The sequence below is a fragment of the Lissotriton vulgaris genome, chromosome 1_1 (assembly GCF_964263255.1).
Source record: "Lissotriton vulgaris chromosome 1_1, aLisVul1.2, whole genome shotgun sequence".
Classification (NCBI taxonomy): Eukaryota; Metazoa; Chordata; class Amphibia; order Caudata; family Salamandridae; genus Lissotriton; species Lissotriton vulgaris.
The window spans coordinates 1,906,646,236-1,906,718,324 of NC_141685.1; positions in this window are offsets into that span (position 1 = coordinate 1,906,646,236).

The window sequence follows — 72,089 nt, forward strand, 5'->3', positions numbered from 1 at the left end:
TCCGAGGACCGGACCGGTTTCGAGGTAACACCTCTCATCAGCCCGGCTAGCTTGACTCCAGTGGTGTGGAGTGCCTGGGACCCACGTCTGAGCATCCCCAGCGCACTTAGGGCAGAATTTGCAAACAAAACAGGTGATGGACCGAATGTGGATCAATGTCACACATTCACCCCAGTCCGAAGATCTGGGCCCAAATCCATCGTTTTTTTGCACTCCACACCACCCTGGGTTAGACAATGGCGATATGCAAATCAGCTCTGACCCTGTGCCCCATGGGAACAGTCCAGTCCGAACTACAAAAGCCATGTCCTTCCCAGAACGGAATCAAGCATCCGAGGACCGGACCGGTTTCGAGGTAACACCTCTCATCAGCCCGGCTAGCTTGACTCCAGTGGTGTGGAATGCCTGGGACCCACTTCTGAGCATCCCCAGCGCACTTAGGGCGGAATTTGCAAACAAAACAGGTGATGGACCGAATGTGGATCAATGTCACACATTCACCCCAGTCCGAAGATCTGGGCCCAAATCCATCGTTTTTTTGCACTCCACACCACCCTGGGTTAGACAATGGCGATATGCAAATCAGCTCTGACCCTGTGCCCCATGGGAACAGTCCAGTCCGAACTACAAAAGCCATGTCCTTCCCAGAACGGAATCAAGCATCCGAGGACCGGACCGGTTTTGAGGTAACACCTCTCATCAGCCCGGCTAGCTTGACTCCAGTGGTGTGGAGTGCCTGGGACCCACGTCTGAGCATCCCCAGAGCACTTAGGGCGGAATTTGCAAACAAAACAGGTGATGGAACGAATGTGGATCACTGTCACACATTCACCCAAGTCCGAAGATCTGGGCCCAAATCCATCGTTTTTTTGCACACCACACCACCCTGGGTTAGACAATGGCGATATGCAAATCAGCTCTGACCCTGTGCCCCATGGGAACAGTCCAGTCCGAACTAAAAAAGCCATGTCCTTCCCAGAACGGAATCAAGCATCCGAGGACCGGACCGGTTTCGAGGTAACATCTCTCATCAGCCCGGCTAGCTTGACTCCAGTGGCGTGGAGTGCCTGGGACCCACGTCTGAGCATCCCCAGTGCACTTAGGGCGGAATTTGCAAACAAAACAGGTTATGGACCGAATGTGGATCAATGTCACACATTCACCCCAGTCCGAAGATCTGGGCCCAAATCCATCGGTTTTTTGCACTCCACACCACCCTGGGTTAGACAATGGCGATATGCAAATCAGCTCTGACCCTGTGCCCCATGGGAACAGTCCAGTCCGAACTACAAAAGCCATGTCCTTCCCAGAACGGAATCAAGCATCCGAGGACCGGACCGGTTTCGAGGTAACACCTCTCATCAGCCCGGCTAGCTTGACTCCAGTGGTGTGGAGTGCCTGGGACCCACGTCTGAGCATCCCCAGCGCACTTAGGGCAGAATTTGCAAACAAAACAGGTGATGGACCGAATGTGGATCAATGTCACACATTCACCCCAGTCCGAAGATCTGGGCCCAAATCCATCGTTTTTTTGCACTCCACACCACCCTGGGTTAGACAATGGCGATATGCAAATCAGCTCTGACCCTGTGCCCCATGGGAACAGTCCAGTCCGAACTACAAAAGCCATGTCCTTCCCAGAACAGAATCAAGCATCCGAGGACCGGACCGGTTTCGAGGTAACACCTCTCATCAGCCCGGCTAGCTTGACTCCAGTGGTGTGGAATGCCTGGGACCCACTTCTGAGCATCCCCAGCGCACTTAGGGCGGAATTTGCAAACAAAACAGGTGATGGACCGAATGTGGATCAATGTCACACATTCACCCCAGTCCGAAGATCTGGGCCCAAATCCATCGTTTTTTTGCACTCCACACCACCCTGGGTTAGACAATGGCGATATGCAAATCAGCTCTGACCCTGTGCCCCATGGGAACAGTCCAGTCCGAACTACAAAAGCCATGTCCTTCCCAGAACGGAATCAAGCATCCGAGGACCGGACCGGTTTTGAGGTAACACCTCTCATCAGCCCGGCTAGCTTGACTCCAGTGGTGTGGAGTGCCTGGGACCCACGTCTGAGCATCCCCAGAGCACTTAGGGCGGAATTTGCAAACAAAACAGGTGATGGACCGAATGTGGATCAATGTCACACATTCACCCAAGTCCGAAGATCTGGGCCCAAATCCATCGTTTTTTTGCACACCACACCACCCTGGGTTAGACAATGGCGATATGCAAATCAGCTCTGACCCTGTGCCCCATGGGAACAGTCCAGTCCGAACTAAAAAAGCCATGTCCTTCCCAGAACGGAATCAAGCATCCGAGGACCGGACCGGTTTCGAGGTAACATCTCTCATCAGCCCGGCTAGCTTGACTCCAGTGGCGTGGAGTGCCTGGGACCCACGTCTGAGCATCCCCAGTGCACTTATGGCGGTAATTGCAAACAAAACAGGTGATGGACAGAATGTGGATAATAGTCACACATTCACCCCAGTCCAAAGATCTGGGCCCAAATCCATCGTTTTTTGCACTCCACACCACACCACCCTGGGTTAGACAATGGCGATATGCAATTCAGCTCTGACCCTGTGCCCCATGGGTCCCAGGCACTCCACACCACTGGAGTCAAGCTAGCCGGGCTGATGAGAGGTGTTACCTCGAAACCGGTCCGGTCCTCGGATGCTTGATTCCGTTCTGGGAAGGACATGGCTTTTGTAGTTCGGACTGGACTGTTCCCATGGGGCACAGGGTCAGAGCTGATTTGCATATCGCCATTGTCTAACCCAGGGTGGTGTGGAGTGCAAAAAACGATGGATTTGGGCCCAGATCTTCGGACTGGGGTGAATGTGTGACATTGATCCACATTCGGTCCATCACCTGTTTTGTTTGCAAATTCCGCCCTAAGTGCGCTGGGGATGCTCAGACGTGGGTCCCAGGCACTCCACACCACTGGAGTCAAGCTAGCCGGGCTGATGAGAGGTGTTACCTCGAAACCGGTCCGGTCCTCGGATGCTTGATTCCGTTCTGGGAAGGACATGGCTTTTGTAGTTCGGACTGGACTGTTCCCATGGGGCACAGGGTCAGAGCTGATTTGCATATCGCCATTGTCTAACCCAGGGTGGTGTGGAGTGCAAAAAGACGATGGATTTGGGCCCAGATCTTCGGACTGGGGTGAATGTGTGACATTGATCCACATTCGGTCCATCACCTGTTTTGTTTGCAAATTCCGCCCTAAGTGCGCTGGGGATGCTCAGACGTGGGTCCCAGGCACTCCACACCACTGGAGTCAAGCTAGCCGGGCTGATGAGAGGTGTTACCTCGAAACCGGTCCGGTCCTCGGATGCTTGATTCCGTTCTGGGAAGGACATGGCTTTTGTAGTTCGGACTGGACTGTTCCCATGGGGCACAGGGTCAGAGCTGATTTGCATATCGCCATTGTCTAACCCAGGGTGGTGTGGAGTGCAAAAAACGATGGATTTGGGCCCAGATCTTTGGACTGGGGTGAATGTGTGACATTGATCCACATTCTGTCCATCACCTGTTTTGTTTGAAAATACTAATGTCATGTTAACTTAGAAATGTGTTTGTAGTGTAATACTAATTCAGTTAAAGGATGCTCGAATAGGCATTGATGTATTTAAATTCATGTTTAGAAGTTCATTATTGTATTCATGTAACGGCATAGAAGTGTTTAGTTGGAGAATGTATTCTTTTTGCTATATTGATGTAGGCCTAATGAACGAAAAATGTTTGCCAATGTTAGGGGGTGTTATCCTGAAACGCGCAGAGGCCCAGGTGGGGAGAGAGGATTGTGTAGGCCGAACTAAGAATGTTTCTTTTAACATTAAATCATGGAAATGTCTTCTCTAGAGGGTTGCTTTAGAAAATTAATTGCAAGTAGCATGGAACTGTGAATCGATTTATGTGTGTTCCTTTGCAGGTGCAAGGTTAACTAAAGACAGTAGAGAAGGGCCCATTGTGTATGAGCACTAGGATGGTAGTCCCAGACATGGAGGAGTGGCTGCGGAATTTAGGGAAGCAACTTCAAGAGGAGAAGACTCTGGGACCCAAGGCCGTTTTTCAACGAACAAGGATGAAGATGGCGTAATGGAGTTACTTTGAAAATTAATACTTTTGAGAGGGGCGTACCCTAGGGCGTGTCGTCCTTATTGTGGGGTTTGTATTAGGGACAGCACCCCGGTAGGAGAGCAGAGCAGATGCGCATGAGGGCGAAGAAAAATGCTGGGTAGGCAGAGAGCTTTGCTATGCGAGATGGGTTCATAGGCTAAGTCCGAACTAAGTGAGTGAGCTTCTTTGGAAGTCACCACGGCTGACACCTTTGTTAGAAGGGAACTCTGTTATGTAGGGATGTCACTTAGATTAGTGTAGGGACAGATTAATCTAGATGTATTTCTTCTTTTCTTCGATGCCTACCAAGACCCAGATTATAGCAATTCTTGCTAGTCTAGTGGTTTTGGAAATTATACTGGGATTATTTCTTCGTCGATTGAGACTTTTCCGTAGGATCATGTTGTATTAGTGCCTGTTTATCTTCTGAATCTCTTACTGAGGTGTTTATACACACAACTGCTTTTGGCTTTATAATACATCTTTAAACTTGACTTTTTGTCAGAGGTTCTTTTGGGAAAACAATGGGGATAGTTCGAACTGATGTTACGATGTTGAGATAGATTGCCTTCTACACTCTATGACAGGTAAAAAGGTCTAGTCGACCTGTGGCGGGATTCTAGAATTATTATTCTGATTCTAGAGGGAAAATCCCACCTTTCCAAGCCCATATCGTAGATGATGCTAACCCCATTGTGAAACCATCTGACAGAAAATCTAATATCTACACAGGTTCAACTGACTCAGAGTTCAGATCTTTCTCCATAAACCACCTGCAAATGATACCCCAATGCCTAGAGTAAGATCGCAGTGTTGTTGGTAACTTGGAGTGCTGAATCAAGCCCACCGCTTCCGCAGAACAACCCCTGGCCAACAGATTCAGACCTGAAGTGGTTCTGCAACACTCCTGCCAGAAGAGAAGGCCCCCTTCAGAGGATAGGGATAGTCTGGAATTTACTAATATTCCTGTGCCGCTAAAGTACTGAAAAGACAATACCAAGGTCGCCTGATCCACACCAGTACCACTAAAAGCACACAGGCCTTGTCCTGTCTTCTCTTCTTCAATACTCTGGCGATCATCGGAATTGGTGGGAATCGATAGAAGTTCCCCTGTCCACCCGAATGACATTGCATCCATCTTCCATGCCTCTGTGCAAGGAGTAATTGTGCAAAAGTGTGGAAGGAAAGCATTCTCCCTGTCCACAAACAGATACACAATCGGACACCCAAACCTCTTCTGCAACAGTTGAAACGACCCCTTCATCAAGAAATTGCCTGCAGCCCAATTCACCTTCCCTGGTAATTACACCACCTTCAGGGCCAAAACATTGTTCTTCACCCATGAGATTCTTTCTTGATTAAGGAGCTACAGAGACTGCACTATGCAACCCCACTGGTGGTTCAAATAACCCATCACCACCTGATTGTCCATTCGAACATAGACATGGTGACCCATGAGGTATGACACAAACTCCAGACAGGACAACTGGACTGCCTCCAATTCCCTGTAGTTTGAGGGTCAACCAGCCTGCAGATGGTCCCACTTCCCCTGTACAGACCAAGTGGGATATTTACAATAAAATGGCACATCACAGCACCACACACAATTTTTCTGAGCCAAGCTGTGTCATTTCAAAAATGCATGGATGACCTTTATTTACAGGAATACGTGGCACCCCTGTGCTCTCCCCTGTAGCAGTGCTAAAATAGCAGCCACGCCCCAAGGCAGGCCCTTTTGCACCATGGTGCAAGGGTGCCTGCTTTTCAGGGATGATTGTCTTTGTGCAGGAAGGGACACCTTCCAACACAAAACAATCCCTAATGGCTTTTTGCTCCTATATATGCTGCACACTGCAGCACACATAGAAAGAGCAAAAATTGTGGAGAAATAAAGGTATTTCTCCTTGTTACGCCATTTTAACGCCTCCCTTTGAAAGGTGTTCGTTTTTTGTGCTGCCTCAGATTTAACAATTCTTGTAAATCGGGGGCAGTGTCAAAAAGCCATGGGTGTTGCATGGGAACACCCATAATACGCCCCTTTAACGCTAGATACTGCATGGAAAGAGGGTCATATTTACAAGGCTGTGTAAAGCGATACAATGTGGCTTTGTGTGGCCTTGTAAATATGGGTAAGCACACGGCATCAATGGAGTTTTAAAAAGGTGATGCTCAGGTGGCGGTAGGGGCTTGTAAATATGCCCCAAATAGTCCAAGTTTGCTCCCCACTCCAACATTCTGGCATCCGTAGTAACCACTCGAGATGGAGTCACATGAAATGGAAGTCCCCCTGTCAGATTGTTGCTGTCAAACCACCACTCCAAGGCACCCCTGATCTGCAAAGGCTCCCGCACAAGTAGATCATAAGTGCTGGAGCATGGAGACCAATGCGCCATCAGATGGTTGATGAGGAGGTACATGTGCAAACATGGCCATGGAAGAACATTGATAGCCGCTGCCATCAACCCCTGTATCCTTAAGCACAGGGACACTGGAGCCCAATTCTGACTGATCAGACTCTCATCTCTTTATTTAAAGTCTCTCTCCTTTCCACTGGAAGAAAGACCTGTCTTTTCACAATGTCCAAGTGACCCCAATGAATACCGTATCCTGTGTGGGGAAGAACCAAGATTTCTTTAAGTTGAGGAGGAACTCATGAACCTCCAGAATACTTCATACCTCCGGACATGGTTGGTTGCCTTAGGAAAGGCAGATATCAAATACCTATAGTCCCTCCTTCTTAATTACCCCACCAAAGGCAACAATAATTTCCTGAAAACTATTGGGGAAGATGATAACTCAAAAGGGAGTACATGCAATTGGTAGTTCTATGGCTCCACACAGAACCTGAGAAACCTTTGGGAGGAGGCATGGATGGGTACATGAAAATACACATTCCTTAGATCCAGCGATGCAACTGCCTCCCCTTGATTCAGAAAGGGAGGAATCTCCAAAATGTTGAACTTAACACGAGGAATAAAAGAGTTGACCTTCTTTAAGTCCAATACTGGCCTGAAATCTCCTGACGCTTTCCTTTCCATGAAGAGAATGGAATACACTCCTTGACCCTTATGATGATGAGAAACTAGCTTTATTGCACCCATTAAAAGCAGGTCTTGAATACCAGCCATATTATTATTGGTCAGCATTTGTAGAGCACAAAGCTAACCTAGGGCATCACACCGCTAGCGACTGAACAGAGGGAAATGAGTAGGATTATGGGGCTGATTGTTGGAATAGCCAGGTTTTAAGAAGTTTACAAAACAGAATATAGTGGGTTCATAAGGGGAACCCGTTTCACAGGATTGTATGGAAGGGGTGGAGGGTGCCCAAAAAACTCTGGGGTGGAGAATTGAAAACTACGGAGTAGCCCTCCTCAATTATACGCAACACCCACTGGTCAGAGATTGACCTTTTTCAAGTCTCCAGAAGCCTTGTCAATCTTCTCCCCATTTGAATCTGTACGCTGAGGATGTACAAATAGTCAGGACTTTGCTTGGTGGCGTGCCTCTCCTTCTAACTGCTGACACCAGGTTTTATCCATGAAAGGGACACCCCGGTGACTTCCACGAAAAAGCCTCTGGAAGCCGTTGAATGACCATAAGCCCTCTTGCCACCAAATAACCTACCATTTGATGACCTAGATGAGGCCAACAGTTTCTTGTCCTCAACCGACTACTTTACCATTTCCTCCACTGATGCTCCAAATAATGTAACCCCTGAAAACAGGCTCTTTATCAGTAATGCCTTCTGTGCTGCATCTGCTTTCTCATTCAAAAAACAGATATTTCACCTGGCCTGAATAGCAAGCCTGCTGATGCTGTAGCTGCCAAGGTATCAAACGAAATGTCTGACAACATCTTGGTTTGCTGTTCCGTCATTGCTAAGGTTGGCGTAATATATGCCCCTTGCGCCATCAGTTCCGCCGGACTCTGATAGTCCTTTAAGAGCGACTAACTAGTGTAAGACAAATAATCAGACGCTCTAATTGAGAAATTGGCAGCAGCATCGGACTTCTTGACAGCTGTCTTCACCCTTTTGTCCACCCGACTCTGCTGGTGAGGCATCCTTTGATATAGTAAAAGATTTACCTGGTGTTGCTGTTACCTACCATGAACTCCTACCTGAGTGGCTCCAGATCCTTGTATTAAAACCTTGCCCTTTGAATTCAACAGAAATGCAGCGCTTGTTTGGAACTGTATAATTGATATGTCACTTTCCAAGGACTGCAATTGAATATGTAGTTTATTTTACATCTAACACATATGCCACGTATCTAAAAATGTAATTTGATGCAAAAAAAGGGTGCAAGAAATTAAGGGGAATATGTGCAAGCCCCTATCGCCACAGGAATATCACTTTTTCGACGATCCTGAGGTGATGTGGGCTTCGCCTTATTTACAAGAACGTGTTAATCCACTTAACGTGGCTTAATGCTGCCTTGTAAGTACGGCCCCCTTTCACGCTATGCTTAGTGTGAAAGGGGAGGGCAATGGGTGTTGCGGTGGGTGTTCCACCGCAAACACCCATTGATTCTGACACCGCCTCCTATTTACAAAGGAGTCGTAAATAGGAGCCAGCGTTAGAATTAAGACCAGGGAAAACCTTTTTTTTGCCATGTGCTGCATAGGAGGCAATGTGTGCACGTTTGGCGATTCCCTTACGGGAGCGAGCTTTGAAACCATCTGTTTGTAATTAGCAGATGATTCCTGCTCGCTCCTGCAAGGGAAACAGGCGCAGGCCCCCTCCTCTCTCCCCTCCCCCTGCTGCCTCCTCCTCTCCTTGTCAAACGTGTTAGTATCTGTGGTGAATGTGCCACTTGAACATAAAGCTCTACACAAATAGACTTTAAACAACTCTATATTTATATGAGCTTTTAAGCTATCACTGTCTAATCTCTACTTTCCCCCTCACATGCTAATCATTACCGATCCATGGAAATCGTATAAGGCAGTGGAAAATTCTTGTGCATTTGGGGGCAGATTTGTGTTAACTGGCGCATCCCCAGGGATGCGCCAGTTAACGTGCGCCACAGCTCCGCCACCTATGGTGCGCCGCATTTATAATGCGGCGCACCATGGTGCAAAAACGGCAAAGATGCGTGACGCATCTGTGCCGGAAATGTGGCGCATTGCTGGAGTTGCGTCGCAAGAGCGACGCAGCTCCAGCAAGGCTCGGGGGTGCCTCATCTACACAATGCTGCATCAAGACCTATGCCTGCTTCAAGCAGGCGCAGGGTTTTGACGCAGCATTGGCCAGAAAGAGACTGAGTGAAATCTCATAGATTTCACTCAGCCACTTTTAGGAGGCGTTCCTGCGCAGGAACGCCCCCACCCCCCCCTGCGCAGGAACGCCTCCTTATGGCGCGGGGCTTTACAACGTGATGCATCTCCTAGATGTGTCACGTTGTAAATAGGGCGCATTGTTTGCGCCGCAGTTGCGTCAAATAAAGTGACGCAATTGCGGCGCAAGGGCATCATAAATCTGCCCTAAGTGTCTGGTCAGCACTGGGCGGAAAACAGGAGGAGGGGGCTATATATGCAGTAATATTGGGAAAAAGGCTGTATTACCTACCCAATGAGTTTCCGCCGCAGCTCCAATGTCTCAGATTTAGAGTACCTCTCCTCGCTCACAGACGTACTTTCCTTTTTTTCATCTCAAAAATGAAAAAAACACAGCAATGCACTTCTTTGCTAACTTAGAAGTAAGATTCAGCAAACTGTATATTGTCCTCGCCCCCCGAAATCAAGGACGACTGCCCTTAAAAAGATGTCTGAAACAAGACCAGCTCACATAATGTTTTGGACGCATTGAAGATGTTGACTGTAAACTTGCCCCGTAACTCCAAGGAAGTAATCGTGTTTTTGCCACGACTCTCTATCAAATGTTAAATGGCCATGGCGGCAGGTCTTTAAGTAGGATTAAAACAAGCATTGATATAGCCAATTATAGGTCTCGCCTTTGGGACCTTATAAGTATTTAGTTATGCAGCACAATATCATTCGTGCTACAACATCAACTGTTGCATGGGTAAACACTTATAAGGTCCCAAAGGCGAGACCTATTGTCTATGCCAATGCTTGTTGCTGTTCTCATGCGTGCTGCGTTGTGCCGCACACATGAAAACATCAAAACGCGCAGTGATTGTTTATGTGAAGGAAGGTCCCCCTTCCTGCACATAAACAATATATTTTTTTTAAATTCTGTTTTGCAACTTCTGCGTGTGCTGCATTAAGTAGCACACATAGAAGTTACCAAACTGCATTTCAAGATTGTTTATATGCAGGAAGGGGAACCTTCCTGTACATAAGCAATCTTTCCCTGCACGCAGACACCTTTGCACGGTGGTGCAAGGATGCCTGCGTTGGCGCTAAGCTGCTAAATTTAGCGCCAGCACAGGGGGAAACGCAGAGCTGCACCATATTCTTGTAAATATGGTGCAGCTCTGCGTTTCAGAATTGGTGGAGCGTGTGTTTCAGTAGTGGCGGAGCGTGTTGTTAATCCAAATAGACTAACGACATGCTCCGCCACTTCCCTCGTACTTATGGACCTAAGAGTTGTTTTAAAGGCATGAGGGAGATAGCTTGATTTACCTCTTGATTTAAACGTGCATATTCGGTTGTATCTCCTTTGACCACCAGAGGGCGGCATAAAACTAAAATTGACAGCAGGAAGTAAAGCAATTCGTGGGGGGGTTAAAATTGTTTGATGTTGCCGTAAATAAGGCAGTTCTTTTGAACAGCACTTGGGAGTCCTGGGGTGCGTTGTTAGGACATTAATCTTTTAAATGCCTTACTATTGGCAGACTATATGCTGTATACAAAAAAATGAAAACATTAGTGAATACTTGGAAACAGTTAATGACCAGGGATAATGAAAAGAGCAGCGAATGAAAATGTAATGTGACCCATGACTTGTTCGATTACCTAGGGTGAAGGTGCAACGCAGCAAGTAACACGGATGCGGATCTCAGATGCTGCGTCAAGGGCAGCACCGATGCTCGAATCAAGTTGAGCGAATGATTATCACAAGCTGTTTCTATTACAGCCTGAAAACAATCACAACGAAAAAATGCACGAGTAGGGGGAACGAATTTAAATGTGAAAAAATAGGGAACGGTATAGTAACGTGGATTTAGTGGTTCGTTTGAAGGTCAGTTACCACTCAATTTCCTAAAAGCGACATAAAATAAATGTGTCAGAAGCCGCATAGTACTTTGAAATTAATGTAGGACTGTAAAACTGCAGAAGTGCATTCTTCTATTTTATTGGTTCACCACCTTCAGAAGCCGTTTCGTGAAGGGTATATGATGCACAAGCACTATCACTCACTGTAAGGAGGTGCAACAGAAAGATTTTTAAAAAAGCACCAGAAGATGAAGAATTTTGAAGACCTGCAATGACTGCTGACACATGTGCACAAGTGCACAAAGAGCCAGTAGCAAGGTGCCCATTGCAGTAAAGTGGAAAAGCAGCATACCAACTCCCTGGATCTAGTTTTAGTCTGCCCATGTGATCCCTCTGCTAAGAGTTACGACCCACCAGTGACCTTGTTTAGACAGATGCAGCATGTGCTGCTTTCAAGCTAAAGATGGAGGAGAGCCTAGACTAAATAGCGTGAAACAGTGAACTGCGACCAAACAGGCTCAGGAACCAAGCACACACATGCTCTAACTAGCATCCTGCCTTCCCTTTGGGATGGAGTGCAGCTGCCAGAATGTGAAGTGCAAACCTTCGGATCAAGGGCTAGATGTACGACCATTCCGTTTTGCAGGTCGCAAATTGCGATTTTTTGTGACTCTCAATTTGTGACTCTCATAAGAGAATGTACTGATGTGTGTCAGACATCTTTAGCTATTTACAATGTGCTCGCAAATGACGTGCCTCATGAGTCAGGTCGCAATTTACGACCCAATGGGAATAGGCAGCACTCACAGTGATGGCGGCTGCTGGGGACAGCATGCCACCATGTCTTTGACTGCTTTTTAAATAAAGCAGTTTTTTGCTTTAATGCAGCCCGTTTTCTTTAAAAGCAAAAAGGATGCATTTAAAAAAGAAAAAGAAACATTTCTGTGGGACCACTGCCTGCTCTTAAAAATATTTTTGCTGTCCAACACGAAGGGGAATGGGTTCCCTGGAGACCCCGTCCCATTTGCAACTGACTACCACCTACTTAGAGAAGGTGGAAATTGAGATTGTTTTCAACCACCTTTGCGGTCGCAAAACAATCATACATACCAAAGTGACTTGCTATTAGCAAGGGTCGCACTTGACACGCCCTTTCCTAATAGTGACTCGCAAACCCTATTTTGCCAGTCGGTTACCGACTTGTAAAATACGGTTTGTACATACACAGCCCTTTTTAGCAGTTGCAAATGGGCTGATTATCCGTTTGCGACTACTAAAATGGGTTGTACATTTGGCCCCATGTGCACTGGTGGGGATTCCACTTTCAGATGTGCTCTGACATGGTGTTAAACAGCCACATACCCAAGACATGTTGCAGAAACACGAGTGTGCCAGTTTTGTCAGAACAATGCAAGTGTCCAGTTCTCTGTTTCAAGCAGCGACACCAGACTTACTCTAGCAAAAATTAACAGCGGTTCGGCTAAATTCAGATGAATTTCATGATCTAGTGGAAAATAAAAGACTAATTGTCCCTGGCTGTACCAGGGTATAGAGGCCGCTTCTTCAGAGTCAGTGTTCACAGTGCAATGTGCGTACCCCTGTACCTATTCCAGGCACGAATAGTTTAATGGAACCACAAACTGAAAGAAATCCCTGATCTCCTCATGTCAAGGGCGGATGATTGCAAAAATATATAATACACAACTTGTGCCAGTGTTAACGAGTGCTGGCAAGGTGCATGGTCAGGTCTGGCAAAAAAGCAGTGAAGATTGTTAAATGAAAATAGGGTCGTTTTAGAAAACTATGGTCTTTCAATTGAAAGTTGGGGCCACGACAGCAAAATAAAAGTTAATAAATGTCAACACATTAGGCTAAATATCAAGTTGTAAACAAAGCTCTGGTGCTCTGTCATTGCTCTTTTTATTCATTTGGGAGGGGCAAGAAAGGACGGTGGAAGGGGGTCTGCGTCGTGGCAAGGAACAAGACGGGCCGTCCGACACGTCCCCGCAGGGGACACACATAAGAGGGCGGCCCCCATAGTGTCACAAGATGGCACACGGGGGCAGCCCAGCTCTTTTAGGCTCGGAGGGTCCCGAGCGTCACATCCGGCCTGTTGGGGGCGGGGGAGAGTATATATTCCTCCCCTGCCCACCTAGCGGCCTCTTTGGCCGCCGTCCCCTCACCCTGACGCCGTTTAGTGGGCTCGCTGGGAGCTCGTCCAGAGGCCTGGTCTGGCGTCGGGTGCGGTGCTTACGCCGTTTGATGTTTTGTTTTATTGCGGTGAGTCGGGTGATGGGGTCGTGTACTATTGGTCTGTTTTCACTTTATCGGCGCGCTCTTGGCAAGGAGGCAACAGGGGTGCAAGGCAAGGGCCTTGCGCTCGGACCCGCGGACGCTGGTTAGAGACCGGGGTCTGGAGGTGTTATACTCGGAGTGCTCAGCATTTTCTTTTGTGGGACACACTGGTTATGAACGTGCAGATGTTTAACGGTCATTTCGGGCAGTCCGGGTCCGGGGGTCCTACTGAGCGCGGCAACAATCTTGACATCTCTTTCCTTATTCACGGGTCTCCTTTTAATCCGTGAGGTACCGTGTACTAATTTTGTTATGATACGTTGTTTTCTTTGTGGCGGTTAACTTATTTAGCACCTAGGTATCGGATTCTGTTAGGCGCTGGTACGCATCCCTCTTTACTCGGGGGCACGGAGAGCTCAGGGGTACCCCCTCTCGCTGGCTGGCACCCCTTCGGGGCGGACCGTGTTTTATGTCTCCATCGAAAACAGGGAGGGCAGGGGGGGGTCTTTTCAGGGCGGGAGCTTGCTATCTTTTCTCCCGCCTCTCCCCCTAGGCTTCCAGGCCCGCGGTGCCGGCCGGGTTGATTTATAGGCCCTGCTACCTCTTTGCGTGAGGAGGCTAGGACAGTTGTATGGTAAAGCCTTGCTTAGCTGCTCCTCGGTCTTGTTTATGGATTGCACTGCGCGCTGGGGGGGTGGGCGGCCAGCCCTGGCGAGGCCGTTTAATGGTGCAAGTTGGTGCATTTTATTGGTTCTGGCCGCCGGTCTGCTAGATAATTGCGTTGTTGATTGGTGACCTGGGCGTATCGGCGCATGCGCGCAGCGAAACAATTTTACTCCTACCTGAGTCCGGTTTCTGCTGGCCTGTAGGCTTATGTCGCGACCATTGGGCACTAAGATTTGGCTCTTCGACGGGCCAGGTAAGCCCTCTCCATGGTGCGTCGTCACTCATGGACGCGAGGTGGTGGAGGAGTCTTTAAGAAAGGGTACGGGGTCTGTTTTGAGTGGGGATGTTTTATCTTCGGCATGTATAAGCTTCACATGTCATAGCCTTTTGGATTACCTGCACAGCGGCAATTTTGAACGCGGCCGGAGTGAGGCTACATGTTCTCCCTTTTATGCATGCTAGCCTTTACTAAACAAATGTTCACGGATACAAATGTTCACGGTTTAGGTCTCTGCGACTGTTTTCACGTATAGATTTCTCAATGTTAGACGCCCCTCGGATGCTGAAGGGGTTGTGTCAAGGAAATAAAATCTGTCGGGCCTGCTTAGTATGGCAAGGTGCTTGAAGAAACTTCAATGGCATTAAACTTCCGTTTTGAGTGTGTGGCGGGGAGCTTGAGTGTGCAGATCATTTAAACATAAATGGGCTATTCGCAAATGTAGACTTACATGTAAGTAAATCCACACATGTCAGCATACTGTTACACTTTAGAGTAACCATACTACTTTGTGGTATTCACTGTTTACGAGTGTAAAGGTACTCAACAATGTAAAAGAGATCAACAAAACTAAAAAGGTTTCTGATAAACAGTCGCCATATAATTTCTACCAACTGTAGCTTTTAGTGGCATGACATAGCTTTATAATACCGATAGAATAAACGTAACAGAATGCATTTCAAATTTGGCCTTTTTAATGACATGACAAACAAAACTGTACATATTTGTGCGGAGAGGGGAACGCTGTTCTGCAGATCAATAGCGGTCTTTATGGTTGAAATGTTCCTGATGCACGATATGACAGACCTGCATTGGAAGTGTTGTACAAGGGCCAGAGCAAAAACAAGGTCTCTGTCAACAAATTCACCTAGGAATCCCCTCACCATCAAAAAGGACGTTGAGTGGTAACTGGCTGAAACATGAAATGTAAATAGGGCTGAAGAGTTCAGGTTTGTCCGAGGTCGAGAGTCTGGGTCAGGAGTGCGCTGCCTCGCTGGATGTGGTCACAGGCGGTTTGTCAGGGACTCTAAACAGCTTGCTAATTGCTATCCGGTAAGTGACCCACGAGGAAGCAGCCGGGGCGCTTGCTGCACTCCTAGCGATCAAGCGTTAGGGAACATTTTATTTCCTCACACGCTTGGGAAGCGGAACTACATACGGTTGGAAGAGTATTTTGAGATATAAGTACGCTTGGGTATTTTATAGATCAGGCACGTTTCACCCGCGCCGGTAAGCTTTGTGCAATGGGTGACATTGTAAAGGGCTCCTAGAACCTCCGGTCTATCGCACCATTGTAAGGGGAATTATGAGTATGTAATAAACGTTTCACCCGGGCCTTATGATATCACTATCGGTGCCCATGTAAGCGAGCCATTCCCTCTCGGTTTCCCTTGTGCCAGACAAGTACTCGACCTGGGGAAGTTAATTAGAGTGCCCGTATAGCTCCATTCTGCGGGCGTTCGCTATTCATTTGAGGTTCCCAGTTCTATCCTCCCTTCGGCGGATGCCGTTTTGACCACTTTTGCACCACCTACACGCTTATTGTGGATTTTCTAATTCACCTTACTACGTGCCACTTGCGGAGTTTAAACATCAGCGGATGTTATTCTCACAGCCCTGGAGTTGCTGCTGGGAGGACTGGTAGTGGCATGTTCTGCTGACATCGTTGCAGGTACCTGGTTTTCAAGCCAGGGTTCGAGAATTTAGTACATAGGATGCCTCAGGACCAGTTACATAACTCTGATTTGAGCAATTTGGTATTGTTAGCCTAGGCTCTTCAGTTTGGGACGTCCGCTTACGGTGAGTATCGGGAAAACAGTTGGCAGACTTGCCTGTAATTCACGTTTTCCCACTTATTAGCACTGCTTTGCATATGCTCGTTTTCCTTCCCTGCACAGCACCACGTTGTGAGATTTTCTTTGCAAGTAGGGGCCAGCGTTGTCATTAGCTATGCCCAAGGACCGGGGAGGCATCTGTTTGCGTCAGCAAAGCTTTGCGGAAACGTGGTTGCGGTGGGAACTTTGCTTGAATGCTTGTGCGGCACTCATTATTGACTATACTTGGCTTCCTGGAGCCACTACAGAGTAGCTTTCTGCGTCTGGTGAGGGAAACAGGGTACTGGTGCGTTTTAGCAATGAGGTTGTCAGTGTTTTGAATTCTTTTGCTTGAGTCAGCGCAGGCCCCCAGGCAGCCACCGCCCGTGTTCCTTATGCTGCTTGGGGCTCCCTGTTTTGGTTGGTTCCGCCCTTACATCGTGTTCTGTAGTGTCTTTTGTGATTAGCCTGGGTAATTGGAGGCAGAGGGCACCTTCTTCCTCTTGTACTGGACAGTTTTCTTTTGTATGTTGGGCTCCAGGCTTGTTTCTGTTAGAAGGACGGTAAGGGGCTCTATTTGGCGGACTCGCGGCCAGGTCAAGGCAGCGCAGTGTAGCGACGTCCCTCTGACAAGTGCAGGCTGCTGTCGCTTGTTTAACTATCATATTGTACCGCTAGGTAATAGGGGGCAATCAGAGTGTGCCGAGTGGGAAGTGACGGGTGCGGGTCGAAAGAGAGTGCCTAACTCAGCGAAAAGAGCATTCGGTATAAGGCAGACTCTCTAACCAATGAACACGCTGGATAGGCACTACCATGGTTTAGGAACATAGAGGTTTCTATCAGACTAGGTCTTCCTTAATTTAATAGAGGGATATTGGAGAGTTCTCAATCTCGGGGTTCACGCTGAAGTTTGCCTTTAGATAGCGTGAACCTTACCAGAAGGGGTCGTAGCGCCTATCAACGAGAACTAAGCAGAGTCTTGAGGGCACTAGAAGAGAACAGTTACTAGCAAACTCCGTGTTACTGGCATCAATTTGACTATCTCGAACAATCACTAAGTAGCATACGGGGCACTACAGGAGGAAAAGTGTCAGGTGGGCAAGTTTCTTAAAGTGTTTAACTTTGCAGAGTCATTCAGAAGAACCTATGCTGCGCAGGCATGAGCTATACTTGTTAGTAACGGAAGGAATACCATGGTAAGAGGTAGCAAACTATTCAAGAGAAAAATAACGGGTGTGCATATTTCAGAAGAGCCCAGCACAGGTTCAGAAGCTTTTTTCTGGTAGAGATTATTTCTGGTATGCTTGAAAGGCAGTCAAACTCATGTTCAAAAGGTGCACGTGTGCAAATACTGAAAGGTAAATCCATGTTAAGAAGGAGCACTTTGCATCATGTGCATGTTACATATAGTACCATTCTCAGGTAAAAGGTTTGTCTGCACTATATGGCAGACTCCCAAGCTCATGAACACACGGGTAAGACACTTCCTTAGCCAAGGGGATTATCGCTAGCTTTATGTTTGGTCCCCCTTCCTTTTTCAGAGGGCATGTTTGTATTTGGTTAGTTTATTTGAAGGCCTGGGATGAGGTGTTCTGGGAAGAAGGGGACGAGTAAGGGGTGACATTTTCACTCACTCCTATGTGCATTTGTCATCTTTGACTGCCATTTTATTAGGGTAAGTTTGCTTGTCCTCAATTCCCTTTGATAGGGGCAGCTTCTTGGCATGCTCCTTGCGGTATTTTGCACGCAAAGACCTGCAGGTGTATGTAAGGGCATTATTTACCTTCCTTGTGCTTTTTCCACCCAAACACCTTTACCTCCTAGTTACAGGCAAGCCCCTTTTTCACACATTACGGAAGGTTTAGCACTTTCGGGAGCCTCTTTCCAACCAGGCCTTGGTTGGTTCTCCTACAGGGGTCTTTTGGCTAGCAGGTAGAGTCTCCTGGGTTAGGACCACAGCAAGTAAGCTGAAGCGTCATCGCTATTCCTCATTCTCGGAGGGGGGAAGGGTTTCCGGGTGCCTTGCAAGAACAGCGACACACGCTTTTCTCGAACTGGAGCCTCTGTAAGGCTGATGGCATGGATACGGAGGATATCTTGATATCTTCATAAACTCTTGGCCAGCGGCAGCACAGTTGGTATTCACCGTACTGCTCAGCACCTGTCAGTACCATGAGGCTTCACAAACACCTGGTTATCTAGTTTTCAGGGCTAACAAGTTCATGTTGTATAGCAGGAATTCGTCTTCTGAATCATTAGGCCACAGGGGGCCTAATGATTAATTTAAGTTCGGAAACCTTGTGTTGGTCCATGCAACCACTTAACCAACATATTAGATTACAAGAGGACCCCATATGTGCAAGGGACAGGTGTCCCACATACGAGTAACAGTAACAACAGTGAGCAGCTGCTGTTTTCAATGTTTGGAAACACAACTCATCATCCCTGTTTATTGATGCTTACCGGCATACAAGAAGTGTTTTGAACTGCAAGGGGAAGGACTCTTTCAACTTTCACCATCCTAATAGGGTTTCAGTGACACACTTTACAGTTGCATTATACAGGTGCCTTTCTTAACCTAGACACACTACAATATTTATATATATATATATATTTTGTTTCTGTCATGGAGCCCACCTGGTTGCACAAGGGGGAGGGGCCATCAATTTTTCTTTTCCTGCCCAGTTAGTGGCGGGTACTCGCTTGTCAAACTGGTAACTTTTTACACCACAAGGTGAGTCAGCATGGACTAAGCCAGCGGAGGCGCTGGTTGTAGAAGTGGGGCTCCTTTTGTAGTAATTATAGTGAGGCATTTGGTATAGTTGGGAACTTCCAGGCAATATTCAGCACATGGCCTGTGCACGCGTGGTTGCCCTGTTTATTAGTTGGGCCTGCATAAGCCATTCGTATTCCCTCCTGTTTTCTGGCCCACGCTGTGACATTCTGTTCAGTCGGATCACTGAATCACCACTTTCTGGTACGGGGGCCCATTGTCACTAAGGTGATGCGTGAGCAAATTCACACTGTTCTTGGGCCTGCTCTAGCCGCACCTACCTCCTACAGTCTGACCCCACGGTGACTTCCAAGGCTGGCCCCGCGCCGGGTCTGGCTGATTCAACGAGCCTCTATCTGGCTCCGCTTCCCTGGACACAGGTTAGTGTGTTTGTTGCCATGTAGGCGCCTGGTTGGCGGATTTTACTTGAAGGGTCCAGAGGTGGCGGAAAATTTTTTAACGGTCATAATTTCTACAGCTAGGTTTCACACGCTTGGGAGGGCCCTTGGCGGAGTCCACGGGTAGGCTGTTACCTGACAGTATTCACAGGCCAGGAAGTAATAGTGAGGAAGTAAAGGTTCCCCTAGCTGCACCACATGTATACACAGTTGTATAGGCTGCTTGTTATGTGCTTCATAGGGTCCATCAAAGGACAGGCAAAGGGGGACGATTGGTACAATGACAAACATGAGGAGATATTCTACATGGTGTTAAAGGGATGTTGCCTAAGCAAAACTCAAATCAGCCTTATACGTATGATTGAGAAGCTTGCGGTCACAAAGTGAATTGTCCAACTAATGTTATTGGGCACCAAGCACCTTAATGTGGTGTTTCGTATTTTATGTATTTTGTATTTTATGTAATTGTAGGGCCCAGAGGGGGCAGGCAATATCAGGATTTATACAACTGCAGGGGAAAAAATTATGTCTCTCTTTGTGCACTAAAAATAATGGAAATGTCACACATGCCAGTTTAACACGTGTAGCCCTGTCAAAGGGTGGCTAGTTCGTGGTCGGCTATGCAAGGAAGCTTTAAGTGTGACTTCTTTATTTTGTGCAACTAAACAGCATTGACTATGTCAACAGATGGGCTGAAAGAAGGGCAGGCATGCACCATGAGGGGATCCTTCTAGATCATCCTAGACAATCTGAAAGTCCTGCCCTTTAGACAGGTTTTGGCAAACGCTACCAACTGTCTTGCTTAGTTGGGGTGCTTTATGTTGAGAGGAGCATGGGGGGAGAACTTATTTTGGCACATTTTGCTGCTAGAAGGCTTGTGGGGCATCTCTCTGCGCTCTTATCTGCCATGTTTACGGTCATTGACCCCCCCTGCGGGTTTACTGCAAATTCACTTCCCCAGGGCTAGGTAGTCAACTAAGGGGGGCGGGGGGGCTGGCCTCCGCCAGGCCTTGCCAGGTCAGGGGTAGCCAATCTTTAGCTAGATCCTGTGGTGGCGATAGTGTGCGAAGCTCAGTCTGGGGGTTCTGGGCCAGTTTTACCTCGCCATGCGCTGCGGGGGCAGCTGGCGCTATGTGCCTTTTTAGGATCAGGCATGGGGTTTTCCGGACTGAGGTGCGTGTCACTGAATTTCACGTTCACAGATTGGTTCCTGCGGATGCTCCTTGTCCAACATACAGGGAACCTTGTCGACACACTATCTTTCTAGTCTACACCTCCTTGGTGTGTACATCAGGGTCTCAAGCGGTTAGCAGGGTCCAGGCATCTGTGACCAGTCCCTGCAAACCCAGCAAAAAATAAAATCCCGCATTTCTGCACACAACAGTAGATTACGCTGTAAGGTTTTAGGTGCCCCGCTGGTGGACCATTGGCACACCGCTGGACACTCACTAGCAGATCTGAAGTGGCTGGTAATAGAGAAAGTCACTCTGGGCAGGAGAGGTGGAAATTTATCTGCTGTACTTAACTTACGAGAGTGCAAATGGATGTCTCTTCTAGACTCCATTAAAAATGGTCTGAATGAACAGGATGGCAGTTTTGCCCAATGGGCTGCACTACGATGAAAGGTTCCTGCCAACTTAGAGTCATAATCATGATGAGATACATTACACTCACCCCTGATCACTCGTCTACACCATCATGTGTGATAGGTGCACGAGTACTCTCACCATAATGTAACGCACTTCCCATCTTCCCCAGCTGATTTTTAACTGTGTGTTATTGAATGGTTAATAAACATGTCTTCACTCGTCTTCACTCCCGTGCCAGGGTAGTGCGCGAGAAGTATTACAGATATGACTCCGAACTCTTTTCCAGTAATGTTGATTGATCTTTCTCTAATGGCAAATTACTATGTGCTAGCTCACCTTCACTCCTTTGCAATGGTAGTGTGTGAGCATTATGTGTTATAATATGATTATGGGCTAAATAACTTGGACACTTTTTCCAGTAATGTTGATTGATCTTTCTCTAATGGCAAATTACTATGTGCTAGCTCACCTTCACTCCCTTGCAAGGGTAGTGCGTGAGCATTATGTGTTATAATATGATTAATAACTTGGACACCTGTGGTTAAGCAACATTTAATCCCTTCAATATTTAATTCTCACACCCAGTCATTATCGCGGTATATGTGCCAATGTGGATATGCATCTTCTAAGTGTACTAATTTGGTAACTGTCGGCACTTAATTATAAATACAGCATTAGCAACTTATGTTGGCCATAGATCACCCACAATTATTAATTGTTGTGTGGACGTCAAACTGTAATAACACCTTTCCTTTCACATTCGGTGCGTACACGAGAACCTTTCTTCTATCTCTATAAGTAAAGCCACAGGCTCCGCCCCTAAACTCCGCGTAGCCACTGACGGAGTTTGGAGTCTCACGAAGCAGCAAGAAGCCCTGCTGCCACGATCTCGGCGTTTCGCGTAAGTGTTGTACCCTGACGCCCCTGTGCCCTCGGCAATAATATATGTGCGCACAGTTTCGCTAGCGGTAGAAAGTTTAAACGTCCCACCTTTCTAACCCTTCAGATAACAGCGAAAGCAGCCATTCGACCTTCGTTTTTTGGCGACTTTAAGCGCACTCGTCCTCGTCCACTTCAGACTGTGCTTGGACCCCTTAAAAGGTATGGATCATCGCCACAGTGTTTTTTAACTAACATATCATTATGATGTGTAGTCTAGATACACCTTCCTCAGCTAATATCCTGAAACCTTTGACTTGATTTAGGTGTAACAGTAAACTGATGATCGCTGCATACACCCAGACTTGACCTGGGACACCAAAAGGTATGCACCCACGCATATGTGGCCCTTTCTCTGATACACTTTGTATTAGTAATGTATGTTTCTCTAATTAATACTCTGACAATTTTTGTTTTGTTTAGATTGAACCAACCATTCCGCTAATTCACAAGTGCTACGCCCACCCTTTTACAGTGATTGCGTGCATTGATGCTCCTTCTATTGCTAAGTGGTTAACTGCAACTTAGGTAATTTCCAAACCCTCTAAGAATTGGCAGGTCGTTACGCAAGTGTCCCATTTAGTATTAACCGATAATATCTGGTTTGATTCAGAGTTGCCCAGCTGTTACTACACCAGCACGCTGTTAATTTGTCCTGCAGACGTTTATCTTGACGACGTGTGGCTACTTTGACTCAAGGTACTCACTCACTACTCTTTGCAACTACCCATTATGGCAGTGCACCGGTTTCCCCCACTGATTGCATTTGCGATTCATGCATTTAAACTGATCTTTGTTGGCTAATGTTTACCTCTCTTTTTTAACAAGCAGTGCATTTCCAATGCACACGAACGGGGTTGAGTTTGATTTATCACTTACTCAACCTTTGGTCCCTCTAGTCCAGAGGTCTATGTGACCCGGACTCCATGGTATTAGTTTATTTCAAAATAAGCCACCCTTTGGGTGTACAGGACAGTGACTGTGATAGTTCCTAACTATAATACCCAAATCTTGATATTGGTTTTTAATTTTTCAGACAGGACGGCCCCTTTCCGCTCCTTCCCCCTCTGTAACGGTCCTGATGAAGACCCCGGCAAAGGACTGAAATTAGCCTACGCAAAGGGGTCGAAACGTCGACGCCTCTTCACCTTTGGACGTCCGGCACATCCCCGTTCTAAATTAAACCACTCTTGTGACCGTTGAACGTCCTTACTTGAAGTGCTTTTGCGAGATTGGCCTTAATTGATATGGCCGTTTTGGTTTTTGAATAATTCTTAATTCCTCGTGTACCCATGTATTGATGTACAATTTTTACAAATCTGTGTACTACTCTTTATCTTTTCACAACCTTTGAGCACTCCCTTCCCCTCCTCCTTCCCATATTGGGGCCTTTCATTCTTCCGATTTGCATTTTTCCTGTAATGTTTGCAATAATGTTCACTAAATTTTGATGTTATGTTGTTGAATAAATGACAACATTTTTTCGCTCTTGAGTTACCACCTTAGTTTCTTTGAGAAATCTTTGAATTGGTATCGTTTCTATCCTTTTCCCACGGGGACCCCTTCTTACATTTACCACATAACGCCCAGGTCCCCGCGACTGCATGGGTTCTACCCCCCTCTGTAATGTCTCCTGAGCAGGTGCATACCTGCGAGGTTCTTGTAGATTAATTCTATTGTACCATGGCGGACCCCGAGATCCTATCCTACACAGAGGCATACATCAGCCAACTCACTAAAGACTTGTCCACCACTTTTCTGTCTACCACTGCACCAATAGTTGATGTCACTCTGAACGACAAAATATCTCGACTTGAGAGATTGGAAAAGAAACTCATCAGAACTAGATTACACGGACACTTGTTTACCAAATACCTACAGGAGAATATCATACCAGTAGGATTGCAAATTAAAATCGAGCCTGCAATTTTTGTAGACGTTCCAAAATTTAAAGAAGGCTTTAGTTACGTGGCCAACAACTGCTCCCGGCACTGGATGGTGCTGGGAGTAGAGACAGCTGCTGAACAAGTGGTATCACTCAGCAAGGAAATTGCAGACCTCAAAGCCGAGATCCTAGGAGACAGTACTCTGACGAAAAGCAAAGAAGCTCTGGAGAATCTGGAAACATCGATCAAGGAATTCGACATAACGGCTCAAACCAAAAAATTGGAGAAACTGGCAAGAGACCTGAGAACCTTTGATAAGAAATCTATGTACCCCTACCTGCAGCCAGATTACTACAAGCAGGACACACAAGGTCGTTTTTCCAACCGCGGTCGCGGGGGATTTAGAGGACGACGTAACTTTTCTACCTTTTCGGATTCTTCCTACAGCTCTGGCAGTGATAGTGAGGCAGGACCAAGCACCTCTTACAACTATCCACCTGGCGACGCCAATTACCAGCAGTACCCCCCTCAATTCCAACCCCATTTTTTAGAGCAGGGTCGGGGACAACGGCGTCCCCCCAGAGGGCGGGGCACCAATTGGAATCGAGGTCAGAGAAGAGGGCAACAACAAAACCAAGGATGGGATGGCAACAGAGGCAAATCACCCAAACAGGTGACATTCCGTGCGGAGCCACACGGCGAAATCTCAACTCGGAGGAATACATACCGGTGGTGATGAGACCACTTACCAACACACCAGTGGTACCATCCATCACTGTGGTGAGGGACAACCCAGTGATTAACATCTCGTCCTACCAACTCAAGGAGGAGGAAATCAAGGTACTAAGCAAAGGTCTTTCTTACGTGCCCACGACTACGGCGAACAAATTTCAACTGAAAACTGAACTTTACCGTTTTTTCAGAAAGATTCGTCTACGGTACTACTTCCGGAACCAAACCAGCAGACAACAGAGTTCCATCACTGGCTTACGGGAACCCTCTATCTTCTTTCCACCTACCTATGCTATGAGTCCCAGAATTCTTGCATTTGAGGATATAGTCACGAAGGCCGCTGAACAGACACTAAACACCAAAAAGTACGTTAGATTTAACCTGAGCCAGAAAGCAAAACAAGCTCTTACGGATCTGTCTACCAACCAACAAGTCGTCATCAAACCCGCCGACAAAGGCGGGGCAATTGTTGTCCAGGACCTTGCCAAGTACAAAGAGGAAATACTTAGACAACTGAATGATGGAGTCAGTTACCAAGAGATACCTAGTGACCCTTCTAGAGAACTAGCCCGCACAATCCTTTCTATCACAGAAGCGGGTGTGCAATCAGGTTTCTTGAGTGAACAAGAGTTTAAATTTCTGAATCAGAAATCTCCAAGGTTACCTACCATCTACACCTTGCCAAAGGTTCACAAAAATCTTGACAACCCTCCTGGGCGCCCCATAGTATCTGGGTGCGGCTCTATATTGGAGCCACTCTGTAAATACATAGATTTCTTTCTAAAGCCGATTGCCCTAAAGACCAGATCCTATTTACGTGATACTACCCAAGTTATCCAAATGATTGACGAAAGACCTTTCGATCCATCCACCACTCTACTGGTCACTTGTGATATTGTATCACTTTATACTAGCATTCCCCAACAAGAGGCTCTAGATGTCATGGAGGTGGCATTGAATCAAAGACCTGCACCGCTCCAAGTCCCAACGGAGTTCATAATTGATTTATTGAGCATAGCCATGAAGAAAAATTTCTTCATTTTTCAGGATAAATTTTATGTACAATCCAAGGGCGTAGCCATGGGTGCAACATTTGCCCCAAATCTGGCCATTATCTATATGGACCATTTTGAGCGGGAACATGTCTTTTCACCTAATAATCCCTTTTCATCCATGCTGACCCTGTGGGTCAGATACATCGATGATGTCTTGTGCATCTGGCATGGTAACAGTGACCACCTAAAGGACTACCACACTTGGCTTAACCGACGTAACACCAACATCCAATTTACGTTGGAATCAAGCAACACAGCCATACCTTTCCTGGACATTTCCATCTTCGTGGAAAATGGGCATCTTTCAACCACGCTCTACAGAAAACCGACAGAGAGGAACTCTCTGCTACAATATGGTAGCCACCATCCGAGAGGCCTCAGAGACAATCTTCCTGTAGGACAGTTTCTGAGAATTCGAAGAAATTGCTCTTCTCGCACCAACTATATCAAAGAGTTAGAGATCCTTAATGAGCGTCTGGTCTCACGAGGCTACCCGGCTCGCATGGTGAGACGTGCTAGAAAGCGAGCTTGGTACAACCCGAGAGAGAATTTGCTGAATCCTGAAGCTCGCATTGATCCTGAAATGAATCGAATGATCTGTGTCACTACTTTCACTACAAGAAGTAACGAGGTGAAACAAGTGATTAATAAGAACTGGCCTCTAATAGCTAGTGAGATTGACCAACCACAGCTTCCGCTCCACTCTTTCAAGAGGTCAAAAAACATCCGTGACATGGTGGTCCATTCATACTTGGAACCTGTGAGCCCCCCCACACTTACTAGCCTATGGCACTTACCACCTGTGATAGGTCACTTTCGATGTGGGAACTGTATAGCTTGTGAGTCAACCATTCAGACTAAAACTTTCACTCATGGACAGCAGACTTTCAAACTTAAACACCATACTAATTGTAACACTGACAGCGTAATTTACATAATTACATGCCCGTGTGACAAAATATATGTAGGGCAAACCCAGCAAAAAATAAAATCCCGCATTTCTGCACACAACAGTAGATTACGCTGTAAGGTTTTAGGTGCCCCGCTGGTGGACCATTGGCACACCGCTGGACACTCACTAGCAGATCTGAAGTGGCTGGTAATAGAGAAAGTCACTCTGGGCAGGAGAGGTGGAAATTTATCTGCTGTACTTAACTTACGAGAGTGCAAATGGATGTCTCTTCTAGACTCCATTAAAAATGGTCTGAATGAACAGGATGGCAGTTTTGCCCAATGGGCTGCACTACGATGAAAGGTTCCTGCCAACTTAGAGTCATAATCATGATGAGATACATTACACTCACCCCTGATCACTCGTCTACACCATCATGTGTGATAGGTGCACGAGTACTCTCACCATAATGTAACGCACTTCCCATCTTCCCCAGCTGATTTTTAACTGTGTGTTATTGAATGGTTAATAAACATGTCTTCACTCGTCTTCACTCCCGTGCCAGGGTAGTGCGCGAGAAGTATTACAGATATGACTCCGAACTCTTTTCCAGTAATGTTGATTGATCTTTCTCTAATGGCAAATTACTATGTGCTAGCTCACCTTCACTCCTTTGCAATGGTAGTGTGTGAGCATTATGTGTTATAATATGATTATGGGCTAAATAACTTGGACACTTTTTCCAGTAATGTTGATTGATCTTTCTCTAATGGCAAATTACTATGTGCTAGCTCACCTTCACTCCCTTGCAAGGGTAGTGCGTGAGCATTATGTGTTATAATATGATTAATAACTTGGACACCTGTGGTTAAGCAACATTTAATCCCTTCAATATTTAATTCTCACACCCAGTCATTATCGCGGTATATGTGCCAATGTGGATATGCATCTTCTAAGTGTACTAATTTGGTAACTGTCGGCACTTAATTATAAATACAGCATTAGCAACTTATGTTGGCCATAGATCACCCACAATTATTAATTGTTGTGTGGACGTCAAACTGTAATAACACCTTTCCTTTCACATTCGGTGCGTACACGAGAACCTTTCTTCTATCTCTATAAGTAAAGCCACAGGCTCCGCCCCTAAACTCCGCGTAGCCACTGACGGAGTTTGGAGTCTCACGAAGCAGCAAGAAGCCCTGCTGCCGCGATCTCGGCGTTTCGCGTAAGTGTTGTACCCTGACGCCCCTGTGCCCTCGGCAATAATATATGTGCGCACAGTTTCGCTAGCGGTAGAAAGTTTAAACGTCCCACCTTTCTAACCCTTCAGATAACAGCGAAAGCAGCCATTCGACCTTCGTTTTTTGGCGACTTTAAGCGCACTCGTCCTCGTCCACTTCAGACTGTGCTTGGACCCCTTAAAAGGTATGGATCATCGCCACAGTGTTTTTTAACTAACATATCATTATGATGTGTAGTCTAGATACACCTTCCTCAGCTAATATCCTGAAACCTTTGACTTGATTTAGGTGTAACAGTAAACTGATGATCGCTGCATACACCCAGACTTGACCTGGGACACCAAAAGGTATGCACCCACGCATATGTGGCCCTTTCTCTGATACACTTTGTATTAGTAATGTATGTTTCTCTAATTAATACTCTGACAATTTTTGTTTTGTTTAGATTGAACCAACCATTCCGCTAATTCACAAGTGCTACGCCCACCCTTTTACAGTGATTGCGTGCATTGATGCTCCTTCTATTGCTAAGTGGTTAACTGCAACTTAGGTAATTTCCAAACCCTCTAAGAATTGGCAGGTCGTTACGCAAGTGTCCCATTTAGTATTAACCGATAATATCTGGTTTGATTCAGAGTTGCCCAGCTGTTACTACACCAGCACGCTGTTAATTTGTCCTGCAGACGTTTATCTTGACGACGTGTGGCTACTTTGACTCAAGGTACTCACTCACTACTCTTTGCAACTACCCATTATGGCAGTGCACCGGTTTCCCCCACTGATTGCATTTGCGATTCATGCATTTAAACTGATCTTTGTTGGCTAATGTTTACCTCTCTTTTTTAACAAGCAGTGCATTTCCAATGCACACGAACGGGGTTGAGTTTGATTTATCACTTACTCAACCTTTGGTCCCTCTAGTCCAGAGGTCTATGTGACCCGGACTCCATGGTATTAGTTTATTTCAAAATAAGCCACCCTTTGGGTGTACAGGACAGTGACTGTGATAGTTCCTAACTATAATACCCGAATCTTGATATTGGTTTTAAATTTTTCAGACAGGACGGCCCCTTTCCGCTCCTTCCCCCTCTGTAACGGTCCTGATGAAGACCCCGGCAAAGGACTGAAATTAGCCTACGCAAAGGGGTCGAAACGTCGACGCCTCTTCACCTTTGGACGTCCGGCACATCCCCGTTCTAAATTAAACCACTCTTGTGACCGTTGAACGTCCTTACTTGAAGTGCTTTTGCGAGATTGGCCTTAATTGATATGGCCGTTTTGTATTTTGAATAATTCTTAATTCCTCGTGTACCCATGTATTGATGTACAATTTTTACAAATCTGTGTACTACTCTTTATCTTTTCACAACCTTTGAGCACTCCCTTCCCCTCCTCCTTCCCATATTGGGGCCTTTCATTCTTCCGATTTGCATTTTTCCTGTAATGTTTGCAATAATGTTCACTAAATTTTGATGTTATGTTGTTGAATAAATGACAACATTTTTTCGCTCTTGAGTTACCACCTTAGTTTCTTTGAGAAATCTTTGAATTGGTATTGTTTCTATCCTTTTCCCACGGGGACCCCTTCTTACATTTACCACATAACGCCCAGGTCCCCGCGACTGCATGGGTTCTACCCCCCTCTGTAATGTCAGTCCCTGGTTCAGCAAGCAGTGTAGGTTCACACTTTGCAAAATTTTCGCAGTCTTTCAGGTTCGGGCCCTATTCTCTTGATTCCCCAATCCTGAACGTGACACCTGGTGTGTGCACCAAGGATCTTTTTACGAATTTTGCGCTGGCCATCACGGCATGCTTTGCACCTGATAGAATGACCACATTTAACTCACGGTGGGGTTTCTGCCACCAGTGGGGGGCAGGTAAATTTCAGTGGTCAGACATGTCTCTATCTCTGTAGGCAAGGCTCTCGTCTAGGAAGTCCTGTGCTGTGTGTAATTCACATTGCGGAGGAGACAGGACGTCATTAGACCTGGGAGACCATACGCCAAGCGCTATGGGCTTTGGGAGGATAATTTGGCACTCCTGCCCGATTTAAACTTGGTCTGGTCCAGGCTGGTTAGGGGAGAGGCCCTAGTAACAATGAGCTAGAAATAGTAGGAGGAATGCCGGCCTTGGTGGGGGGCCCTGGCTGCGATGGTCGCCACACCCAGGGCTGTGGAGGAGTTACAGGGCGATCCAGAGGCGGAAAGGTACCTGGGAGTACCCTCTTCAGGAGCACAAAGGATGCTGAGGCCTAATATCCCCAGGTAGTCTGTGCGGTGGACCCTGGGGGTGCGACGGCGCCCCGCTATCCTACGGGCGGTTGGAAACCTGTACAACCGGGGGTTGCTTGAACGCTCCGCCCCTCGTAGGGGGGGGCGTGAGCAAGAGGGTGGACCAATGGTTCACCGGATAATGGGAGGTGCTATCTCCTCCCATAACCGCTAAGCAACGTTTGGCTAAGGTCACGTTGCAAACTGGCCCATCAGGTGGTAGGTCGCGAGGGGCGGCTTGCCTTTGGATCGTCTGTAAGATAACCCACCTTGTTGGCATGTGTATATGCTAATAAACCTGCAGCTACTTTTTCCCAACAACAAGTTGTCTTGTCTGTTTATTTCTGCGACATGCATGTTGCTGGGAGCGGGCGAGTGAGTGGGCCGATATTGACACTATGATAGGTAGGTGTGGTGAACAGGGGGCAGCTCCATGGAGAATCAGTAGGTAGGAGGAGGAAGAAGCAACACGGAAAAGGGGGTGGGTGGGAGGTGGATGGATCAATAAGGGGAATTTGAATTGGTACCTCAATCACAGCGCAAACAGCAGATGGACACTGATAAAAAGGAATCAATATGTGCTTTGTCCATGCTCCAGAGAAAGAAAAGGAAATGACGGCACTGGCCAATTAGGAGGCAACAAAGACGCGTAACAATGAAGCCAATCAAGTGTAAGTAATGGGTGGCTCCAAGCCCTTTGGTATAAACAATACCTCTCGCAGCGACAGCACGTGGGCTGTCAGCAGGTGAGACTTAAAATAGAGTTCTCCTGTAGGTTTTTTTTTGGGTGCAAGAAGCACGAGTCTGCCACTTAGGGATTCCCAGTAGTACTCTCCAAACTAGAAAGACCCATTTCCACTTGTGTAGAATAACTGAAGACGTTTGCAAGCTTCTGTAGCTTGCTTGTATATCCAGATAAAGTGGGGTTTGACTGAATCTAGATTGCTAAGGAAGGTAGATGGAACTGAACAAAATAGGCATAGACATTTGGTGAGTAGAATCATCTTCACAATATTGAGAAACCCTAAATTCGAAACTGGATGGTAGCACCATTTTTCATGCAGTTTACTGCAGTTTGTAAACATGACCCAAATATTCAGTTTGAAAGAAAGCATCGGGCCTGCAGGACCATATAATCCAAGATATCAAGTTGAGAGTAAAAACATTGGGCCAGGTGTTTGCCTGCCACCTGTAAGAATGACCAGTGTTCAGATTCTATCCAGACACCTTACCCAATTTAGTGTATAACTGTTCACTTAAAACTGTGTCTCTTTTAGATGTGAGGTATATCAGTCAATGGCCAGGAGAGTTTATCGTGCAATGAGTTTTGAATAGTTAACAAAGAAAGGGTCCATATAGAATATAGTATAAACAAGAGAAAAGGGACATCCTTGCCTCGTGCCCCTTTTAAATAGCAATAGGAAGTGAAGGGCTACCATTGATTGGTGAGTAGTAATTATAAAATGGCTTCACTTATCACAGATAGTAAAAGACTGGAAGTTTCTGAGCCTAAGAGTTGGTAAATTCTGCTAATAATGAATCTGAACCTGATGATTTCATGGTGCAAGCTGTTTGATATTGATATTTGCTAGAAATCCTCCTATAGGGATCTGCACCTAGCTTTTGATTCTTTCAGCAAGTGGTCCCAGTGACACTGGCTCCAGAAACCGGGGCCCTTATTTATGAGGCCTTGCGTCAGTCTTGCGCCGCCGGTGCGTCACTTTTTGTGACGCACCAGCGGTGTAAAATATGCGCCTTGTTGCGCCATATTTAAAAAGTGACGCATCTAGGTAGATGCGTCACTTTTTAAACCCCTGCGCCACATTATACCTGCGTCAGGTATAATGTATGCAGAGGGGGCGTTCCCCCGCAAAAAGCCTCGTAAAAGTGACGCAGTGAAATCTATGAGATTTCACTGCGTCACTTTTAGGATGCTGCTGCGTCAAAATCTTGCGCCTGCCTCACAGCAGACGTAAGACTGACGCAACCCCTTTCACATGGGGCTTTCCCCATGTGAAAGGACGCATTGCTGGAGTTGCGTCTCTTTTGTGACACACTCCAGGAATGCGTCACTTTTGCGCTTTCAGATACGTCAGAAATACTGACGTATCTGTAAGTCCTTGCGACATGATGCGTCATACATTAAATATGACGCATCATTGGTGTCGCAAGGAGTGCGCAGTGAAAAGTGACGCATCACTGTTTTCACGCAGCGATGCGTCACTTTTCATAAATGAGGCCCCTAGTTTTGTTGAAAAAGAGTTGCAAGCCGCAAAGCATCTCTATTAAGCACACCTCTAGAATTTGGAACATTTTCTATTACCACCCAACTCTAACCGACACATACTTTTATGTGAAAGGTTCTCTTCTGAAATGTGATATTTCAAGGCCAATTTTACTTGTGGCTATAACATTGCCCATTTATTGGGTTTGTAATGCTTTTGCTGCTAAAGTGCATCCAAACTTTGTTAGTTCTTATGAGATGCTTGGACTTGTTTTAGATTGAAGCCTGATATGGCTAATAGATTTCAATCTTAGTAGAATGTAGGGTAACTTAAGGGTTGCAATGAGGGTCAGGGCGTGGAGTAATGTTTTGTATTTGGTCTTGGAACGTGCCTTACCTCGAGTAGGCATATACCAACTGATATTCAGTTCTGCTCGATTCTTTCAAAATAACAAATAACCAAGCATAATAAACAAACCTAAATTCCAATCGTTAACACTTTGTAAAATCACAACAGTACACAGCGGCACTTAGCTGCCGCTTCTGCATACTCTAAAAATATAGAGAACCCATGTAGAAAAGTCCATTATGAAAATTCAGCCCCCACATTGAGCCTGTTACTTTTACATAGCTTGGCTGTCCCTTGTTTGACGTCACAATCTGGAGATAGAAGGGATTTTTAAATGCTTTATTTTTCGAGTTAAAGGACGAAAAAAGCATGGTATGCTTCCTTGGTCGGTCTGAACTCTCTTGAGAGACTTGAATTCCCTACTTCCTCTTCCCTAGTCTGATTGATGTAAACATCTCGCTCTCCCTTAAGTGGTTTATGACCATTTTCAATTAATAAATGATCAACGAGCAGAAAATGTTTTCAAGGCAGCCATCAGCCAGGGTTCATTCATGCTGCAACATTTCAGTGAATGGGCTGCAAATTGCTTAACAACTACTTAAATTAATGGCAAGGAAGCCTGGATGGTACAGTTTCATAATTATCACGCACAAACATCATTAGAGCTCTTTTGTGACTACACTTCCTCTGAATTTTCTGTTCATTTTATGCATCATTAGTCCCCTTCAAACAAGATGTCGTGCAGTAATAATGAGCCAATACTAATGTTCCAAGCAGAGCAGTGCAGCTCGAACTGCCAAGACAGGACAGGGTCTTTCCGAACCGGAACACAAGCAACACGACCCATTCCAGCTTAATTGAGCATCTTCAGTGGGGTATTGTACAGCTTAGTTCCAATGGCACAGAAAGCACTAGAAGCACTTTTGAGCATACTATTGCACTTAGGGCGTCACAATGTAAAAGACAAAACATTGATGGATGGAATGCTTGAATTACTCTAAGCCAATGGGAATTTACTAATTTAATGGTTGCCTTTCCTGTCACTCATTTGCCTGCTTCTTATTTTTGTCCCAGCTTGTCAATCTTGTGTTTGATCCTCCCATGGGGCATATCCTCTTTAACATCTCATTTGATGTGCTGGCTTAAATGCTTCCACTGTTTGCTATTCAAGCTACTTTTCTCTTTTTGCTTAACCACTCTGATGATTGCAGGTGTTTCCCAGTTGCCCCCCTCAAGTATTTCTCCAGGCTGTGCTCACTGTCGTAGATTACCCCACTGCTTTCTCATCTATGCTCTTTTCCAAAACCTGCTCCTCATTGCATTCTTCCCATTGCTTCTCCCACCCCCACCTTCCTGGTTAGTTCCCCCATCCATGCCTTCCTTCCCTCTCACCCACTGCTTCTCCTAACCTACCCTGCCCTACATATTGCTTCCTTCAATCTGTGCTGCTTATCTTCACTTGTGTATTCCACGCTCCTGCCCCCCACAGTGGCTGTCATGTTACTCCCCCCATGGTCCTCCATTTATTTATCTGATGCATTTCAATTAAAAAACACTTTTGCATTACTTCTTTTTTTACTGATTCAGCTCCGTAAAAGAAGAAGTATTTGCAATGCAATAGGTCTCGCATTTATGGGAGTTTAGGCTATTGGCATTGTAAATGACAAACCATTTTATTTATGTTTTAAAAACCAAAACATAAATAAAAGCCATTGTCATTTACAATGCCAATAGCTCAAACTCAGGTAAATGCAAGACCTATTGCATTGCAAATGCAAGGCATCACAGACTACGGGAGGGCAGGCGGGAGGAGGGGGTGGGGGTACTGTGAGGGAGAAGGAACGGAAAGGGGGCAAGGGAAGGAAGAAGTCACGAACAGCGGGCGGGAGGGCAAGGGTAAAAAAGTCAAACAACATGAGGGGGTAAATAAAGTCCAAAGCACGTCATGTCTGTAGTAAGAGAAACTGAAGAAAGAAAATAGTGCTCACAGTCTAAATAACACGTACCATGTAACAACTGGAGTAAAGGGGCCAGTCACCATGGAAGGTGACAAATGAAGGGGAGGTGGTACTAAGGAGGGACTAACAAGCCTATTTTCGGATCAGAAGTCAGCATTTAGGACAGACAATTACACAAGCCAATGGCAAATATGGGCAGAGAGTCGGCGGGGCTTCTATTCGCTACTCCACCACAACAAGTCTCGCAGAGCAGCGCATACTCGCTGGCTCAGGCCAACCTAAAAATCTTTGTGAAATTTTGTTCAACACATACATTCATGAAGTACTGGAGCTTAATAAAACCTTCTTTTTTTTACTTTGTTTTGTTTAGAAATGCCGCATATCCTTGGGGATGCTGAACAGCATTGATTAAAGTAATTGCAGAAGCCAATAGTTTCCATATGTGAGAAATACTGACTTTGCTAATGCTTGTTAGGATTGTGGCAGTATGCTAGCCCTAGCTAATTCTAATTTATTTCCAAGATGACTCGTCATTTTTAGGTTGAGCCTAGCGGCAGCGCGCATGCGCTGCTCATTCTGCGAGACTGCTGTAGCAGAGTATAGAGAAGAAGCCCCGCCCACTCCCTACCCATATTTTTCATTGGTTTGTGTCATTGTCTTTTGCAAATGCTAACTTCGGATTCATAAATAGGCTTGTTAGTCCCTCCTTAGTACAGCCTTGTCTTCATTTGTAACCTCCCATGACTACTGGCCCCTATACTTCAGTTGTTGCATGGGACCTGTTATTTAGTCTGTAAGCACTATTTACTTTATTGAATATCTCTTACTGCAGGTCAGACATGTGCTGCTTCAACTGAAACCGCTTGTGTTTTTTTATTTAATCAGCACAGCGCCAAAGTAACACAGGTGCCTGATTTCACTCTCTTTAACCCAGCAATCTTTCCTGTCTCTTTCAACCCCCCCAAGTAAAGTGGATTTAGAAATGATTAGCGAATTAAGTCATGGGAATTCCAGTTAGCACATAATCGTGTGCTAATGGGTGGAAACTGACTACAGCACAGCTGGTTTACATGTCATCTGAGCTAAAGCCACCTGATGGGTTGTTTTCTAAAGCCTGTTTTATTAACAACAACGTACTACCAATGACCAACGCCGGACGCGAGCCAGGAGGCTGAGGCGAGTTCATGTGAGAGGCTGAATAGGAGAACCCAACAGCACATGACGGAGAAATAAAAACAGCGAAATCGAGATTCATAGGGGAAATACACGAATGTCATCAGATTCATTTGGACCAACAGGTCAAGGTACAAGGTCATAAGTTGCATTAGAAAGAAAAGGAAAAGAGTTGAAGAACAAACATACACAGGATAGAACTGACAGAAATTCCCCAACCACAAAGGGAAGAAGGTATAGGCACACTGTCCTACGCACAACATATATTACCCTGATGAAGACCTTCATTTGAGATATAAAGGTCAAGTACAGAAGGTCAAACGCGTTGGCACTCTTCGAAGTTACCCTATTTGTGAGGATCAGAGGACATAAAGACTTAGAATATACATCTAATACAGTTAATGTGTGGAACCCATATCTAACTGTTGAATAAAGGATAAAAAGAGAACTAACATTGTCCCTGCCCCCTAACAGACCTTTAGTAAAGCTGTAGCAGAGAAACCAATTAAGAAAGGTTCCAGCAACTAAGCAAGACGCTGTAGGGCATATATAATGTACACGAAATACATGTTTATATGTATAGTGTTTGTGATGTGAAAAAGAATGCATATTGCTTTTTCCTTTAATGTTTTGTATTGTATTTGCACATTTGCACAAGTATTGTAATATATCGCCATGTGGGTAATATAATCTATATGGTTGTTTTCAAGAGAAGTTTGGTGTAAGGAGCGTTAAAAACGAAAAACAAAATACATAAGAAATGATTTAAATGCCATTAGTAAATAAAGAGAACTAATGAGGCTAAAGTAATAGTTTGATTTATGGTCTCAGGTGTACCACATGTCTACTTACTTACCACCAATACCACCACCACCACCACCTTCACGATTACCATAACCACTACCAATACCACCACCACCAATACCACAACCACCAATACCAATACCACCACAACCAATACCACCACCAATACCACCCCACCACCAATACCACCACCAATGCCAACACCATCACCAATACTACCACCAATACCAACACCAATACCATCACCACCACCAATACCATCACCACCACCAATACCATCACCACCAACAATACCACCACCAATGCCACCACCAACACCAATACCACCACCAATACCAATACCACCACCAATAACATCACCACCACCAGTACCATCACCACCAGCAATACCACCACCAATACCAATACCACCACCACTAATACCACTACCTGTCATGAATCTCCAATCTAGTCTCCCCAGGTCAGAATCGACCCCACTGTTCCGCCATTCTTATGGCGTTTTGGTCCATTGGAAACCCACCCATTTCCCGTGCACCCGCACGTCCTAATTATCAGTATGTGATTACGTGGTTATGTAACGTTTTCTACTGGTGTACGTGTTTTCTGCATTTGTTGTTTGGAAAGCGCCAAATATGTAATACTGTTTTCTTGTAGTAAGTCATGGACTTGTAGTACCGAGAGTTTTGATTCGTTTTGTGATAACTTGCACGAACCGTTTTCAATGCTGGCTGCTGCGATACGCAGACGCGTTTGAACATTTGTCATGCTAGCCGCGCTTAGCTGTCTGCTTGCATCGGCTACAGCGTGAAAGAGTGCACGTTTTTTCTAGAGAGTTCTGGGTGCGGTCTACTATTTAAACCGCACCCAGTTTTCTAGAAGACACTTTGCATTCCACCTGACTCGAGGAAGGATCGCGTCAGGAGACTCTCCAAGGCACTTACCTTTTTGAAGATTCTTAGCAGCTTGAAATCATCTCTACGGAGTTTCCTTGATCCAGACTCCTGCATAGAAAAGAAGAAACAAAGTTAAGTGCAATCTTGCTACTTTTATTTTAGGCGCCCAGCGCAAGAAAGACTTGGACAATTTTTGGAACAATTGTCTCTTTTCTGCAATACAGAAAGAAAGGAATCAAAGACATTTTAGATTCAGGCATTGCAAGAAGTTATTGTGGTGTTAGGAATTTTAGCGGTATTTAATTGGCTGTACGTGTATTTTCTTGGCAGAAATTGTACGCTGTTAGAAAGGCCTCAGGAAAAGTAAGGTCATTGCGCATATTGTATTTCTCCCTGTATTATTTTGTTTTCCTAAGAAGAGCAGGCCAAGACACAAGAGCTTACAGAACCCTTTTTTAGAACTTAAAGAAAAAGATACAAGTAAGTTTGTCATTGGAAGCTTCATATATGTAATAGGAGAAAAGTAGGAATTGTGTTTAACAGTACTTGTTTGTTTCTTATAGCAATCCCACATCTAGAACTACTAGAACTACTCACCAGAGAGAAAATCTGATGACTGGAATTTCAAGACAAGAAAAAGACATACTGGACGTTTGCCAAGTCAAGACTGATCGCAGGTAGGCTTAAGCTAAAAACTCTCCAAAAATAGTAGATAGGTTAAGACTTAGTCTTTGTAGTATAGGAAGTAGAGAATCAAAAGGGACTTATATTTACAACTTTGATACTTGTTGCCTCGCAGGTCGACAGCAAGAATCATCCTACCTATCAACGTCCAGTACCGGCCCTCCTCCCCTGTTTCTAGGTTTATTTTTACTGTGAATATAATTTCAGTGAGAGTATAGTTAGTCATTTGGGAAGTTGGTCCCTTGCGTCTCTGCGGAAATCATCTACGTCAACCCAGAGGGCTTCGCTAATAGGACAAGGTAAGGGACGACGTAGCCTGATTTGACACTACCACCACCAATGCCAATACCACCACCACCAAAACCACCACCACCACCACCAATTCCACCAATACCATCACCACCACCAATAGCACCACCATTACCAATACCACCACCACCAATACAACCACCAGTACCCCACCACCACCAATACCTCCACCACCTATACCACCACCACCAATACTAACAATACCACCACCACTAATACCACCTCCACCAGGACCAATACCACCAGCACCTCTTTAACCACCACCAATACCACCAACACCACCACCACCAATAACACTGCCACCAATATCACCAATACCACCATCACCAAATACCACCAACACCAAAATCAACAATACCAATACCACCACCAATACCAATACCAATACCACCACCAATAGCACCACCAATACCACCACTACCATCAATACCACCAACACCATCACAAATACCACCAATACCACCACCACCACCAATACCACCACCACCAATACTGCCACCAATATCACTACCACCAATACCATCACCACCACTAATACAACCACCACCAATACCACCATTGCCACCACCACTCATACCACCACCACCACCAATACTACAGCCAATACCACTAATACCAATACCACCACCACCCATACCAATGCTACCAATACCAACACTACCACCACCAATACCACCACCACCAATACCTCCACCACCTATACCACCACCACCAATACTAACATTCCACCACCACCAATACCACCTCCACCAGGACCAATACCACCAGCACCTCCTTAACCACCACCAATACCACCAACACCACCACCACCACCACCAATAACACTGCCACCAATATCACCAATACCACCATCACCAAATACCACCATCACCAAAACCAACAATACCAATACCACCACCAATACCAATACCAATACCACCACCAATAGCACCACCAATACCACCACTAGCATCAATACCACCAACACCATCACAAATACCACCACCACCACCAATACCACCACCACCAATACTGCCACCAATATCACCACCACCAATACCATCACCGCCACTAATACAACCACCACCAACACCACCATTGCCACCACCACTCATACCACCACCAATACTACAGCCAATACCACTAATACCAATACCACCACCACCCATACCAATGCTACCAATACCAACACTACCACCACCAATACCACCACCACCAATACCACCACCACCACCAATACCATCACCACCAATACCATCACCCCCACCAATACCACCACCACCAAAACTACCACCACCAATACACTACCAATACCACCACCACCAATACCACCACTACCACCATGAATACCACCAATACCACCACCGGAGTGCCTCTTGCTCACTAGTAATAGCAGGGGCACTGTATAAGGCCAGATCTGCTGCTAAGACCATTCCTCCCTCCCTCCAGGCCTGCCATAAAACACAGCCTTCCCTGCACCCAGAGGTGAAGCCAGGGCCCTAATACAGCTGGAATGTTTTTATTAGGCCAAAGATAGCAATGACATTACACACTGCCACACTGCACACTCAAATCACAGAGAGGGCAGGAAATAGGCTCCCTCCTGCTCTTCCTCCTGAGCCGTGACAGGGTAATCACAAAGCAAATGTTGTTGTAGTGCTTTGTTAGTGTTTATAGCTCAGATCATATGTAACTCTCACTTCACACTTTGTGTCTGTGTAATTTACAAAATTTACACATCTTCTTCACAGCACTATGCATTACTACTTTGAAGACGTCGCAGGCCAGTTTCTTTCTCTGATATTTACAATCCAACAAGCTGTCAAGAAGGCCCTTTATTGCAATGCAACAGGTCTCGCATTTACGAGAGTTTTAGCTGTATTGTAAATGACAATGCCTTTTATTTATGTTTTAAAACGAAAAACATAATTAAAAGGCATTGTCATTTACAATGCCAATAGCTCAAACTCACATGAATGCGAGACCTATTGCATTGCACAAGCTTGTTCTCGGGGGGAATCAGTTTCAGACTTTTTATAATAATCTCCTTTACGACCTTAGATTATTGAAGATTTGGAAGCAATTATATTAAGGTAATCCTAAGAATGCAGACTCCTATTACTTAGTAAATTTTGTATCCCATGCCATTAAGGAGTCTCTTTTTTTAGTTATGCCTGTAAGGATCAAAACGTTATGTTGTTGATACTAAAGCTATGTTATTGATAAATCCATTCACTTTGCTTAAATATACAGGATGGCAAATGTGAGATGTAAACCTAAACTGCCACATTTCTAGACTGAAGGAATCCAGTGTCAATCAGGCATTCCTCAAATGTTTGACTCCAAAGGCAGGAACTTGTTCAGCTTGTCTCTTCAATCTTGAAACAGGGAGAAATAATTGTATTGTTGATTGGTATTAGAAAGGTACTGTTTCCAAACTGCATTGCAGAGTTAACTCCAATAGCATTCCACAATTAAAAATGTATTTTCGACAAAGTTGGCTATATTAGGGTGCCCTCACAACTGATCTTTTAAACCCATTTGGGTAATTCATCCCACAATTGCTTGCCACAGAATTTTAAATGGGGCATGAGAAAATAATGCCCCATTTAGAAGAAGAAGAAATGTGCCGACTTTCATGCACCCCCAAAAGTGCTTCATTATCAGTAGTGTCACATCCGTTATCAACTGAACTAGATTCAAGACTCATTGAATGATAATCATGATTCATGTCCAGAATTCAGATTTTTACCACATCAATTTAGGAAACGTTATTCAACAAACTGGGTAAGTATACTTTACTCCCTTTGAGCCCTCTTCAAGAAGCATAGATGGCCGTGCTTGACCAACACCCCTTAGCTTCCTTACCATGCCACCATGCCTTCTTCAAATTAGACATGATCTTTAGTATGAATTTTTAAATAAAAACATTAAGTGAACCAGGAATACTTCAGGCAAACCCCAGAGTGTTGTGTAACACAATATGATCTTTATCAAAGTGCTTCAAAGAGGCTCAGTTTATTTCTTCGATCTACTATGGCCTAGAATATCATATAATTTAAATAGCCAAGTGAACACCAATCCCGAAAGTGCTCAACACAATAACGTATGGTGCAAGTTGTCTATATCAAATCAAATCAAATATCTTTATTTAGATATAACACAGATATCTTTAAAAGAAGAATACAAAGTTCACATTGTGTACCAAATGTTAAAATAAGAACAGAAAAGCGATTGGTTATTGACAATCGTAAAAAAATAGAGATCATCCACATCTTGAGCCTCCTTGTTCCGTAACATTTTAAAATAAAATATAAAAACACAAATATGTAATGAACCAACGGGAGGGTAGGTTAATACATAATATACAAAACTCTTCACCCATTTTATGTTACTCTCGCAGTCAGTGGTATCATACATATAAAAACAACCCAATATTCTTAGGGGTACTGCTCATGCTCTTTTCATTTTGTCCTCCTTCGAAGTTGGGGTATATTATAAGGTGTAATAAATGGTTAAAAAGATCAAGGGGGAAGCTTTATGGGACCTCTTTTTCTTACAATTGTCTACATCAAGAAAACAGATCTTAGTTCTTTGCTACACTTCTGCTCACATCTTTCATGGTTCCAACAAGCTGAAGGGCGGGCAGGCTGAGATCAGACAGCCAGTCTATGCACTGGATGGAATAGATAAAGTCATCTGTTACAGCATTGTCCTCTCCATAAAAGTGAGTAGCATCTCTGTTCAAAAGTACACAGTACAACACCAAAATTAGGGCCCGGTTTAGAGTTTGGCAGAGGAAGGACTCCTTTGTAAAAGACACTGAGCATCATCTCTGCTACACTGTTTCATTTAGAGTCGGTGGACATTCAGTAGGTACACAGACAAAATATTGAGTTTTAAATTTCGATATACAATAATATCGAAGTTTAAATATCGATGGGACAAAATATCGAAGGTAAGTAATATCGACAGTCTTAATATCGATATGAGTATGATATCAGTAATATCGAAGTTTTAAATATCAATGTCAATAATATTGAAATAAATAACTTCGATGTTACTAATATCAATTTTTAAATAAATTTAGTGTATATTATATTGTATTTATTATGTTTTATTATTTATTTTTAATGTAATTTAATTAAATATTGTCTTTTACTACTGTAGCGGGTTGTGGGTTTATAGGGTAATAGGGTGGGAAGTAATTTAATTATGTTAAATTAATTATTAATTAGTAGGAATTATTAATTAATTAATTGAGAATTAATTTTTCATTAATTTTAATTAATTGATTAATTGATAAATATGTTCTGTAGCGGGTTATGGGTTTATAGGGGAATAGGGTGGGAAGTAATTTAATAATAATTAATTAATTATTATAAGTTTGTACATATTTTAATTAATAATTAATTGGTAATTAATTTATATTAATTAGTTAATTAATTAATATAATTTTGTACATATTTTTAATTATTAATTAGTTGGTAATTAATTAATATTAATTAGTTAATTACATTAATTATAGTAATTTTTTTAATATATAATTTTTTGTTATTCTTAATTAATTAATTGGGAAAAATAATATTAAATATTAAATTAAATTAATTACAGCTAATGTGCTAATATATTTACTTTATTGTTATTGTTAATTAATAATTAATTGGTAATTAAATAATATTAATTAATTTTGGGTAAAGGAGTATTTTTAGGGTTCAGGGTCAGTTTTCAGTTTTTGGGTAAAGGGGTATTTTTAGGGTTCAGGGTCAGTTTTCAGTTCTTGGGTAAAGGGGTATTTTTAGGGTTCTGGGTCAGTTTTCAGTTCTTGGGTAAAGGGGTATTTTTAGGGTTCAGGGTCAGTTTTCAGTTTTTGGGTAAAGGGGTATTTTTAGGGTTCAGGGTCAGTTTTCAGTTTTTGGGTAAAGGGGTATTTTTAGGGATAAGGGTCAGTTTTCAGTTCTTGGGTAAAGGGGTATTTTTAGGGTTCAGGGTCAGTTTTCAGTTTTTGGGTAAAGGGGTATTTTTAGGGTTCAGGGTCAGTTTTCAGTTTTTGGGTAAAGGGGTATTTTTAGGGTTCAGGGTCAGTTTTGGGTTTTTGGGGTACAGGGATATTTGTAGGGTTCAGGGTCAGTTTTGGGTTTTTGGGGTACAGGCGTACAGGGTAAAAAAAAAAATTACATTAAAACAATTAAATAACATTAAAAAAAATTACATTAAATTATTAAGTGTTTTATTTATTTTAAATGTATATGTATTAGTTTTAATTTTGTTTTAATATTTTTATTCAATATTTGTAAAATTATATGTATTTTTAAATTATTTTTACATTATTATTAATACATTTAAAAAAACGATATTTTTAATTCCGATATTTTTGTACTACGATATTATTTTTTCGATATTTATGTACTTACCTTTATGAAGATATGATTCCGATATTTTTGATGTCGATATTTTTGTGCCGATATTTTTGTACTTCGATATTCTGTCTGTCGATATTATGTCAGACATTCCATTCAGTATGTCGACAGAGGAGACACTCCCTCTCCACCTCGGACACACACCTCTGATGGCCCGAAAGGGAAAGGGCCATGAAATGTTTTGCTATTTTCCACCTGTCCTATTTAGAGTGGGCAAATAAACAGGAGGTTTTCATTGTCTATCAGTTCCAGCTAAAACCTTGCTGTAAGGGGCAGTAAAAACTGTAAAATAACCCCCACGCGAAGGGAAAAAAACTCTCATGGCAAGAGGGTCATTGGTTTTCAGGTCTCGCCTGAGCCAATGCGCTTTCACATTGCTCCGGTGAGATTATAGTAAGCAGAAAAGAAAAGTCTACCGAAACAGCAGCGGATCGCATACAGTTAATGTCATCTATGCGCGTGCACACCTTCGCCAGCCACATAACACACCACCATTTGTCTGTGCTTCGACATCAGACTTCAAAGGCTGCCGCTCCCACGCCCCCGTGTGCACATGGCGCACCACCATTTGTCTGTGCCTCTGCATCAGACTTCAAAGGCTGCCGCTCCGCTGCCCCCCCACCCCCCCCCAGCAATGCCGAGAGCTTGTTTCTGGACAAAAGGGAAAGCCTACCGTGCTTGTTTACAGTAGTCGTGCTCCTCAAATGCTGTTGCTGTGTTGCCATCTCTCTAGGGACACTCAGCTTGAAAACACTCAACTTGCTAGCTGCAATGCTACATCCGCTATGCTTTGCCTCTAGACACGTTGATCCCTCGCACATTGTGCTGACTCTGCCCCTCCTGATTCTGAAACTGACCAACGCAGTCACCACGCAGTCTCTTCTCTCTGTCTTATGATGTCTGCCCTGCCACCATTTACTTCGGACCCTCACACACACTCACCCATCCTCACCCTCACACACCCTCACCCCTATCACCCTCCCCCGTCACCCTCACCCTCCCTAACCCTCACACTCCCTCACCCTCACACACCCACACACACACTCACTCACCCTCACACCCTCACCCACCCTCACTCACCCTCACAGCCTCACACCCTCACACCCCTCACCTTCACACCCCTCTCACCCTCACTCACCCTCACCCCCCCATACACCCTCACCATCACACACCACATCACTCAGGAACACAACCATATCACTGAGCGGCACCACCATATCACTCAGGGGCACGACCACATCACTCAGGGACACCACGACATCACTCAGGGACACCACCACATCACTCAGAAACACCACCACATCTCTCAGGGACACCGCCACGTCACTCAGGGGCACCGCCACATCACTCAGGGACACCACCACATCACTCAGGACCACCACCACATCACTCAGGGACACCACCACATCACTCTGGGACACCACCACATCACTCAGGAACACCACCACATCACTCAGGAACACCACGACATCACTCAGGGGCACCACCACATCACTCAGGGACACCACCACATCACTCAGGGACACCACCACATCACTCGGGGGCAGCACCACATCACTCAGGGGCACCACCACATCACTCAGGAACACCACCACTTCACTCAGGGGCACCAGCACATCACTCGGGGACACCACCACATCACTCTGAGACACCACCACATCACTCGGGGACACCACCACATCACCCAGGGACACCACCACATCACTCAGGGGCACCACCACATCACTCAGGGACACCACCACATCACTCAGGGACACCACCACATCAGTCAGGAACACCACCACATCACTCAGGGACACCACCACATGACTCGGGACACCACCACATCACTCAGGGACACCACCACATCACTCTGGGACACCACCACATCACTCAGGATCACCACCACATCACTCAGGGACACCACAACATCACTCAGGGACACCACCACATCACTTGGGGACACCACCACATCACTCAGGGACACCACCACATCACTCAGGGACACCACCACATCACTCAGGGGCACCACCACATCACTCAGGGACATCACCTCATCACTCAGGGACATCACCACATCACTCGGGGACACCGCCACATCACACAGGGACACCACCACATCACTCGAGAACACCACCACATCACTCGGGGACACCACCACATCACTCAGGGGCAGCACCATATCACTCAGGGACACCACCACAACACTCAGGAACACCAACAAATCACTCAGGGACACCACCACATCACTCGGGGACACCACCACATCACTCGGGGACACCGCCACATCACACGGGGACACAGCCACATCACTCGGGGACACCACCACATCACTCGGGCCACCACCATATCACTCAGGGGCACCACCACATCACTCAGGGACACCACCACATCCCTCTAATACACCACCACATCACTCAGGGACACCACCACATCCCTCTAATACACCACCACATCACTCAGCCCAACCACATCATAACTCAGCACTACAACAGCACTGTCCTTGCTTGCTACCAACAAGCATTGCCATAGCCAATAGGACTCGCATTAGGAAAGAGTAAGCTATTGGCTTTGTGAATAGCAATGCTATTAATTTATATATTTTCGAAGCAAACACATATTTTAAAAAATTGTCATTTACAATACCAATAGCTCACACTTTTCTAATGTGAGACCTATTGCATTGCAAATGCTTGTTTTTCTTCAGTAAGTAAGTAGTAAGTAAGTAAAGTTTTACTGCGCAATTAATTAAAATCGTTGCAATGTACATACACTGGGATGAACGTTACATATTAAAAGTAAAAGGATAGACAAAGCAGTTAAAACAGAAATGTTGTAAATTAAAAAAAGGAAACAGAGAACGTGCGATAATGACACCAGAAAAGGAGCTTATGCTTGGTCAAAAAGCAAGTTAGGGGAATTAATTTCTAAAATAAACTTAACAAAACGAGCCGCCAACTGCGGAGAGTCTCCTCTCATGCAGACGTCTAGTGCTTCCTGGCAGGTCCTGATGTTGAGAAGAAGCCAAAGGGGACGCAACCAGAAGTTTCTTTGGGCTCGAAGTTTTTGGCAAATGCACAATATATGAATGAGGTTTTCCTCTTCCTGCTTGCAGAAGCGGCATTCAGATGAAGCTCCTTTCCTGTACCCCTGACCAAACTTGTACGCCATCAGCGGGATTAAGCCAAAACGAAATCGCATCAATTGGAGTTTTATATGTACTTTCGTAGAAGCTGCCAGATACGATGGGAGGGTTTTCGAGGTGTATAGTTTAGAAACCCAGGGGCCATGAAAGAGCTGGGCGACGCGTTGCTCGTCGAGGTCGCTTGAGAGACTTTTTGCCTGTTTGGTTAGAAGTTTTGTTTTCGCTGCAATGGGCAACGGAGATGACCATATGTCCTTTGCTTTAAGGGATTCTAGACATGACGTCAAATATTTATTCCACGATGTTTTGTGGTTGCTGAAAACTAACCATAGGCAACTTTTTAGAGAGTGTGGGCTAGTGTGCTTTAATTTTAAGCAATAGTTAATGTAGCGTGCACTCATTATCCACCTCTGGGAGAATAATGAAAATTCTTTCCGGATTTGGGCGTGGGCAGTAGAATTTGGCAGCCGAAAAACCCTACGGTAGCAATAAGATTGTGCTCTGTCCAACCAATTGTTCATTTTGTCCTTGAATATTATTGCACCGAACGAGATAGTGGGGAGTAATTTTGCGGTAATCAGTTTTATTAACGGTACTAGATTTTGGGAGTGCAGAGCACTTTTTGTTCTGATAAAGGCCCATTCCAGACTACGGGCAACGGCCTGCATTTCGGTTGTATGCACTGTGGGTCTCCCTTTGTGGTCGATCCACACCCCCAGATACTTATAGGTATTGACAGTTTCCAGACTTTTCCCTTCAATGAACCACGTAGACTTTTTGGGTTTTACAGATGATATAATCATTGCTTTGGTTTTTGTCACGTTTATCTCTAACATGTTCATATTGCAGTAGTGAGCGAGGGAGTCGAACAGTCTCTGGAGACCAACCTGAGTTTGATCTAGCAGGATGGTATCATCTGCATACTGGAGAGTTTGGATCTTTCTTGACTCTATTCGTGGAGGGAAAGTACGGGTGCATGACAACCATTCAGGGAGGTCCGCGAGGTACAGGTTGAAAAGCATTGATGCAAGAATACACCCTTGCTTTAAGCCTCTGGTGGTATATATTTTATTGGAGGTCGACCAACTCGATGTGACTCGCACTTTGACCCAGGTGTCAGTGTGTAAAGCGATAATGTTTTTCTTCAAGTTGCCCACTTTGGGATTCTGTTTTTTTTATATATATTTGTTTTGATAGTTTGAAATATAGCTCTCATATTTATGGACACCACGTCGGGTCCTGGAGATGCAAGGATGTCCACTAGGCTGGCATTTATCTCTGAATTTAGTGGCAGATTACCCTCACTATGGCAGCGGTAAAGCACTCCAGCATGGTGATTGTCCATATTCTGTCCACCAAAGTCTAAATCAGGGCCTTAGTCTTTAATAACACATGGAGCTTATTTCTGCAAATTTTACAAATTGTGTAATATGCAAAATCAGCAGACAACAAGTTAACCACCAGCAGAATCTCCAAAGAGCATTAATAGGATGCTATGGTATGTACACTGCAAGTGAAGTAAACAATATATACAGTTTCAAACCAAAAACCCCATGCCCAGATCCTCCTGTATGTAATGAACTTGGAGAAATATTTTTCTATTGGGGATAATGCATCACCAAGAGCAGTAGATGAGTACAGCACAAATGTTACAACTGGTTCTGAAATACTCCGAAGACCTCCTATGATAAGATGCAGCCACTTCCTCTGGGCCGCGGCCTAATACCAAGTTACTGTAATGCCGTATATATCAAGAATACAGTGGCTAGGGACGTTGGTAGCCCAGACATAGCCTTCCAGTTGCACCAGTAGCCACCTTCTCATGCCATAGTCGAGCCCACCTCGGCTCACCTTATCAACACTGCATCCACCTGCTTGCCATTCTTCCCAATTATCCATGGCATCAAAATAGCAGAGCTGTATGGACTAAAGCAGAGCTAGCTTCCAGGTGTGTCCATCCTGTCACAGGGCACAAACATCAATCAATCAATCAAAGACATTTATAGAGCGCACTACTTACCCGTAGGGTCTCAAGGCGCTTGGGGGGGGGGGGGGGGGGGGTGCCGTTACTGCTCGAACAGCCAGGTCTTGAGCTTCTTCCTGAAGGAGAGGTGGTCTTGGGTCAAGCGCAGGTCGGTCGGGAGGGAGTTCCAGGTCTTGGCGGCCAGGTAGGAGAAGGACCTTCCTCCTGTTGTCGCTCTTTGGATGCGGGGGACGGCGGCGAGGGCGCGGCTGGCTGATCGGAGGTGGCGTTTGGGAGCGTAGAAGTTGACTCGGTTGTTGAGGTAGCTCGGGCCTTGATCGTGTAGGGCTTTGTGTGCGTGGGTGAGGAGACGGAAGGTGATTCTTTTGTTGACGGGGAGCCAATGCAGGTCTCTCAGATGTCCGGAGATGTGGCTGTTGCGTGGGATGTCGAGGATGAGTCTGCGGGCCTCTTTCAACTAGAACTAGGAGACCGAAGAAAGAGGAACATTCTGATGTGGTACGTTGTATGCAATCTGATTTCTTAATGACACAGACCCCCCCTATAAAAACAATTTATAATTTCATAAATAATAATTTAGATGAATATTGATTCGTCAAGATTTTAGGCTCCCTCAATGACATCAAAAAGTTAACCCCTTGTCCTTCTCTTAGTCCTTGAATAGTCCCCTATTTGCTTCTGAAGGCTTGGGGAAGGGGAAGGAATAGAAACTACACAAAGTAAACAGGACTTTTAGAGCCATGTTTACTTACTACTCTTGCTGCTCATTTTATGACACTTGAAACCGAAGGTAGAAAGGGCAGTGCCAGGGGTACCAATAAGCAAGCCTGGGTAACAGCTGCTACTTCTGGCTACATCTAATTGGCATCCATGGAAATGACAGCTGGAGAAGAAGTGTTTATAGAGATTTGAAGTCACATTGCATGATCAAATCGTGCAATAGCAGTCCTGATAAGGCTATAGCTGTGACACTGTTTTGCTCATCTTGCTGTTGTAAAATTCTGCTAGACTGACATTACAAAGTATTATAATTAACTTACATCTTATCATGGCTTTTTTTGGGCTACGAAAATGGATTTTTGCATCATACATAGTGGTAAGACTTTGAAAATATTTTTATTTGTCTCACAAGTCATGATGACAAGTTGTGCTTGGTTCATTTGAACCATTGTCATCTAGCGACATCATTCTTTCTCTGATAAGTGCCAATGTTACTGTTGAGGCTTGTTTCCTGAAACAATGCTTTTTGTCCTTGAGGAGTCACTCAAACATGACCTTTTGAACTTTCAATTTTTTTTGCCACTTTTTTTTATTCATTGTAAAGCAACAATCATACAGCTTCATTGTACAGAAATACATTTTTGCTATACAAAGGAAAACAAACGGATCTCAAGCAAAGCATAGGAGACACTCAAAGTATGGCCGGGGGCCGCATGTGTCACTCCTGACCTTTTACCTTCGGCCCCTTTCTCAAGAGCAGCACTGGGCTGCTGTTTACTTGACTCCTCATGAACATTAAAAGATGCTAAATAAACAGATAAGCATTTATTTAAAGGTTAATGGAAGTTAAATAAAGGAAGTAACCAGGATATCCTGCACCACTCAACTTTATACACACATTCCTTTTTAACGACATCTTGAACAAAAAGTTGAAAGTATGATAATGTCTGTTCAAAATTCGAATAGTGTATTTCATTAACATGCAGAACCATTTCACCTTACTACATCAGATTATATCAATGCATTGAGAAGTATTTTTTTTTTAGAGATGGGCTTCAAACATTCCAACATGAATTCAGAAACATTCATTCTCCCCCCGCACCCCCCCCCCCACCCTGATGACAATACAAATAGTGTACCAAAGAGGCAAGTCAGTTTATATGTGCATTCTTTGGGTGGCCTGCATTTCTATTATACATGAACAATATTATAGTTTATTAAATCAAACACAATGATTTTGTACTACACCCATCCTGAAGTCATGCATTTCGAGGTCCTTATATGTAATAATGAAAATAAGGAGGGAAATTGAAATAAAACAGTTGCCTTGGATTAGACAATTTGATTAAGTGGAGAAGCCAGGATTAATCCCAAGCTTTGGTTTCATGTTGTGTGATTCAGACAGTAGATGTATATGTCTCGCTTTCCTTACACCCACCTTATCACCAACCTCGACCTTTACCCTGCTGTTATCAATGTGGCCCTCAGTCACATCACAAACCAAACTTTGTGGCCCCTGGAAAAATGTTTGTGGGTACCCATGTTCTATAAAATAATACAATCTGGAACAATGCTCCAAAATATTTCTTGGGTAAGTTGTGCACACAGAATTGCAACAACAACATTTTATGCGGATTTCTGTGTCTAATAAGCCCAATCCTCGGATTTTTAGTGGTAAGGTAAGGATGATTTGGTTGATGTTTAGTGAACTAGCACATAATATCAAAGTAAACCATATGGGTATTGTGTTTGCAAATGAAGCTTTAGATATGTAATGCCATTCTGACAGCAACAATGAAAATCAAAGCACAGTTCTGTGGATTTTCACCATTCCATTGGGTGAAATCGAATAATTTCCTCCTTATAACGCTTCCCTGCCTGTGTGCACTACCCGGGTTAGATAGTGATCCCCAGTTCTGCTGGGAAGTAGCAGCTGGAGGGCTGGGGAAAAACATCGGTGAACAGAAAGATAAACAGACAGTATAAAGAGAGTGGTGAAGTAGAACTAGAAATGACATAGTGATAGGTGTGATAGGGAGAGACATAAGGTAAATATGGAAAGATCAGGTAGCCAGAAGAAAAGATACATAACTTTAGAATGAGGAAGATGTAGGTAGATAATGAGTGGAAGAGATATAGTTAATACTTTATAGTCAAAGGATAAAGCATGCAGACCTACAAAGTGCAGCTACTTCACTTTTGCCAAGAGAATATGGATCAAATGGTACACAATATTCAGAAAAACCAATAAACACTCTCTGTTCTCAGAATCATGGTTAATGTGGCCAGCAGACAACTAGTGATATTGGCTTATAAATTCCATCTGTTTAACAATCTTTCACAATTCTTCACATGCCCCTCCATGTGTAAGACACATGGCTCAGGGCCTCAGCTCTCGTGGTATAGGCTCCTCAGTTGTGGTGTGGGGCCCGCACTAATAGCGGTGGCTCCATACTCATGGCAGGACCTCCACAAAGGGTAACTGTGGTACACAGATCCCACCACGAATGTGGGGCCCCTGCCACGACTGAATCGGGTTTATTCTGTAGCACCAAATCTGAAGCACATTCTGTGGGCCACATGTTTGATAACAAAACACAATCAACCAGAAAAGGTTTTGCGTATACCAAATGACCCTCCTCTTGCAGGCAGAATAGAGCCACAGGTTTGGTCATAACAGGGCCTAAGCCCTTAAACAAACCAGAGGAAAGTATCATCCAGGAAAGCTTCTTTATGGATGCCAATAACCATAAAAACATAGAAAATCAGCAAAAAGGACATATAACCTTAGCATCCAAGTGTTAAATTTGCAAATTTTGCTTAGGCCTCGAGCAGGGCCTAGTGCAGAATGAGGCTCAAACAGTTCTCTTTTTTCAGAAAGCACATTAAGACACAGGCTTAAACATACCCTGAAATCAACACACACATATGTTGGCACATTCCGGCCTAGGGCCTAAAAGAGAGTCTAGTCAGAATGACCTACAAACTACAGCCAAAAACTAAACAAACGTTACTGAATAATATTCCTGGCTTATGGAGAAATAAATCCATTGTCCTAATTTTGGACCAGGCATTTAAAATAGAGCTAGAATTGGACTGGCACACAAATGATTCAGTTTAATTGTGCCCGGGATTGGTAAATGATAGTCCATAAAAATGGTTCTTACCTGTTCCTTCTTGATTCATAGAAAGGTATCAGTTAGCAAAACACTGCAGTTCTGGGTGCCTTGGTGCAGGATGTGGTATGTCAGAAAGGTTTTGGAGCAGACCTCCTGCACTGAGCCTAGTGCATGATTTTCTGGATGTGGAGGGACTCTGGTTGTAGGGTACTAGATGGGGCATGGAGTACTGCTTTACTCAGCTCCGTAGAGAGTGAGGTGAAATGGGATTAGATGGCCCTCTTGTGTCGGAGCTTGGCCCTGGGGTGCTTCTGGCTTATGAGAGTAACTAAAAAGAAAAGGCGGGGTGAATACTCTGTAGTTTTGTCTTGGAGGGTCGCACTGCCTTCTGCCTAAGCCTCAATAGTTGGACTGGGCTACTGATGGCCTCAGCTTGGCTTCCTTCCTCCTGGGCAGGGCAGGAAAATGTTGGGGGCCAAAAGAGATTGAGAAGTAGGCTGAAGCAGCACATTTTTGAAGAAGGTCTTCTTTGCACCACAGGGCTGGGCTGGGCTCAGCAGTTCTTTGCTTTGACGTTCTGCTGCAACTTCTGCATAAGATCCTCCTGGTGGCGGGCCCTGTAGAGTCTAACTTGAAGTTGTCTGATGCAAGCTGCTGGCCAGCTTCTTTTATGTCCCTCACTTAGCTAACGTGGGCATGGAAAAAAGGAGACAGGAAAGAAATGTATAAATTCTCACCCCCACTTCAATCCAGAAAGTGTGTCTTATTGGCTGACTCAGAAAATAGGCATGGTCAGAGAAAGAGGGGGAAACCCATAGACCTGCTGTTCTCCCACTCATGCAGGCAGTAAGGGAGGGGTGTGGCCATATGGAGGTGAGATGGGAAATTTTAATGTCCCTTTTTGCTGGTGAGGGAAAGGAAAATCACAAAAACCACCCAAACAAGAGCTCCCATTGCAGGAAGCGGAGGGACTCCCTGGAAAGTAGGAACACAACAAAATGTGCAAGTCTAGGCTTCCCTGAATAACAAAAAGAGCATAGAAGTAGATTGGTGCTTCCAGCAAGGGGCACAGAATGACTTAAGAATCAGAGCACTGCCTCCACATCATAGAAAACCCAGACTGTGAGGTATTTAGGGTAATTAAATGGAACTTTTGCATAAGTGTTCACTTGAACACTTAATTTATCCCTCTCTGAAAAATGGGATATTAATTACATTTTGGCCATGTGGGTGAGGTGAAATGGCCACAGCACCTGATTCAGCTAGTTTTGCCACCTGGATAGTTTGTTACTGGTATGGCCAATGTTTTCATGCCTTGGCCAGTACCAAATGAACATAACCACCCAAGTCCAGAACTTTTTTTTCCAGTTTGGACTTTGAATAGTTAACATAAAGGAAAGCAATTTAAAATGTGTTCTGAAGCTGCCTAAATGATGTGTAACTGATAGTTAAACTAAACAAAGACAGAAAAGTTGTGTTAAAAATAAGGACGTGTTTATATAAAGCATCCTCTTCAATTATCATACTCCCTTTCCAGAATCATAAAGCATGAACAGATGGTTATTTTTTTATTGTTCTTCTTCATTTTGACATTTTTATATATAGTGTGATCTCGTCCCAAGGCAAAGGCTATTGCAGCGCTGTTCAGGAGCACCAGTTACTTTACACAAGATCAGATTTTTTGTATTTAAGGCCCTGGGAGATGAAGTGACATGCCCAGAATCACAGGATATTGAGCAAATGCCTGAACTCAAATCAAATTCCCCATCTCAGCAACGTTGAAGTTCATGCCACTTTCTATGTGGCCTCTGCACAAGCACCCTCCATCAAGGCCTGAATGTGGGAGGGAATACATTCTGGGAAAGACATTGTGGCCAAGGTGACAATGGCATACTGCCCGAGAAATACCTGGCCCTCAAAATGACCCCATCTATTATTCATGCCCTACACAGTCCTTCATTGCTTCAGAGCAATGACCCGCAAGGCCCCCCACCATGATTATAAAAAAAAGCCCCAGGGAGGTGGTAGTCCTGAGGGCTTGGGGGGCTGCGAGGCTACCCCCCACTTTTTGCACAATGCCCCGAGGAGGTGGTGGTCCCCACGTGCCCCCGCACAGCATTAAGAAGACCCCAAGGTGGTGGTGGTCACCAGTGTTGCGGGGGCACCCACGGGCCCCCACCACATAATTAGGCATGCGCCCGGGACCTTGCCCACCCGGGAACTTAAATACAATGAAGCGTGGGAGCCTGCACTTCATTTTTTATATATTTTCTCTGCCGGATTCGTGACCCCAGCGGGAATTCAGCCGATTTTTTTTAATACTTTTTTTTGTTTGTCCTGGGGGTCCTTATGTGAGCCCCTGAGCAGGCAGGCCTACGGGGTCAGAGTGTTTGTACCCTAGCCCCCTTTCATGTTTCTTTATCTTTGTTTCACCCTTTTTCTTGTGACTCGGTTACCGAGTCACAAGATGGCTGCCAACAGTTCCTTGTTGGCAGCCAATCAGAGTGAAGCTTGTGCCCGGGAGGGTTCGCTAAACCTCCTCGTTGCTCAGATTTCAATATTTTTCTTTTTTTAATTTCTCAGGAATTACTGAACGGATATACACCATTTAAAAAAAGGGTGCAGTCTACACCAAGACCTACCTTTTTGCCAAATTTGGTGTAGTTCCATTCAGCAGGTCGGGTTGTAACCTGTAATGAAGTTTCCTAAGTAAAATAACATGGAGAAAAAGCGCTTTCGGACCCTCCTTTTTTCTCTGCCCCGCTTGACGAATCACCCCAAAAGTTTCAACACACAAACTGAGCGGTCCAGCCCTATTTTTTTGGAAAAGTTCACGAAGATTTGTCAAACAGCGCCAAAGATATTGGCAAATCAAAAAATGCTTTCCCTATGGAAACTAGGTTCTAACTATAACTACCTACTGGCGACTACCAGTAGGTAATTATATGTATATATATATATATATATATACATATATATATATATGTATATATATATATATATATATAAGGAATCCTCGCCTGAAGTGTTTATTCAGCACTCACACCAATTCCGCCATAACACATTTTGGCCATTACTGGCCTTGTTCACATGACAAACTAGGCAAAAAGCAGCACTTTTTCCGAAAGTTTTGTGAAGATTTGACAAACGGTGCCAAATTTATAAGAAAAACAAAAAACTAACTATAACTGCTCCTATCTATCTATCTATCTATCTATCTATCTATCTATCTATCTATCTATCTATCTATCTATCTATCTATCTATCTATCTATCTATCTATCTATCTATCTATTACCTACTGGCAGTCGCCAGTAGGTAGTTATAGTTAGGACCTATTTTCCATAGGAAATCCGCAACATTCTATTTCCAATGACTTTTGCGCCGGTTGATGAAACTTCATGACATTTTCGGCTCCCTCGACTGAGTTGAGCTCTGCGGCCGAATGTGAGCCTGAAGGGCATTTAGTATGTGCACAGAAGGAGGGGTTTACCAAACTGTCCTTGGCACAAGAAGTGAGTTGTTTTTGCCAAGACCGCTGGGATACATTGAGACCTCGGGCACAAGTAGGCGGCAAATTCAACAGCAAAGGGCCAACTACAAACAAAATGAAAGGCTCAAATGTCATAATAGAAAAACAATACAACAAGAAAGAAACATCAAGGGGAAAATGGAACAGTCAAAATCGTACCCAGGCTCAAACGTCCACCCCAGCTCAGTGATTAATCTCACAGACACAAAATTGACTAATAATGATGAAGGAATCCTAGGCCTAGGATTGACATATTGTCCACCTTGTAATTTCAATTATGCAGACACCAGGATGGACGCATATAGGTTCGTGAGAAAATTGAAGTTAAACAAGTTTTTTCTGCGGCAACCAAACAAAAAGACTTGAGGTGAAATTCTTAGCAGCCCATCATTATTAAGTGCAGGAGATCGCTCAACATTTGAGGATATCTAGTCATTACAAAATGAACATAATACATCCACAGGCATGACAACAACAACTTCGGTGGAAGACCAGGGGATATGTAGGACCCCCTTTAAGCCTAAATCAATTTTCCAGCCTGTCATGACCCACGACAATTTGGATGTATATCAAGAATTGATTACTAAGGATCTGAAAAAATTATATATTGCCACGAATAAGAAACATTTTGCAATTAACAAACAGAATCAAAGTTACAACTAATTGATCAAGAAGCTTGAAACTGACAGGAATATCATAGTTAGGCAGGCCGATAAAGGCAGGAACATCGATCTATGACCACGCCACATGTACATAAAGGAAGCAAAATCTCAAAAAGAGGATCCTTTATGTTACAGAAAAAGCAATATCCAGGCTATAAAATCAGAATGGAATGATCAAAACTCCAAATTGATGGCATGGAGAATTGGCAATTTAATTTCAGATGAGGAATTTCGTTTCCTCAAGAAAGAATAGCCAGTAATCCCAACTTTTTACTTAATACCGAAAGTTCATAAAAGTATTGACTCTTCACCTGGACGGCCGATAATTTCCACCATTAACAGCTCCACGGAAAACATCTCAAAATACATAGACTTTGTTTTACAGGATTGGGTGAAAAGACTATTTTCATATGTACAGGACACCACAGATTTCATTCGCAAAATAGATGTCACTTGGAATTCAGAGTGTTTACTAATGACTTTAGATGTGTCATCATTGTACATGTCAATTAGACACTGTGACCGTCTAAAAGCAGTGGAACATTACTTTTCTTCTTCATAGGGTCATAGGGTCGACGAAGTCTCATCTTCCCGATTTATGCAGGTTATGAGGGAATGTAAGCACTCTGCTCAGTTGGGGAGGTGAACAGGTTTGGATCCGCTGGGCAGGGAGGCAGGGTGGGGGGTAGGGGTTCTAAGTTATGCAAGTTTCTACGCATTTGTTCTCAGGTTATGGTTACGCAGTCTCTACTCAAACCACTAGGGAGATGGCAGGGGACTCAGGGGGCACATAGAAAACGAAAGTACACTGGCAGCGGCATCGTTCACGACACTCTACTCCACAAATATCATGCAGAGCACCGACCTGATGGGTAGCACTCCCCAAACACCTCGACTGATCACCCCCCTTGGTGGCGATGTCTTGGAATGTCAATGGGTTGGGTCACAAAATCAAGCGGGGTCTAGTCCTGCAATATTTGAAGCGGAAGGCCCCCACAGTGGTTCTACTTCAGGAGACACACTTGGCGGGAACGGCGTGTAAAGCGCTCAATGACTGGGGATTTAAAATGGCCGCCCATGCGAAGTTCTCCTCCAGATCCAGGGGAGTGGGCGTATTATTACACAAGAGCTCCCCACTAGTGGTTATAAAAACGTGGACGGATGATCATGGGAGGGTTGCAGCACTCACCTGTCAATGGGAGGGGCACAGTTACAATATGGTCTCTGTATACATCCCCCCAACACTTCATCAGGCAACACTCCAGGATCTCGGTAGATTTTTACTAGACTTACCTGAGGGCGAATTAATCCTAGGTGGAGATCTAAATGCTGTATGTGACACTAAGGTCGACTGCAACCCACCCAGCGACAGTCATAAACCCAGTCAACTCCTCAGAGAATTTCTTGGGGCCGTGGGTCCGACTGACATGTGGAGACTTAAGCATCCCACGGAACAGCAAGACACATACTACTCGGGGGCACACAACAGTCTTTCGCTCATAGACTACATACTTACACTAGCGATATCCCCCGAGAACATCACAGCGATAGACCACCTGGATAGAGGTATTTCAGACCACTCCCCGGTTCAGCTTACTTATACTACTCACCGCCCACGGTGACAGTGCATCCAGCCTTTATACCCTGGCTTCCTCCAAAACCGTAAGATTGCAAAGGCCCTAGTGACGGCCACAGACCTTTACTTTGCTGACAATACTGGGTCGGTAGATTCCCCATGAACTATATGGGAGGCATATAAATCAGTCATTAGGGGGCACGCAATCTCAACTATCACCCGACACAAGCGGGAACAGCACCAAATCATGGACTCCCTAGAGGCATCGGCAGTACAGGCGGAAAAGGCACACGCACCGAACGTCACCACAGCGCAGACATTGACATTAGCAGGGCAGGAGTTTAGGACATATGCTGAAGTAGTGGCTAAAGAGAGACATACAGACACAATGCACAGAATATATGAATTAGGCGACAAAACAGGGAAAATGCTTGCATGGATAGAAAAGAAGGAAAGAGCAAGTAGGTGGATAGCACAACTTACACTAGCGGATGGCACACTGACACCGGACCCTCAGTTAATTGTAGAAGAGTTGGCCACATACTATGAGAAGGTTACACGACCCGAGCACAAGCAACAGAGGAAGACTGTGGGCAGTTCTTAGACAATATACCACTACCGACGCTGGAGGAGGAGGATACAGAAACGTTAGAAGCCGACCTCTCAGCAGAAGAGGCGGGGAAAGCACTAGGGGCACTGCACACGGGTAAAGCCATGGGACCTAATGGGTTGCCGGTGGAATTATATAAAAAGGTGGCGAGCAAGATCACTTCCCACTTGGTACACATGTATAATGACAGCCTTACGCAGGGAACCCTGCCCGAAGACCAGAGACAAGCGACAATTGTAACGATATACAAGCCGGGTATACCCCCGGACCAACCCTCGTCTTACAGGCCTATATCACTGATTAATGCAGAAGCAAAATTATTGGCCAAGACAATGGCGATACGCCTTCAGCCCCATCTGACGACATTGGTCCACCCGGACCAGTCGGGCTTCATGCCCGGCCGCAACACCTCCCGCACTTTGCGGCGCTTACACAGAGTGTTCGCTCGCATCCACCTACACCAATGTGATGCGGCCATTCTCTCCCTGGACGCCACGATGCCTTTCGACCAGGTGGAATGGCCATTTCTGTTTGCCGTCGTACGACAGATGGGTTTCTGTCCAAAGTTCTGTGGCTGGATTCGGCTACTATACACGGCACCCCTGGCACATGTGGTCGCTAATGGTCATATCTCGAGGGCGTTTGCGCTGGGCAGGGGGACACGACAGGGCTGCCCACTCTCGCCGCTCCTCTTTGCCCTGGTCATGAAGCCTTTGGCAGCCTGGACTCGCACGACACTGCTGTTTCAGGGATAGTATGGGAGACGGGTTGGGAAGACCGTATATCCTTATATGCTGATGATGTGCTCATATACATGACGTCCCCGACAGAGTCTCTGCGGGCCCTACTGGTCATCCTTACAGGGTATGGGGAGAAATCCGGCTTTACGATCAACTGGACAAAATCACTACTCTACTTACTACACGGCCCGGCACCGACCTTGCCCCCAGACTGTCCAGTACAAATAGTGACCAGAGGATTCAAGTACCTGGGAATCTATATCACACCTCAGGCCGCCATCTTTACAGAGGAAAATCTAATGAAGCCACTACACAGGCTAAAATCCGATGTTTCCCACTGGCGGTCCCTCCCGCTCACTCTGCTGGGTAGGGCAGCGCTCTTCAAAATGGTAGCACTCCCTAAGTCCTTTACGCACTGCAGAACACACCTTTCCCGGTTCCACTCTCCTATTTTCGGGCCATTAATGCCGAAGTAGCTGCTCTGCTCTGGGACGGAAAGCTGGCTCGTATAGCATACACTAAGTTGACGCGCAGCTGGTATGATGGCGGAATAGCGCTACCAAGCATCAAATTGTACTACTGGGTGGCACAGATAGTAATTATCAATGGCTACACACACCACACGATGACCCAGCTTACCGGTTAGACAGGAAGGTACTGCCAGCTGATCGCCTGATGAGAGCCCTGTACACAACCAAGAGGCGCCAAGCATTGACAGGCCTCACAGCCCACACAATCAAAATATGGCACACAGCCCAGAAAGCACTAGGTTGGGAAGGAGTGCTTACGCTGGCTACTCCACTCTGGGAGACAAGACGGTTGGGCACATTAGCAAACACTAAGGGGTTCAGGAACTGGGACCTAATAGGTATTACCAATATTGGAGACTTATGGGTAAGGGGAGAAATTATGTCATTTCCCGCTCTCAAAGAAAAGTACGGAATGGCAGACACGGAAGTATACCGATAGACCCAGATTCGACACGCACTTCAAAGCGCTATCCCCTGGGAAGTACATTGACAGACGCCTCCCCACTTGAGGATCGGCTCCTCACAGACCACCTAGACAAAAAAGCTATCTCACTAGTATATAGATAATTGATCAACAACCTCCCTGACCCCACTGCAGTGCTGCGCAGCAAGTGGGAGGTGGAACTGGGGGACATAAATGACTCGGACTGGATGGAGGCGCTAGCGTCAGCCAGAGAAGCGGCGATCCCATCCCGCTTGAAACTGGTACAGCTCAAAGTCCTACATAGGGTATTTTATTCTCGAACCACGGTCCATAAACTAGGGCGAGCGCCCAAACCACTTTGCCTACGGGGGTGCAGACAAACCAGCACATATTACCATACCATATGGGATTGCCCCAGAATACAATCATATTGGGTACAAGTGTTGGGACCAATCTTGGATGTGAGTGGGGTGGAAGTCCTGGCAGACCCTAAGTGCTGTATCCTAAACATATGGCAGCCAACAGATCTCAATGTGGCGCAGAAAGCGTGGGCTACATTGGGAATGGCCATTGTTAAGCGAAATAAAGCACGGAACTGGGGATCCAGGGTGACACCCACACAATCACAATGGGAAAATGATATGGACATCGCAATGGTAGCGGAGAAAGCGGTCTACACGCATAGGGGGTGCCCCAAGAAGTGGATGCAAGTCTGGGGGAAATGGAATGGATCCTGGGGAAACTAGTGTGAGACACCATGTGCAGAACTGACACCTGAAAACAGTCCATGAAAAGGGGAAGTCTCGAGGTAGCAGAGGGGAATCCATACTAATGAAATGGAAGGGGGGAGTAGGGGATGGATACTTAAGGGGATGGTTACAATCAGAAGGACGCTCCAAAACCTCGCTGAGTGAAAACTGCCGGATCTTATTTAATCGATCACTGTAATTGAAAGAGGCTGTACTTGATTGTTTTGTAATTGTACGTTGATGAAATGAAAATAAAAAATGTTTAAAAAAATGCGCAGATATTTGTGGATGAATTGAATGACAATTTGAATTTACAATTTACCTCCACCATTGATGCTAAATCCATTTGCTTTTTAGATTCAGAGATTTATGTTGAGAACACCAGCTTAGCTACTAAACTCCATCGTAAGCCAACTGCAGGCAATACAATGCTGCATGTGGCCAGTCATCATCCACACCATCTGATAAGTAGTATCCCCTTTGCGGAGATCTTACGTATCAGGAGGATTTGCAGCTCTGATCTGGAATGCATTAAGGCACAGGAAGAGAGTAAATTGCGGTTCTTGGAGAGAGGATACTCTAAGGAGGTCCTGAAAAATCAATAGATCGAACAAGAGCCACTACAAGAGAACAAGCCTTGATCTCTAAACCTAAGCCAGTTGAAATGGAATTGGGCGAATCCAAGATCCAATCAAGAATCATCCTGGCATACAACAGGCAACATAGTGATATCAGGAAGATTTTTTTACAGCAACTGGAACCTAGTGAGAGTGGACCCTGGCATAGGAGGGTTGGTGGCTAACACGCCTGAACTAACCTTTAGAAAATCTCCCTCTATGGGAAGTGTGTTGGTGAGCAACTGTTCTGAGGTGTCCATACCAAGTATATGGATGACGCTTACTAAGGGGTTAAAAAAATGTTCAACTTGTAAAGCATGCCGTTTCGTGCTGCAACAAGACTCACTTCACAGTGCCATTTAAGAGTAAACCTATTCTCATCAAGAAGAGATTGACCTGTAAAATAGACTATGCAGTCTATGTGCTGCAGTGTCCGTGTGGGTTGCGGTATGTGGGGAGTACCCGACTGCCCGCCCACAAACGGATACTGCAGCATATTCGGGCCATCACGGGGACCAAGCATACCCCGTGGCACGTCACTTTGAGCAGTTGCAAGAGAGTGATCCCAAATATCTACAGTATTTTTTAAGCAATACCGTGCTGCCACTGAAGTGAGGAGGTAATAGAGAAGCACGATTATGACTCCTTGAGACACGGTACATATTGGAACTTGACAAAAAATCCTGCAGGTTTAAATGCGAGTGAAGATATGTATACCTGCTTATAGTTCCAAGGTAGCTCAATAAGGTCTCTTATGGGTAACTGCATACTACCTAGCGGTGTGTCTGGGAGGAAGATCGTAACAATAATGAATAACATACTTAAAAAAGCTGATCTTCCGTCCCTGTTTTTTAGATGTGCACATTTATAAAATATAGTGGGTTTTTCTTTTTAGGATAGCCCAATTTGTTTTATATATATAATAGGCACTTTACAGTAGTATTTATACACAAATAGCACATTGTTTTTTTGCACTATGTAGAGGAGTACAAACTATGGCTTTAATCTAGGTATTCATTAGAAATGGCAACAATGCACATATACGCCCACTTGGGCTTTATATGCCGTTAATAGCATTGAAAAACTGAATGAATTAACTAATATCTGTGATGAATTAAAATTTATTTATAAGAATACTTAAAATATTTATTCAAACTTATATTTATGAAAAATATATTTATAACATGTTTTTATGTATATGTATGTATGTATGTATAAATGGTTTTGTAGCGCGCACTGTTACTGGGGAGTATCCTGGCGCGAAGGAAGAAGCGAAGGCAGATGAGCAGGGATCCAATTAGAAACTGCTACTGAAAAGGTGGGTTTTTAAATTCTTTTTAAATTGGGCTACTGTTTGACTGGAGCGCAGATGAAAGGGGAGAGCATTCCAGGCGCGGGCAGCAATGACAGCAACGGACTGTCCCCCTAGTCTGGTTCGCTTGAATCGGGGATGGGTCATTTTAAATAGAGAAGAAGAACGGAGAGCTCTTGTAGGGGTATACAGTGTGAATCTTATCTTTAAATAGGCTGGTCCTTGGTCATGGATCGCTCTGAACGCAAGTACCAAGGTTTTAAAGAGGATACGTTGCGGAACTGGAAGCCAGTGGAGGTCAGACATATGGGACTGGACACTCTTCCATCTGGGGACGTTACAAAGAAGACGAACAGCGGCATTCTGAATGACCAACAGACATTTGGTCAAATAGGCAGGGATGCCGCTGAACAGGGAGTTCGCGTAGTCCAGTCTTGCTAGGATGAGTGCTCGGGCAACCGTCTCCCTCGCCTCTCTAGGGAGTAGTGGAAAGAATTTCCTGAGCATTCTCAAGGTGGAAAAACACGTTCCGGTCAATTTTTTTATATGGTCCCCAAATTTTAGATCCTCTCCGAACCAAATCCCAAGATTTTTCGCAGGGCAACCCATTTCCTTAGGGCATGGGATGTTCGGGGGCCACAACGCGTTTTTGAAACTTGGGGGGAAAGATCCAAAAAAGAGGACCTCTGACTTGTCTTCATTACATTTTAATTGGGCCTGCGTAAGCCATCGGAAAACTGACGATAGGCAGAGATGGACCTTAGCTGTGTCTAGATGGTCATCAGGCCAGGTAAAGAGAAGCTGCGTGTCATCCGCATATCCTATAATCTTAGCCCCATACTGTTCCGCAAGATACACCAGAGGGGTAATATAAATGTTGAACAGCAGGGGGTTAAGAGTGGAACCCTGTGGGACCCCGTAAGGAGTGGTTTTGGTTCCGAGGCATGAGGTGGCATCCAGACCTGTTGCGTCCTTCCCGAAAGAAATGAGGACACCCAGGCCAAGGCATTGCCGCCAATGCCAATGACCGATAACCTGGTGATGAGGAGAGCATGGGGGACGGTATCGAAGGCGGCAGAGAGATCCAATAGGATTAGGACTGCTCTGCCGCCCCCGTCCAGACACTCCCGGATCGACTCCGTCATCTCTACCAGGGCCGCCTCAGTGCTGTAAGCGGCCCTGAATCCCGATTGGGCTGGATGCAGGGCATTGGATGACTCTACAAATGTATCTAGTTGTCGGAAGACCACTTTCTCGCAGATTTTGGTTAAGGCAGGGAGAAGAGAAATAGGCCGGTAGTTACCGGGAACCGAGGCATCCAGGCCTGGTTTCTTCAAAAGCGGCAAAAGCTTAGCCTGTTTCCACTCGGCAGGAACCACTGCCGAGGAAAGAGAGAGGTTTACAATCTGGGTAGCCTTCCCACAGACAGTGCTGGCCACTCCCGACAGAACCCGAGCCGGACACGGATCGGTGGGAGACCCTGATTTAAGGCATTCCATAAGAGGCAAAACATCATCCTCAGTTACCTGCTCAAAGTTAGTGAGCTGTAGGGAATCTGAGGGATCGGGCATACCGGGGATGTTAAATTCCGAATTCTCAGTCGATGATGTGGAAGTGAAGCCCTGCTGAATCTTGGCTATCTTGTCTGTAAAGAAATTTGACAGATTTTCACACCAATCCCCAGAGGATGGAAGGGTGGAGGATTCTGCGATAGGGGAAACAAAGCTTTTAACAATAGAGAAAATTTCTCTACTGTTATTTTCCGCTTTAGCTATTCTACCTGCATAGTATAGTCCTTTGGCAGCTTTAATAGCGGCATAGTATTTCTTTTGGGCAGTGCGCAGGGCGACCTTAGCGTCTAAGCTATAGATACGCCTCCAGACTCGCTCCAGTTTTTTGCAGGCCAGTTTTTGCTCCCTCAACTCAGGGGAGAACCAGGGTTGAGAGGGGCAGTGACGAAGTCTGGGTACGGTAGCATGTTTGGTGGACGCCTTAGTCGCCTGTCGTAGCCACCCATTGAAATCATCAACCGCCATATCCAACTCAGGTGAGAGGGACTGGTGATATTTTAACAATTCTTGGCTAAACACGGCCAGGTTAATCTTCTGAGGGTGAATGATGGGGGGTGTCAAAGCTGAACTGCCCACATTACCCACTTCCCATGAAAACCTGACCAGGTCGTGATCAGACCAGGTGACTTTTTCCGGGTCTAATAATTTAAGGAGGAAGTTAGAACACACTAGGTCTAGAAGGTGACCCCCTGAATGAGTTGGAGATGACACCCATTGCCTGAGCTGTGACAGATCCAAGACCTCTTCAAGTCTGCGCGACTCCAGAGCGTCAGTGTTATCGACGTGAATATTGAAGTCGCCGACCAAAAGGAATCTGGGAAAGTTCAGGGCCCGAGGCACAATACAGTCCTCCAACGCCTCAAGGAAGTGCATAGCTGGGCCTGGGGGCCTATAGACCAGGGATCCTCCTAGCGTAAAGTGTGGGCTAATGATAAGGGAAAAGTGAAGAACTTCGCCCTCCACCCCCACTGCTAGCTGTTCGGAGGAAAAGTGCCAGTCATCTTTGAATATTACTGCTAGACCTCCTCCTCTACCAAGAGGACGGTCCGCTCTGGCAATCTTAAAGCCTCTAGGAACGGTCAGTTCAATGGTCGGAGCAAAGAAGTTATTAAGCCATGTCTCAGTGACAAATAGTATCTCGAGCTGACCCTCCGTTAGAACCTCGAAGATGTCAGCTGCATGTTTTACCATAGATCTAGCGTTAATTAGGCCAGCTCTGACAGTTTTCGTGTGATCCATGTCGGCGCCTAAGCGCGGGGGAAGCGTGAGCTGGGAAGAGAAGCCGCATTTCGGGCATGCCGTTCCGACAAGCTCAGGCCCTCTTCGCTGACAGCTGCTTTGCTCATCAGGGGGAGCTGCATTCAGGAGATCAGAGCGGGAGTAGACAATTCTATGTGGCCCATCTCGGTCATATGGAGGGGAGGCATTATGGCTGGCCCTGGGCACGTCCGAGGCACGGACGGGCACAGACGGGCCCTCCTTTGGCGCTCCTTCGGCGTGCAAACGGCGCGCCCGCTGCGCGAGACCGCTGCGCGCTCTGGGACACATCGCTATTTGTAGCCCAGGCCCCTCCCCGAGCTGGACCGCTAACTCGAGTCCAGCCGGGGTCCAGGTCCGCCCAAGATGGCGCCCGACATAGCCCTCCACGTCAATCGGCACAGGCAAGCCGCGGTGGAACGGGGCCCAGGGGGACCGGTAAGCAGCGCACACAGCGGTACACCAAGGTGATTTTAAAAATACAGACTACACAATTATTAAATCAATTGGAGTTTAAAAAATAGAATTATTAAAAAGGGTCGACTGAAAGTTGCAGCGTGAGGCGAGTAGCAGAAGAGATCACTCGCAGTCTGCTTCGCCAATCCCAAGCGCGATCACAAGGTGCTGCCACCACCCTGGTCAAACGCCGTTTATAGTGGTTATACTTTGGATGATTGTTGATTTTAGACACTATGTCTGTTATTTAATCATGATCCGACTTCCATAAGTATTTCTTCAGTTTCTATGAAGTAACTGCACTGAGCATTGCCACTTTTTCCTGTAATTTTGCACTATAAGTACCCTCTTTCGTGTTAGCAACACTTCAATTGATCAAGCCTCTGGACAGAGGCGAAATGGGTCATGGTGGACTTGCTGGGCGAACTTTGATTTGCACAACAAAGCACTGAGAACTGGCACCAGACATCGAATCTACTCTTCTTCATTACCAGCAAAGGGTTAATGTGTGTGGCGAGAACTGCTATATATATATATATTCACAGAAAAAACCATAGGTTTTACACACGTTATAGTTAGGAAGTAGCATTTAAAAAACCTATGAAATTCACTGAAACAACCATAGGTTTGACACATGTTATAGTTAGCTGGAAATTTTACTGATATAAAACCAATGAAATTCCACGTTATAGTTAGTTGGACTCACTATAACTTGCGAGTGCAATGCACTGCTGATGACGTCACATATTACATCACTCATGACATGGTCAGTGACATCACTCATGACATCACTGATGACACCATCCTTGTGACATAGTGACACACCTCCTTTCACTGTAATGTAACCCTTGAAACACATATTCAAAAATAGAAACTGAAATTTAAAAAAAAATGGAGATACCCATATCAGTTACAACAAGTAATTCAGTAATTCCACCATCTATATACACATCCACTCATTCACCAACAGTTCTATATAGTCACTCATACATATACTCACTCATTATATGAAGTGATACACCTATACATCCTGTTACACACTGACAGTCATCCAAAAGTTACTCACACACATACTCACACGTGCAAATAAACTATTGAACATCCATTTATTTGAATATAGAGTTATACACACACTTCCACCTTACTTCTATTGAAAATTACACATATTTATTCTCTTAAACAATCACTTATAGAAACACATACTTATTTAAACAGGAACTCTTACAATCTCTTACTCTCACATACACTCACTTATATACATCAATATTCACATATACTAGATTAAAACATATGTCGTTACTGATAAAGACACTAGTGAGACAGTCATTCACTCACTAACAAACACATATACACACTCATCCACCCATACAGTCCTGCACATATGCTGTCTTCAAAACACATACAAACAGAGAGTCAGTCACTCATGCATCTATGTGCTAAGTAATACCCCCACCAAACCATATAGACACTCATACTGATACTAAGAGAAACATCTAATAACCCATATACATACTCATGTAGCTACTTACCAACACATGTAGCCACTTATACACAAAGTGAAACACTAATATATATATTTAAATATTTAAACATTACTCACTAATATTTATTTTTCAGAAAGACACATATTCACTGGATGGTGTCATCAGTGATGTCATGAGTGATGTCACTGACCATGTCATGAGTGATGTAATATGTGACGTCATCAGCAGTGCATTGCACGCGCAAGTTATAGTGAGTCCAACTAACTATAACGTGGAATTTCATTGGTTTTATATCAGTAAAATTTCCAGCTAACTATAACATGTGTCAAACCTATGGTTTTTTCAGTGAATTTCATAGGTTTTTTAAATGCTACTTCCTAACTATAACGTGTGTAAAACCTATGGTTTTTTCTGTGAATTTCATTGGTTTTTAAAATGCTAATTCAGAAAAATGTCGTGTATGCAACCTATACTTTTGTCAATAAAGTTCTGGCAATATTTTTTTCAAAAACAAGCCGTTTTCTTCACTGTTCAAGTTGCATAGAGACTCCTTGTAAAGCAATACAGAATTCGAAAGTCTGTACCTTGCCTTTTTTTAAACACATTAAAATTTGTCTGTAAATAAAAATAGCCTTACTAAACTTTCGTGCGCGACCCGGTGTGCGCACTCTCGGCAACAGTTGTCAATAAAATGGATATCGCATTTCCAGGCTTTCGTGCGCAACCGAGTGCGCGCACCTGCTTATATATTTCGTGAAAACTTTGCAATTTGAACTTTCCAAAAACAGCTCCAGGAGCATATTATAAAGGGCGTTTATCGGCTTTCGATCGTGCGCGACCGTGTGCGCGCAACCGCCTATATATATATTTCGGGAAAAGTTCGCGATTGCAACTTATTAAATTTCTTCATACACCCACCATAGAACTTATACTACTCAGAAGATATATTAAATCCGGATATGTTTCGATTTACTCCTTTTCACGTTTTGAAATTGGACCGCTACTTCCAACCAGATACTATCACCGCGTACACGTCCTGAGACGCGCATGTGAAGTCATGTGACTTGAAAACAACACTTCCAATTGGTTCCTAGTAGTTTCTATGCTGCGTCAATACCTACGCCTGCTTCAAACACATGCACAGTTTTGAAACAGCATGGGCCTGAAAGTCACTGAGTGAAATATCATACATTACAGTCAGCCACTTTCAAGACGCATTCCTTCAGAGGAACACTTACCGTTTATTAGAGGTAGATCGTCCGACTCCACCGGAAAACACCCCTAATAAAAAAGACATATATATAAAATGCGGACTAGCCGCTGTATCGTACTAGCAAACTTTAACTTAAAACTCGTTAGAGAAAACAAAAGGAATCGAACAAAATCAATAGGCCACTGATAGGATCTCTTTTTGACCTTGCTAAAATAGAAACATTAGGAACAACCCCTCATGAGAAATATGAAACTAGTGAAACTAGTGAGAGAAACCGAGCTCGACGCCATCTTGCCTCCTTTTAGGCCCCATCACGAACATAGATAGCCCTACATAGCAAAACGTGATCTTATCGCCTGCCCAACTTCAGATCTGACCCCCCCCCCTTTTGCTCTCATGTCCTGTCGGAATGTCCGGCTGTAGATTACAATCACATGTTCCATTTGGGAGGGGAAACGACATCAGAGCAACAAATATTAGAAATATACCACACGACAGCAAAATAACAGATTACAACGTTTTTATTCTTGAACAAAAATATATTAAAACAACTATGGAGAACCATTACGCGAATAGTCCGGAGGCGACACCATGCGCCAAGGCCTGTCCCCAGGATGAACCAAGGAATCCGTTCCTGGGACCGTGGCAAAGAGCAGCCGGTCGCCATCGGCCAGAGAAGGCATGGGCCCGACCCGAGATGTAGTTGTCTTTCCATTCTCTTCCTCTTTCGGCGCCTTGCAGGCCACGAGGGGGGGATGTCTTGCATATGCCTCCGACCCCCCCCCCTCTCTTCATCGCCTGGTCCGGCCATAACAAATGTCAGCAAAACGCCGTGGGGTACACTGGGAGGGAGAGACGGCGCGGACGATAATCTTTCGGCGCCTTGCAGGCCACGAGGGGGGATGTCTTGCATATGCCTCCGACCCCCCCTCTCTTCATCGCCTGGTCCGGCCATAACAAATGTCAGCAAGACGCCGTGGGGTGCACTGGGAGGGACAGGCGGCGCGGACGAGCCTCTCCCGCCTCCCCACGTGCAGGCCCCTCACCTGCACCCCCAACGCTCCACGCACCCGTCAAAGGACTCGTCCACTCTTGCGGTGCAGCGACGCTCCATGCACCTGACAAAGGACTCGTCCACTGTGGAGGTGCAACGATGCTTCGCCCGACAGGCTTGAGTCCATCAGCTCCTGCAACCCAGTGACTGCCGGTGGTTGCAGATCTTTCCTTTCAAAATGCTGCCAACAATATTTTCTGAATGGCGTAGCCACGAGACGTTGGCGCTCTCATGCTGACGCCAGCCTCAGTTTGAATGACCAACAATCCGGGGCGCGGCGCGGAGCGCGTAACGTAAGCATAACAGGTCATGTGACTTGTTAAGGCTTTTCATTGGTTTAGAAATATTTTTATGAGCATATTTGACTATTTTATTAAAGACACTACACATAACCTGTTTTTCAAGTTATGTTTAATTTGAAATGAAACGGTTTACATTTTCACTTTTTATTTCCAGTAAATTTGAAAAATAAATGTTTATAGTTCCATATGCTGAAGCACGTCAGCTTCCCACCCTATGTCATACAATTCTGCCAAATCGGCATCCTCATCATGTTCTTCATCATCCTCAGGATTTAAATCATCTAAGGGTTCCACTTCCACTGACGTTTCAATGACATGTTCAACAATAAGATCGAGACCAACGGATTGCTCATTATCACTCATGGTTAATGTCCTTATCTTTAAAGAAAGAGAACAACAATGAGATGTTGCAGAGTAAGAGACAAATCTCAGACACTATAATAGTAAAATTGTTTAACAACAGTAACATTTTGCAGCTATTATTTAGCCATGTCCAGCGATGCTGAGGAGGTGAGTCCTATGTCCAAGTTTTCAGTGACAGGACTCATCTCTTTTTAACCTTCGATAAGCTTCACCAACTCTGTGTCCCCTGCTCATACTTAAATGTAAAGGAGCAGATTTATGTTAACTGGCGCATCCCCAGAGATGCACCAGTTAATGTGCACCGCTGCTCTGCCACCCATGGTGTGCCGCATTTACAATGTGGAGCACCATTTACTCGCAGTGACAAAATGGCGGTCTACACTTCCTGATTTCCTTCGAATCGAACGTTAACAGACGTCACGCAGCAAAAAAAAATTCCGCTCGCGCGCAGCTCTTCCTTCCCCAAAGTAGCAATGTTGGGCTACTTTTGGGCTGCTTTCTAGTAGGGTTTTTGAGCGTCAGAAAGTCTACAAAAGCCGTCGGCAACGGCCTGGGGTGGAGAACCATTACGCGAATAGTCCGGAGGAGACACCACACGCCAAGGCCTGTCCCCAGGATGAACCAAGGGATCCGTTCCTGGGGCCGTGGCAAAGAGCGGCCGGCCGCCATCGGCCAGAGAAGGCATGGGCCCGACCCGAGATGTAGTTGTCTTCCCATTCTCTTCTTTTTTCGGTGCCTTGCAGGCCACAAGGGGGATGTGACATACCTAATAGTATAACTCATATATATCCGACCTCCCCCTCTCTTCATCGCCTGGT